The following is a 61,691-nucleotide window of genomic DNA, read 5'->3' as shown; positions in this document are numbered from 1 at the left end:
ACCGGAGGAAATCCAGTCGTTTAGTGAGAAGAGGGACAGGGGTGAACAATAGACTTGAAATATGTAAAACATAAAGCGTTTTTTTTTCATTATTAGAAACATGAAAATCCATGGTTAAACAGCCAAAAACATAATCAAAGCTACAAAAACAGCAAAGACTGTATAGGTGACAGAGAAGGGAGCGAGTGATTCATCCCAGACAATGCTCAACTGGTGTGTCATATTCCTGGTGGTAGTGATGGCTCTTGTTGAAGATTTTTTTGTTTGGCACTTTAAATGCATTTGTCTGACTGATTTCCTAAAAATTGCCAGCTTGGTAATTGCTGAAGTATTGTAACTGGCAAATTTACCATCCACGAAAACAGTCAATAGGTGTCACAGGGAATACGTTTAAATTTAAATGAGTGATTTTATGTCACTGAATCTTGCTTTTTTCCTATAATTTGTTGAATTTTAACATGGTAAATATAAAAACTTGATTGAATTGAGTTTAAAAAAAAACTCAATTTAATGATGACCGTGTAGTGAGATGTAAGATGGCAAACATAACAAAGACAACGGTTTTACTATGTTAAATAGTAAGATACAGAAATGCAAACTGATTAACTTTTGTGAGTTTTACTGTTGAAAACTTCAGAAAATGGTCACATAATTTAAGAGATGGGTTCGAGTTAACATGTCTAAAAACACACTGATACAGACAAAATTATAGCATACGAGGCATAACATACTGTGTGTATATAGTCCTTTTATTAGCATGGAAGAATTCAATAGACTGTAGAAATATCATCACAGGTTATGAAATGACTTTACATTTTTCTGTCAAATTTGTAAATAATTTATAGTTTTAAATAGATTATTAAGCTATTTTTATTGAGCTTTAAGTAAGCTTCTCACTTACTTAAACCCAAAGAGTGAATGTTTTCTCTCCTCTCTTCTCGAATTATCAATCCTAAACACTAACTTTTTAAGACTTGTATAATGTTGATTTTGGACTTTGTAGCTGCTGTTTAAAAACATTTGTTAGCAAAGTCTAGTCACACGTCATGGTCAGTTTAAATACATTACCTTATATTACAATACATACCATATTAATTTTCATGTTTAGGCAGGCTTTTATGTCATTTTGATTTCTGTTTGTTGTTTAAGACTGTACTGGCCTTTACTGTTAAATGTTTTATTGACTTTGCAAGGTGGTGTGAAAGGTCTTAAAAAATCATTTACATATAAGACTTATAATGCTAGAGAATGGTTTGTACATCAGTGCGCTGTTGTGTTATGTTATGTTGCGAGCTGGTGTATTCCAGAAAGCTGGTTGTGTGACATACCCAGGTAAGTTTAAGGGTTAGTTAGCTGGTAACCCCAACTTCCGGTTCCAAAAACGGAGATAAATTTCAGAGTATGTAAGTAACCATAGCAATTTACTCTCTGAAGATAACCTGCTCCGAGGAAGGTTATGTGCCAGGGTTAGTTCATTTTAGGGAAATGTTTCTAAGCTTTAGGGGATGTCTGCGCATGTGTGTGCTTTTGATGAGCGTCAAGTGACCGTGAAAGCAAAGATTACGTATAATATATAATAATTTTACAGCAATATGCAGTTAGATTTTCAATCTCGCCCATCAATTTTTTTTTATTAACTTTATTATTTAACCTTTCAAAATAAAATAATCTTTAAATTAAATAATGTAAGCTGTTATTGTTAAGCTTTATTTATTTATATTAAATATTGTATATACTTTGAATTATTTTTATAAAAAAATCACTGGATGAATATACACATCTTACAATTTCCAACAGTTAATGGATGTTAAAAGTAAAGTATTTGAACTTGTGAGGAATGCATATTAGTACTATTGTCCACCTACTAGGCAATATTTGATGCATTGGGTCAAAGATAGTTGTGGCCTAATGGTTAGAGAGCCAGATTTAAAACTCAAAGGTTACAAGTTCAATTCCCAGGCTGGCAGGTATCCAAGGCTTTACTGGGTGACCCCCAATGGCATATTGTTCACATATTTAAAATCCATTTACATTAAAAAATACATTAAAATCACAGATTTAAGATTATTCCTTAAAAATGTATTTGTGATCCTCAGCCTCCTCCTACAATTTAGTAATAGACATATTACAACTTAATATGACTGGCCTAACGATTTAAACCTCTACCTATGTCACAGCAGACCTTCATCCTCTGCTGCAAATTATTTATCATACATTGTGATTATGTAGTAGTTTCTGTAATTATAATAGTCTACATTAATGTGACTACATCAGCATGCAAAGTCTGTTTTCAGAAAACCAAATAAAGGTCGATTTTTTTTAAGGAACATACAGAGAAGGAACAAAAAAGGGGTTTAATAGTCTTCAAGTTGTTTCTGTGAGCGAGCGGTATCTTTCGGGAGGTTGATTAAACTAACTCTTCTCAGGTGTTTTGGAACAGACATACCCGAGTAAGCAAGGTTTGGGTTAATCAACCAAGAGTTCAGGGTTTAGATGACTGTAAATTAACTCTGCTTTCTGGAATACACCCCGGGATATGGGGGGCCGCTCCTGCTGAAGAAGACCATGGCTACGTTTTACTCCCAGTCAGTTTTGTGTAATCGTCTTGCTTACTACTATGTTATATGTAAGTAAGACTGATTGTTATGTCTATTTTAAGAATAAAATACAAAAAATGCAACAGTGTAATTTAATGTTTCGTTTTTATTATTTTTCTTTATAAACAGTACAAATTTACCTATGCATTATGCGGAGAATATTTTATATTTTGGTTTAAAATGAGAAAAATATCAATTTGTGAGATTATGATCTCATGAGGTCACGCATTTTTTTTTTTTATAATTTCATGAGTACACAGATTTATATGCAAATTACATACAAATTGTAATGGTTTCCTATAAGATGTACAATATTTATTGACTATAGGATTTAACTTATTCATAGGTAGCAGCCTTTTCATTTTTTTCCTGAGGGGGGCGCCAGTAAACTATAAACATGTTGTCAAAGAAAAAGACTACAGTATTTAAATAATATTACTTGGATTGTTCAGTTAATTCTGATATAGACATCATTGGATTTATTCACTGCTCTGTAATCTACTGTGTTGAGAATGTTAAAAGACAGTGGCCTTAAAAACACTTGTAGACTTTTCCTAAAGTTAAACATTTGGCTATTAAACATTACATATAAAAATATATTTTTATAATTTTTTTACATAGCTGAAACCACACTGCAAAAGTGAGACACTAACAAAAATTTAAGCTTTATTAGGTTTTACTGTAAATAATAAAACAATAAACATTTTTGTTATAAAATTAAGAAACCCTTAAAGACACCTGAGAGTGTTGCTGTCAATAGTCTTGAAAAACGTAAAAAATTATGCTTATTATGTGAGTGAACATTCCAGGACTTAAGGTGTTGCCTTTGCAAACAAAAGCTAAACGTTTTTAAAGAAGGAGTAAAACATCACTCACAAAATGCGACATACGCAAGGAAACACAACCTCTCTCTCACACTCCCCCCCCCCTTCTTAAGAAGTAAAGTTCCTGGAGGTGATCCAAAACACTCAATAGACCCTTTCAGTGGTAGAACATTTCAATCCCTCTGCAATGAGTGTGTTTGATTGCCAACTGGAACTGACACAGGATGAGATGAACATGATATACAAACACTCATACAGAGAGAGATAATGTTTCATAGTATCAGACTATAGCTGTTTTTTGTTATTTACTACATACTTGTCTTTGTTTGCAGTTTGAATGACCGGACCATACCATCTGAGTCAGGTTTTTTTTCCACTATCTTGCAATTGGCCATGATGAGCATGGAAATGTAGGGTCAACCACTATAACAATATCTCCAACTTTAGGATTTGTTCTTGCATGCCACTTCTGTCTTTCTTGTATAAATGTTACATACCCTTGTGTCCATCTTCACCGTCATCTGGTGTATGAGTCATATCGGAAAACTCACCAGGAGGTTAAACAGGTTGAGAATTATTCAAGAGAATGTGATTAAGGGTAAGAGCCTGCAAGTCGCAGGGATCAGATGATGCAGTGTTGATTGGCCGGTTGTTAAGAATTGCCTCAACTTCACAGAACAATGTCTGGTGACCTTCATGATCTACCACTTGTTGGTGTAAAAGAGTATTCAGAATCCATCTTACAGACCTGATAAGTCTTTCCCACACGCCACCATGGTGAGACGCTCCTGGTGGGTTGAAACTCCAGGCATTTCCTCTTTTGGGATTTTACCACTGTTCAAATTGGTTAAAGCCTTTTTGAGTTCTCTATAGTCACCAACTTGATTAGTTCTGTTGTCTGTTAGGATGTGTTTTACCTGTCCTCTCCTACATTAAAACCTTCATAAAGCATGGAAACAGGAGTCAGTGTCAAGGGAGCTAGCCATTACAAGACGAACTGCCTTGCACGACAAACATGTAAAAAGGACACCATATCTTTTGACAAAATTCCTTCCTCTTTTTGTTTCTATTGGACCGAAATGGTCCATTCCAACGTTTGTGAACGTTGGCAAATCATGTTGGGTTCTTTCTTGCGGCAAAGTAGCCATCTTTTGTTCCTCCGTTTTGCCTTTCAAACATCTGCATGTCACACATTTAGAAATAACTTTTCTTGCTGCTGTGTTGCCACTTATAATCCATTATTTCCTACGGAACTAGGCAAGAATTTTATTTCTTCCACAATGTTCATACCTTTCATGAATGTGGCGAAGCAACAGATTGGAGATGTGAGATTCTTTCTGAGATTCTTTCTTTCATTTCCAAATTCATTGGGTTTCTGACAGTGTGGCACACTGAAAGCTGTTAGCTTGGGAAGGTCATGAATCCAATTTAGTCATCATTTAGACTGTGAAGAGGGCATTGGCTTGTCCCATCCATAGCCTTTTTTACACAGCTGCTGTAACAATTGTTTAACTGGAAGCGTGAGGGGTGCCAAATGGCCAAGAGGATCAAACACAGAACTCACCATAGAGAGAATTCCACTGCGGGTATGTGGCTTTTCAGTGACTGTGCTGTAAAATGTAAAAGTGTAATCTTCTACGTTATTTTGAATTCCTAATGCATGTTCAGTTGGCAATTTGTCAGTGTCTAAATCCAAAGACCTAATGTCTTTCCCTTTTTGGTCCTCCTCAATTGAAGATAGGACAGTTCTACTGTTGCTCACCTATTTTGTGAGTTGAAATCCTCCCATGTTGCACAGATCCACCAGGTCCGATCTCAGTTGCATTGCTTTCTGTACTGTGGGCACAGATACTAGACAATCGTCAATAAAAATTATGAATCACTGTTTCAGTTTCCTGTTGTCTCATGTGACTATTGTCTTCCCCTTTTCTTCGCTTAGCAAAGCTTGCACAACTGGGAGAGGAGACTGCACCAAAAAGGTGCACAACCATGCGATGATCTTTTGGATTTTGCTCAATGTCCCCTTTTGGCCACCATAAGAAGCGCAAAAGTCAACACCTGACTTGATAGTACTTAGATTTTATATCTGCCATCAGTGCAATGGGTTCCTGTCGAAATCTAAGCAGGACTTCAACCAGTGAGTTGGCAAGGTCAGGCCCTTGCAAAAGTTCTGTGTTCAGGGACACACCTTGATATGCTGCACCACAGCCAAACATCACTCTAAGGATTTTCTTTTTGGGGTGGGAAACTGCATGATGAGGAATATACCAGGTTCTTTCTTCCACTTGATCTACCTCTTCTTGTGGGACCACCTCAGCATATCCCTTTTTCCTCATGTCACTGAGAAAAGATGTGTACTCACTCAGGTGTCATGAGTCTGCCTCATCATGTCATGTCAATTCTTGGTCTTGTGGCAGATTCATGGCAAAGCCTTAGGTTTTATGTGGAGCGAGAGATTTTGACCTTTCGGCCTTCTATACTCTCTCTCCGGTCCTAGTCTCTGTTCCCGCCATCTCATTTCCTCGTTAACTTTTCCTGAGTGTTTCATTACTCACACCTGACCCTAAAAGTCCTTTGTCTGTCTCCCTATATAAGATCCTCATGTCTACTGTCCTGTGCTCGTTCGTTGTACTTCTATGCTAGTGTGTGTCCGCTACCGTGTCTTGTGCTGCTTTATTACGTATACTGTTTGCCTTGCTAGTGTTCCTGATATCCTTATTGTGATTTACCTTGCCCTTGTTTGGACTTTAGTTGTGAATGTTAGTTTTTGACCTTGTCCTTATGTTTGCCCCCTCGTGGGAAGTCTTTTGTCTTATTGCATTTTTGTCTTGGTTCGTTTTCCCCATCGTGGGTTTTTGTTTGTTTATTAAAACATTTTTTTACCCCATATTGCTGCCTGCATTTGGGTTCTTTCCTCGTGGATCTGAGACCCTATGGCATGATTAATTTCTCTTGAACTTTTCAGGCTCAGAAGACGTTGCATGGCCATATGACGATTGTTGGACATCACATCATCGTTTTGTGGCGGGGAGGGTACAGATCCAGGATCAGCGTCACCTAGGAAACTAGGAAACTAGCACCCCCGGGATATCACTATTATTCACACACACAATGAAAGTGTCCAAATAGTGATATCCCGGGGGTGCTAGTGTTGTATGTTGGTCGTCCGTGCTCGTGCAAATCTGGTCCTATTTCTCCTGGTCACTCGTATCTGCTGGTACAAAGACAAAAGGTTAGATCGGGTGAGATACCAGACCCAGAGTGGTAAGTGCACGGGGTTTATATGCCTGGCAGCTAATCAGCCTCAGGTGTAGGCGATCAACATTAGCTGCCGGGCTGTTTCCTAGGCGACGCTGATCCTGGATCTGTACCCGCCCCGCCACAGTTTCTAAAGGTTAAATTAGGTGTGTAGTGCCCATCTGAGAGTGAGATCGACTCATTTACAATTTTCAGAAACCGTTTGTCCTCAAATGACATTTCAAGTTTTTCTTCTGAGGCCTTTTCATTAAAATCATGATTGTACTGACTAATCAGCAGTTTTTCAAGTTTTTTTGCAGAGATTATATTTGTGGTAGCAGATTGACAATCATTGCTTTCACTAGAATCCCCTTCTCTTTAAGGTCTGTTAAATACCCATCCAACCAAGGTGTTTACTCCGGATGGGCCTTCACCTTGACTATTTATGATTTCCCAGGGTTCTATAATCTTTGAGGCGTTGGTTCCTATTAGCAGCTCGATGATGCCATCAATCTCTGGGATATCAACTTTTTGCAGGTATGGCCATCTGGCAAGATCCTTCTTCGTGGGTGTGTTTCTCTAGTGACTGGCATTTATTTTAGTATGAATAAATCAGGCAATTGTATAAAATTGTTTTTATCCAAACCAGAAATCTCTAGTCCTGTGATTACGTAAATTGACATGGACTTCTCATGACTCATTGTCTTCAACAGGATATTGGTTCTTTTACCTTTCATACTTAGCTGAAACATCAGACGCTCCATACAAAATGTAGTGGAGCTTCCAGGGTCAATGAAAGCATAAACTGATATAATCTTGTCACCTTTAACAGCCTTGACTCTTACTGGCACCACTGAGAGGACATTATCCTGTGTACCAGCCGCTATATATCCACATGCTGCATAACAGCTGGGGAGTTCTTTTTTGTTACACTTTTAGTTTCTTCCTTTGTCATTTGTTCTGTTTGCTCAATTCTGAGGGCACTTGGGTGCTGTTTGGAACACAATTTACATGCGAGTCTCTGGCTCCAGTGTTTGCTAATGTGACCTTGATGCAGGCAACCCAACCAGATTCCTTTTTCTTTTAGGAAGTCAATCTTATCCCTGTGTTTAATCTTAGCACCTTGCAGTGCTCCACCAGACTTGGGCTTTGCTTTAGTGGGCAGCTTGTCTTAAGCTCTGCTTACTTGCTTATCCTGGATATCCCCCAAAAACGGATCTGAAGTCATTTTTACTTCCCTTTTACAAAAAAATAGAACAAGATCTTTAAATTGAGGCCTGTTGTTCTGTTTCTCTTGAAATTCCAACACATATGACCTCCATCTTTCTCTCACTTTGTACGGAAGTTTCATGACCAAGATTTTCAGGTTGGATGACAAATTAACTTCATGTCATCCATTGCATTACAACAACTCCTCAAAAATATTGCAAAAGCTTTAAGTGATTTAAGTTATTCAGGTTTAACTGCAGGTCATTCCAATGCTTTCTTCATATAAGCAGAAGACAGAGTGAACTCATTTACAAAGTGCTTTTGTAGCAAATCTCTTGCCATTTTATAACCTTTATCTGGAGTCTTATGAAGACAACTCTTTACCAGATCTCTGGCGAAGGCACAATCGATCAAGAAAGTACAGCCGATCGGTACTCTTGTCCGTTTTTAGATCAATGCCATACTCAAAGGTTCTTATGAACGATCTGTACTGCAGAATATCGCTATCAAAGATTAGGATATCTCTCTGAGGGAGACTTGAAAGCTGATGTTGCTTCACTGAAAGAGATGTCACCTCATTTTGGCATTGAAGGATCTTGACTAAAATGCCATGGTGTATATCTTTCCGCTTCCACCTTTACACTTGCAGATGCAACTGAAAATGTATTTGCTCTGGACTCACTGATGGAGACTTGAGATATGCTGTCTTTGGGGGCAACTTCAGTCTCCTGAGGTTCACCAGCTTTACAAACTCCAGATAACCATTGAGACACAAAAGAGAGAAAAATGTTAAAGTCAGCCATTTTGGGTTTGAACCATTCTGCCTCATCTTGATTAGCTTCCTCTTCTGACAACAATTCCTGATAAGTTTCGTGTAGGGTTTTAAAATCATCCATAAGATGCACAAATTGCTTTCACTTCTTGCACACATGTGGCATCTTCCATAAGTTAAACCATTATGTTTTTTTCTTTTATTTAACTGGGCAAGCTTTCCTTTTCTTGTATTTTCTATGTCCACTTTGGTGGTTAAAAGAAAAGGCTTGACACTCATAGTCTTTACAAATCCATTGTCCACATAGTGGACTGGTCCAAAATTGATGAAGCATTTATTGCAAAAAGAACAAATAACAAAACCTCAATGGAGTAAAGGATTGAAAAGATATAAAGTGGATTGGAGTCAATGCATGGAGTCAGACCGCTAGGTCAAAGACTGTCCTCCGGTGACATCACAGGTCTTTTATTTCAGAGGTCTTGCATCTCCACCTGAGCCACTAGATGGAGTCAACTTAAATAACACATAGTAATACAATAAAAATAAACAGATTATCTTCGCATAAAAATACAGTATTTTGGCTCATAATGTTATACTCTGTACAGTAAAACAGTGTGTTGCATGGGCATGAGAAAGCACTTTATAAAATTAGTGTGTAAAAGTGGAGGTCTTAAAAAACATACAGTATGAAGTGACAGTCTGGTAGCGGGTTATAGTTTGTTAAGGGTTCTGATGGATGCATCTCATTTCACACGAATCCACGCCTGCAATGGCTGTGAAGTGAAAACAAACTGCATATCTTTCATGTTAGTTCCTACTAGTCATTAACTGATTCTCATCTGTCATTCTGAAACATTGTTTTTTTAACCTCTGCTCCAACCCCACCCAAATCTTCAGTGGGCATTCATCGCTAATAGCCTGGTTCGTCTTTAGAGCAAATTACAGACAGAAGTGTTTACTATTTTTTAATTAAGCAGACATTATTTTTTTAGCATGTTTTAATTTCAGTTCCTCGTCTTTCCTAAATGTTTTCCTTATTGTGAGGACTTTTAAGACACAGACGTAGCTGTAGCTGTTGAAGTACAATTTTACACAATGGAAACAGTCTTTGTAGTTATTACAAGAATGCAGTGAGGAAATTATTTCAGACTATGGAAAATGTACACTTCCTTCATGCCTTTGTTATCGAATAGTTCTCATTCAAACAGTCCACACCCATCCCTCATCTACTACCATTCCCTTATCTGCCATCATGTCAAAATTATATCACATTCTTGGCAATCTCTATGACCTTTTTTCAGAGTTACATTGATATCTAAAAAGTGTTATTCAGACCCAGCCCTACAGTTTAAGATAAATGAACCAGTTAATTATGCCATGAAGTGTTTTGTATATATTCAACAGTTGTTAATCTAGACTTTAGTTAGTGCATTGATATAACAGAGTTGCATAGCCCTGAATGTGAAAATAAGGAATTGTCCAAGTGCATTTGAGGTACAGTATACATTTCTGTGTTCTTATTAATAGAAACCTAGACATCCCTTTACATGTTTTTATTTGATTTCTACAAAATTACAATTCCATGGACATTTTTTTGGCATAGATCTAAAAATAACAAAGAATTGTACAGATATGTAAGAAAATATTGGTTTTAGCTTATTGAGGTATATCATACAAGCCAAGAAACAGTCCTTTAATTCTTAATCATTAATAAATATTTAGTTTTCACTCACAGTTAAAGCAGGTCTGTACACATTTGTATTAAAGGGTATTACAGAAAGACAATCAAACACCAGTATAGATTTTTTTGGTTTGTAAAACTTGAATTGATAAATAAAATACTCGTACAATATCCAAACCTTCCCTGCTTAATCAGGCCATACTGTACAGCAGCCTGTGGAGAGAAATGAATAAGCAGAACTGGCTTTCTAAAGTCCCTGTGCTCAAGCTGAAAGAGGCTCGTAGGTGTGGAAGTGAATCCCTTTAGAACAGGTGATCTTCATCACAGCTCCATTCAGACTGTCATCTGTTATGATTCGAAGCATTCCTTCTGCAATAAGAGATGGTCTGTAGAAATACCAACAGACACAGTAGAAATTATTATTTTCAAGTCACATGTTTTACTTTATGAAATGAACAAACTTAACACACATCTGGCCCTCTTCATTTATTTTTGGTAGTCACAAGTACAGTCGTAAACTCTATGGTTACGTCCCAATTTGCATATTTACAAGGTTAATAACATGTATTAAGGAAATACAACTTGCTGGTGATTCATACAAAGTCCGCTTGAAAAAAAAGTGAATTTGTTTAGTCTAAGCCTCCACTTGCCTCAGGAGAGACTACATTCTCAACAGCTGTTATTTTACTATTTATTCATAATACACTTTTATGTGAAGCATTTTCTCCAGGCTTATTGCATTCATGATACCAATATATTAACAATCCATTTTCATTTCTGGTCACCTGAGATGTGGAGTTTATATTAGTGTTATTAGTTATTTGCCTTCAGCATCTGATAAAGCATTTGGACCCTTGAAGTGTTGGAGTGTTTTGTCACTAGGGCTGACTACATTATAATATTTAACGCAATAACGCAACATCCATTTTTTTCCATCCTTTACATTACATAATCATGCTTTTATTCATGTAAAGGCCTTTAAACGCGGTAATGGGCTGTAATATACTTTAATACAGTAATGTGCTAAAGGCTGCATCAGTGAATCTTTGTCAGAATCTGTCAGACAGCGCAACAGTATTAAGTTCTCTTTCATGCTTGAATGAACAGAAAAAAAAGATTTTGCCAGAAAATCTGTGTTGTCTAGTATTTTCATAAGCACTGATTTCTACGTGCTAAATAAAATCCTCAATGAATGCAAAGAATTGTGAAAATGGGAAAGGACATCAGATCTCCATAGAGCGGCAGCACTTAAAGGGGCTGAATTCTTAAACCTACTGCTGTGACTCCTGTGACTAATGTTAATCAAAGCTCAAAAGAAAATAGGAATTCAATGTGTTTTGCAGCTTTAATGAGTATTCTTCTGTATTTAATTTAGAATTTAGTAGTAAAGACTGTAAAGTGTTTGAGAACTTAATTAAATTTCTGTATATTTCCTACTTGTTACACATGATAGCTCTTAATTATACTATACTTCAATGTTGAACAGCTATAATTAATGTTAAAATAAACATAGTTTATAACCAGGTACTAGAAAGCTCAGAAAGACTGTACATAGTTCTGAAAAGTTGCGTTAAGCTGTGTTCTGTAACATCCTGTCAAGTTACAAACGACACCCTGTAACTGTTCTGCATTTAAAGGTAGGCTTAAGATCTCCCTCTCTCTGTCTGTCTCTCTCGCTCTCACTCTCACACCTGTTTATAATGAGTAAAATGTAGTAATAATAAGAGTACAAATAATAGTAGATCAAGTACATAGTATAATATACATACACATTGTTGAATTCATTATTAACGAATAGGGTATGCAAATACCCTTTAAACTATTTAAATCTACACTGTAAAAGTGCATTGTGTGTGGTGTAAGGGAAGGGCCATATGTGTATGTCTTATGTTGTCCTTTAGCTTTTGTGGTTCTGTTGCTGCTGCATGTCACTAGTCATAGCAGGGTACATTAACTGTGCCATTTAAAATAACTAAATATTGATCAAATTTAACCAAATATTTTTTTTGTTCTGTTGAACAGAAGAAGATATTTTGAAGAATGTAGGACAGCAAACAGTTATGGGGCAAGAGGTATGATTGGTTTTCTGGGGCTAAACAATCACATTAACATTCTAGCAGCGGATGTTTCATTTTGGGCAACTGCAGATAGAACAGTAAGTCAGGATTAAAGAAGGGTTAAATATTGTTGAACTGAGGAAACCCAGCGAATAAGATGTTAAAAAACAGAAAAACACTCTATATACCCCAGTTATTCATTTGATTTTCTAGAGTCACTTGCAAGTTTATCTTAAATTTTATCACTTGCAATCTTATCTTCATATCAAGCAACTCGTCCCTAGTGTGCCTAACAAGCGCTTGAGAAAGACATAACAATTATTTCTGGTGGAGAAAGACATAACAAACATCTGAGTAGAAAACATTTCCAGTTCAATGACACACGAATACAGGACCAGCTATGTAATACTTTAAGTCAGGGTGGAGGCATTTAAGACTGTTTAAATGTATGCCGTAAACATACTTTTTAATCCACCTCATTGGGTGGTGCAGATTAAGAGCCTAAACTTTCCAGCAAACACAAAAACTGCAGTGCATTGAAGGTTTAAAACTGACCCACTGATTATTTGCATAACACATTAAAAAGGTGTCATAAAAAAAGCTGACCAATGCTGTCCGCTAAGACAAATTGTTTATTCCTAAAAGACTTAACACAACACAAACAACAAAAGTCTCCAAAAAACCTGCCACAACAATCCCAAATAGAACTTTCCAGTTAGTCGTTTTGTGAAGACACACTTTTGAGCAGCATGCTTTTGTTGTTTGCTTCAATATACAGTAGAAAAAAAACAGGTAGCTCAGCAAAACTGCTTACTTAAGAATGCCATATTTGTCCATCCTCTGCTTGAATTCATCTTTGTACTTGACAAACTTGCCCATAGTTTCCTCATGCTCGACTGTGCGAAGCAGTTGGGTGTCCACGAAGGCTGGGCACAGTGTGTTGATCCTCACTCCATAATTGCCCTGCTCAGATGCGTCCTGCCGACAACAAAACGTGTCCAAACACGGTCAGCCTAAATTACACACACAGCGCAAAGAATGCATCAACACACAGGGGTGAGAGATCTTATCTATGAGCAAATACATCTATTCTCTTGTGGGGAAATAGCTGTGCTTGTTCTATGCTGAAAACCACATTAGATCAGTCGGTTTGGTGCAGCAGACTGGAACATACACCTTTTTATAGGAAAAGCACTTACAAATGTTTGCAATAAACTTTATTGAGGTTAAACGTAGTTGGTGTGCTTACCGCCAAGGCTCGTGAAAATCCAATAACCCCATGCTTTGTTGCTGTATACACCGGCTGGTGAGGAGAATGGAGAAATGCTGTGAGGAAACAAAGCAAATGTGAATTCAGTAATGTACAGTAACAGTAACTTACATGTACATTTACATTCAGGCATTTGGCAGACGCTTTTATCCAAAGCGACTTACATTGCTTTATCCTATACATTTTTTACATGTGTATTTGCAATCCCCTGGAATCGAACGCAATGCTCTTACCACTGTGCTACAGGAAAGCAAACTAAAACTTATTCTGTTTTAAAATTATAATGCGTCATCTTTTTCTCACCCTCAAGTTTTTCCAAACCCATTTAAGGGTCTTCCATGAAACACAATGGGAATTTGCGCTCTAGAATATTGGAATATTGGCTCTGTTCCACAATGGATAAAGAATGTCTTAAAGGGAATCCAGGGTAAAGAGAGATGTTTGTCTTAATATGTTCTAATAGCCTTACACTAGAAGTATTTGTCGTTAGATAAACATAAAATATTTTCACTTCTTTAAAAAAAACTAAATCTAATTCTCATTTTAACCTAAGGAGGCCGCAAGCATCTTATTATTGTGTTTATCTGAATTTTTCTCATAATGTATATGATAATGATGGATGATGTCTTAAATGGTCTTAACTGTCTTTAAGATGGTAGTTTAAAGCTATGATTTAATGCATGTTTATCTTACACAGACACTTATTGAATGCATTCTACTGTCCCTGTGTATATTCATGTCTGATCTTATGTTTGACGTCTTCAATTTTACCGTTATGGAAAACGTGTGTGCCTTGCTGTAGTGTCAAGAGATCGGGTTTAGATTGCAACCATTTGACGTCACAGATTTTGACGCAGAAAAATTCGGCCTCTGAGTAAAAGGTTTATGAATACTGCGACAGTTAGACTGTTTTTTTTAGTTCACATTTATAAAGTCAATGCCATTGTTAATATATTAAGCCATACATCTCTCATACCCAAAGTTCTTTTTAAATCCCAAAAGCACTAATGACCTTTGCGAGCGGAGACAGTGGAGAGTACGATTTCTTTTTAAAGGTACAATGTGTTATTTTTCTATTGACAGATGCATTGACATAAATGCAATATAATATGCAAAACTATGTTTTCAGATGTGTAAAAAAACCTTACAGGATGAAGCGTTATGTTTTAATTACCTTAGAATGAGATATTTCTATCTACACCTACCTCACGGGTCCCATGGATTTCACCATATTGTTTCTACAGTAGCCCTAATTGGACAAACTGCTGTACAGAGCGCATTTCGTTAATATCTCCTTTGGCAAAGTGAAAACGTGACAACATCATAGTTCTTTGTCACCCTACATAGTGCTTCTAAAGGGAGGGGAGAGTGGCGGAGTGAGCCGTTCGTTGCAATTCGCAACCTCACCACTAGATGCCACTTAATTTCATAAACTGGACCCTTTAGATGGTATTTTGTCATTTTGGAACTTATCATATTATAAAAAAATGTAGACATACTAAACATATCATTAAATCGTACAAAGAGGTTTGGAGTTGTATTATTGCAGCTGTACGTACATAGTGTGTAAATGATGATAGCCTTTTAATGTTTGAATAAACTATTCTTTACAGATTTTTAACCACCCCTCTGTACGTCAAGGTCTCCTGCAAGGCCTATTTGGTTAAAAAAGCAGTGTTTTCTTCATATTGAAACCGCAACAAAACTAAGCCTGTGAATGATAATCCAAAACCATAGTCATGGAAAAAGTTTGAAACTTACAAGCCTTCCAAGGATTTCTTTAATTCAAGCATGAACAATTGAATGGCTGTTGAGACCGGTTAAAACAAAGCAGATTTTTGAAAACATTAAGATCTGAGGAAAAATTCCTACGTGAATACTCTAAACTGCTGTATATTTCTCTGGATAATCCACCTAAATATGGTTTTAAATATCTGCAATTAACTTATTTAATGTAGAATGTTAATATAGAGCTCCAACGAGGGAATGTTTCTCTTAGCCTTCAGACTTTGTTATGATAAACAAACTTTTCCAGAAATCCCAAAAGCCAAGGGTTCCAGGGCCACATACATAAGACAGCACTTACAATCAAACAGTTCTTGTGTGTTCTGAATAAACAAATCTAAACATTAATGCACATCCAGTCAGTGAACAACCCATTTTAACACAAAAGAAGACTCTTGTCTGTAAACATGTTAATTGAGGAGTAAGATCTAAACCAAACCATGAGGTCATGCTGCAGAGACATGTTCCCATTCATCGTGGTTAATTTTTAGTGAATAAGTGCCAAAAACCTTTCTGTTTATCCAAACTCTCTCTCTCTACTCTATAAAACCGGATGCCAGGATTATACACATGATTATTCTACACCGCAGCTGGAGAAACATGTGTCAACAAAAACTGCATTGTTATTTACTGTAAATGATGGGTATTTAGTACTATAAAGCATGAAGTTGTATTGTATGTGTGTAAATATACTACAGTTTAGGGTCACCTGACTCAAATGTGTCTTGTGATCTTATAAACCTTAAAACCAAATGTTCACGAGTTTACTATAAATTTGGAAATGTATGTAACCCTGATCTTGTGAATCTAGTTTGTGTCCTAAAATAAAGGTTCCACAGTTTTCTTCTGCTTTTAAACTGTTCTTCACACAACTTCATCTTTGTTGAGCACAATGTTAAATCTGACTTTGCAGTACACAAGAACGCTTTAAAATAATTCCAGGATAAAATATAGGTGTGTTGTCTACTACTGTGTCCATAAGCTTTTGCATTATAAATAAAACCTTTTCAACAGAAATGTTTTCATTTGCTAATTTCATATCACATAACACTTACAAGAAATGTAATACATGTGTGGTTAAACATAAACAAAACCAAGCTTACAGCATTTGAGAGAAACTAAGAGCTGTCAAATCACCTTAGAGCATCTCGGTTACAAATCAAAGACAGATTTTATTGCTGTAATCTTGGACTAAGTTGTTTTGCTCACAGTGTCATTTCTGTAAATCCAAAAGCCTGTTTCAATTCCAAATTCTTAAAGGCTTTCTTGAGTGGGGTATGAGTTATTACGAGTTCGCTGTCAGCCTTGGCCTCCATTTATCATCAACACACATTCAATACCGCATTTTGTGTCTTCCCTTGAGTTTCATACAGTACACAGTCCTCTAACAGCTAAATGGCACCATAACACAAGGTATCGGATGGCACATGGATAACTATCATTATAGGATTACAGTTCTGCCTCTGATTTGAGATTCTAGGACATTTTTTGGCATTCACGGTAGTGTTCATGTTATAAAGCTGGTGGTATTTCTCATGCTTAGGGCTATGAGAAAAACTTGCGGTCGGTCGGGCGTTTGTTTTCTTTACCAGTTCACAAAGGCAGAGATGAAGGGTTTAAACAGTATCAAATGAGTGGAAAGTGTCATAAGCTAACATGGGCTAACACACATGGGATCAGTTGTTTTTGCCGTTATTTGAACAGTATAGTGTGAAAGAGGATGGGAAACGAAGTACCACAAGCTGGGAATTGTCTCAGGTCGCACATAGCACAACTGCACCATGTGTTGGAGCACTATGTCTTACACTTTCAATGTTGTGTTCCAGAAACAAAAATTTCTTAAAAAAAAAAGTTATACATTTGACCAGTACATCTTGAAATTAAAGCCATGGCGCCATGCTCTAGAAAATATTAAAGCAGGCAAATTGAGGGACAGGGGACAATCCAGTCGAAATCTAGCCATAACAACTTTCCTAATAGATCTTGCCTAATGTTTTCACATATCACCTTTGTTAAGACTGTGCTTTTGGAAAAAAAGGTGTGTCGTAGCGACTAATGAAATATGTGTCTTTTGGATCTTAATCTTCCAGCTATAGACTTGAATAAATGCACAGTAATTATTGTGCAATTTATTATATTTGTGCATTTCAAACAGTACGTTCAGACCGTTGGCAACAGACACGGCAGCAGCACTTTCACAAGGTCAAACATAGCATATCTATATTTACACTGAGCAAACATTTGGTTTACTGCTATAGTTTGCGAATGAGCAAAAAAACAATGTTACGTAACATCCATAAGCACGGCCATTCTGAAACACGTGGTTCTACACATTTACACGTACGTTTTTTAAACAGGCATAATGCACAGGACTGATGATGAAATAATAAAAATCATACCTGCCATTGATGAGACATTGATAATAACTCCTCCTTGCTTTCCATGCTCTTTACTCATGTGTTCCAGGGCTAAATATGTCCCCTTTATGACAGATGTCTGAATAAGAGAACACAGTTTAAATATGGTATCATGTTTAGTTTGTTTAATAATATTGTATGGACGGTGGTCTGCTATTAGCTTACAATTTTTTTAAGTAAATTATCATTCTCTCCATAAGTCTAGCAACTACTTTCAGTTTCCTGGATAGGATCAACAATGATATATCTTGCGCAAATGCATACAGTGTGCTGTCAGCATCACAGTGCTGTTGTGAAATCTGTTGGACCAAAAGCAGAGGGGTGGATTGTTTCTTGTGAATTTGTAACTCCTGTCTTGTGTGGTTGAATGGTATGCCTGGAGGCATGACATGTGAAATGATTCAAACTCAACTGTGTAAATTTTGAAATGTTTTCGGTGAAACGAGTTTGAAGTTTTAACGTAGGCTTAAGTTTAAAGAGTTAAAATGTAACTATTTATCAACTAACCAAAATTATAATTTTTATACAAAAAAAATATAATTGTGAGCTCACCAGGTTTACTTCAATGGTCTTTTCCCAGTTTTTCTCATTGTTGATCCCAGCATTATTGATGACAATATCCAATCCGCCAAACCTCTCGACTGTGTTTTGAAAGGCTTCTAAAATAAGACAAAGGATAAAAACACACAGCTGTTACATCTTCACTTGAATAAACACATGCCATCTTATGTGGAATTAATAATAACAATGCAAAGTGTTGGTAATAGCGCAGCTGTAAAAAGTGGCTATGCATCAAAATCAAGTGAGTTGTCCAAGTAAAGCTCAGTAGACTTTGAGATAGCCTACAGCTTGTGTCAGGTTGTATGTGCCCTCACCTGACTTGCAGCAGCAACATTCCACAAAGAAACTCAATTAAACTCTACAGTACGTGCGTCGTTACAAACACGTTTAACAGGAATACACTATGTCCTATCTCTTCACCACCGATTGTTAAAATATTGTCTTTAAACAGTTATTGAAACTTAAAAAGGCAAAATATCTGATTATGTTTGAGCAACAAAAAAACATGGACATCCCGGTGATGGCCTGGGGCAGCATGGATAACTACACTATGACCCGATTAACTTTTTAAACAATGAGGCTTCAGGAATAAAGATGCGCTTCTCTTACAGGTGCGCACAAAGGAAATCAATAAGTGTAATAACGTTTGCTCAATAAATTGTTTAAACCTTTGCCCAAACAGAGACTTCCTTGATGTTATGAATAAACTACAATGCTTTTACCTTCCAGTTTCCCCGCATCCGTCACGTCACATTGGATAAAAATACAGTTATCCTCTCCATACTGTCCATCTAGATCTCTTTTACATTCTTCGCCAACAGATTGGTTGAGGTCTAGCAGTGCGACCTAAATTGTAAACAAATTAATAAAGTAACGCCAAATAAGCAGAAATGGTAGGACAGGCCTAATAAAATGTGCCGAAGTAGTACTGTTCTTCAAAAACTTTTCTCCAATAGTGCAATGCGTAAATCCATATAAATGTATAATATAAAAAATCAACTGCTGGAATAAAACAACCTTTGCTTCATTCTCCAGGAGAGCTTCTGCTACGGCTCGTCCGATGCCCTGCGCCCCGCCGGTGACCAGAGCCACTTTCCCTTCCAAACTCATGCTGCACTCCGCCGAGCGCGCAGCGCGCTGCTTTATGTAATCCGGTGCGCTCAGTCAAAAGGGGCGTGTAGTGCTAAAGTAAACTCAGACGACCGAGTGTCATTTGAAAAGCTATAATTTACTCAAGAGATTACTTAAGAGATTTGTGAACGTTCCAGAATTCGTTCCGTAATGCCCTTGGCCACAGTGTAATGTATGCACACGTGGAGTGAGTGAATAACGTAGACAAAGCAGTCATTATAAACATCTTTATTTTCAGTCATTCTCATAAAGATCTTCATTAAACCTATGAAAATGGTCACACTTTACATCAGAGTATTCATGATACAGTATAAATTAACATTTTTCTGCCTAACGTCTAAATATTTTGTAGTCTACTATGACGACTATTGCAATACATGTATTATATGTGTAACATGGACCCTGTAACATAAAGTGTGATCAGAAGTATTTACAGATATACTTGGAAGAAAACGTACGTCTCTAACTTGTACTCTCTTTTGATAGCATTAAGAACATTTTGACGCACAGTTGTATTTCACATTGAAAATTACGTACATCAAAAAGACTTGTGTTCATGCATAACATTTACTAATGTTTGTACAAAATAAATTACAAATGTTCTCGCATTATTCATGTAAATGCCTTAAAACTTTTGGTGTCCTCTCCGTGATGAGGGTGCATATTAAATGCTGATATCAGATGCTATTTAAGAATCACAGCTCTGCTTGGGAATATGTGAGATTGGATCTGTATCTGCAATTTGTATGGCACAGTTGACCAGCACATCAGTGTTGTTTTTTCAAAGAAATAAAACACAATTTTCCAAAGTAAGGTTCCCTTAATCATGATCTAATTAAGAATGCAATCTGGTTTTCATAACTTCAATAATTAAATATTTATGGTACACAGAAACAAACATATAATTATGAACTCAAATACATTTTATTTATTGTAACATTTCTCTTTTGTAAATGTATCTGATATCCTCAACGAACACTTTCTGTGTATCACTTAAGGTCAACTTTTTGTGCTTCTTTATAACCATTGCCATTTAATCAGCAAACATCTAATTTATTTGCATTTGATCATTAACTGCTCGATTTAAAGACGCATACCAATATACCATTGCATTCCTTGTTGACTATTATACTTTAGAGATTGTTTTGTAAACCAACATTTAATGAATTTGAAACATGTCAGGAAGTATTTACTGCTGGTATCATTGCTTTTGTGTCTTGCTGTAGTTTCTGAAACCACAATGCTTTTAAGGAACTTAAACAGGGTTGTGGGATGTTTCTCATTGCATTGTGGTTACTGATAGAACTTGGTTCCTTGGTTCACTATGTTACTTACATTGTGAATACAATAACTAATCAACCACTAGAGTGGTAAACTTAGGGATAGTTTGTCCAAATATGAAAAGTCCGTCGTCATTTACTTACCCTCTTGTCATTTCAAACATGTGTGCATACTTTCTTTAATCCACAAAACACAAAATAAGCTATTTTGAAGAAAGTTGGTAACCGAACAGCATGGAGACAAAACCAATGCTTGTGAATCAAGGCCAGTTAACAACATTCTTCAAAGCATCTTTTTTTGTGTGTTCTGCGAAAGAAAGAAAGTCATAGGTTTGAAGATACATTAGGGTGAGTACATTTTAGTTTTGGGTGAACTGTAGTGTAATTGCTGTCTCAAATGGATAAAGTCAGTTATAGGTTCATTTTTTTAAGAAGATCTTGTTGAAAGTGAATGCTCTTCTAGAAATTTCCAAAAATTGAAATAGATGGAAACAATGAAAACATTATTCAGGTTGATTACTGTAAACAACGTTTTTTTCTGCTTCTTGACACTTTGTTCTCAGGTCTGGCCTTGATGCTGGTTTGTATAGAGCTGGTTGACAATCAGGTCTTTGTTCAGACAAAAGGATAGCATTTTGTTAAAGGGTGAAAAGCCGACCAGTTGCAAGGAAGAATCAATCAACGCTTCCTTATGAAATGATAAACATTACAAAACAGGTGTTGGGAAACTTGCAGAATATGCAGCTCTGTTCATAGACCCTTCATTTTTCAAATAGCTGTATATCAAAAACACAACACAAAACATTGGCAGTAAGCTGGAAAACAACAGAGTTGACAAATCCAGTGCAAGACACACACTTTTGCCTTTACTGAGGGCAGTAGACAGCTTTAGACTGTGAAACAGTGCTCCTACGTTCAACGGAAGTGTTGAAGTGTTGACAACTTTTGGTTAGGGTGTGTATGTGGGGGACAGGTGTCTTATCCATTGCATAGTGAGCGCATTGTTCTCAAAACAACACAAACAGAATTCAAAGCTTTAACTGTTGAAAGTATCCGTCTGTCCTTGACATCACTGTTTGTCATAGTCATTATGAGTGTGTATAATAGAACTTGGCAGAAAGTGTCTGGATGCAGCTGAAGTGTTGCTACTGAACCTCCCAAGGTTCAACATGGTATGCATTTATGGTTTGTGCACGTCCTCGTAGCGTAGGATTTTGTAAAGGACCCAGTAGAAAATGTTGAAAAACAGGAAGGCTAGAGGAAAGCCAGCACGGGACACAGTGTCGATTTTCTTCGCTCGATCAATGAAAAGTTTTCTCATCTCTTCGTGACTCTTGCCAGGGGCAACGGCTGGGTCAGAGGGGGTTGTGGGAGCATTGTTAGCAGCTTTGGGCACGGCCCCGTCTTTCCTCACATTGGGCGTGAAGCTCAACCGGCTCTCCTGCACTTCCTCCTCCTTAACACAGGAAAAGATAGGAGGAAATCAGGACATTTAAGGATCTATTTAAAGATGATCACTATGTGTGTGCGGCATGTGTGTGTGCAGGTAACCATATAATGTTGTAGAGTTTTTAAGAATGTTTTTATTTCCCAGACTGCATAATGGCCAGATTAAATGATATGACCTCATTCAACGATTAACAAAACTACATAAACTAAATAAAAATATGTCCGCAACTGAATAAAGATTAACTTTGGGAAAGAACGAATATTATTTTTGCTGACAGCAATGTGTTTTGTTAAGTGAATTATTGACTAGCAATAGCATCAATCCATGAAACCAAAATTCAAAAGATACTTTGGAACAAATCACTTATTTTTCAAAACCATGTAAAACTAAAAGTCAACTTTCCTATTCAAGCCTACATGTCATAACAATGATGTTGACCATTAACAGATTATAATATTAAGTGTAATGTTTGTTTCGCAATTTCGGTATATTGTGCTAAATTCAGTAACCATTGCATTTATATACGGAAATTTTGGTAGAAGAGTAAAAAATAAAATAACACGTATACAAAAAACCAAGCTATTTTTTCCAAAAATAAGTCACACTGAATATGAAATGACAGACCTAGCAATCTTTTAACCAATCAAATTAAACTAGGCATTTGATTATGAATTCCTATATAGCATATATAAATCATTTATCAATAGCAAGTATTTCATAAATAGGCAATATTTTTACTCATTTGACAGGCCTCAGAGTAACTAATAATGCCCATGTATCAGGAAGGTAGGAGACTGTACCAAGATGAGACAGAGATGGACTCTATCTCTTTTTACCATGTCATTGGATTGGTCGAGCTGGGCCATTGATCCGTAAAAGGGCTCAGCGCTGCGCAGGCCATTGACACGGTGCAGTGACTCAGTAAGCTCCTCATCAAATGTTTGATTGAAAGTCTTTCAGCACCACAGGGGATCCAAGAAAGAAAGTAACACAAAGCATGCAAACTAAAAAAAATACAATCAACATGCAGGATATCATGGGAGACACATGTCTATGGTTCCGAATTTTGATTGAAAACCACCACCACTACAACACCATGAGAAATTAACTGGAAAATGGCATTCAAAAAACTATTCTACATTGTAAAAATGAATAAATATGCATTTAAATAAAATACATATACTTTTAAAATGCTCTTTGAATGCAATGCACGTTCAGCTTTCTCTTTTAAAAACACCACAAAGTCTTAGCTGTATCATGATGTCACTAATCTTCCAACTCCAAGGTGCCTAGGGAAATAACATCGCTGCCCTGGACATGTAATATTAATCCACTCTGATAACACATAAACAGACCCGAATGTCAATCTGACCTTTGTAACTGCAGCAGGCTTTAGCTTTAAAAAAAACATGCTTGGTTTGCAAAACAGTTAAATACACTATACACTTTTGACCTCTAGGAGGCAGTGTTGTCTATGTCAGAGCCATTAAGAGAGAGAGTCCAATGGAACAGTTTTTCACAGCAATTTCAGTTCATGGAGGCTCTCAATAGTTCCCGGAAGTTACTAGTAACGCATGGAGCTGCCACTAAACAGACCATTTAAGGTAAACTTCGAACCAATTTAAAGACGAACGCCATTTAATGAATAAGAAAATGAAAGATAAAACAACTTCCTGGAACTATCTTAAGGCCTCATGAATCACTTGACACAGGGTCTCAATAGTAGCCTACTAGTAAGTTACTAGTTACGCATAGAGCTGCGACTAAACAGACCAACTGATGTAAACGTTTAACCAATTTAAAGACGAAAGCCATTAATGAATAAAAGATAAAAAAATAAAGCATTTAAAGTAAAAACATTTATTATCAACTATTTGAAGGCTCCATGCATCACGTGATACTCCAGCATTTCGGACTTCCGTTGGCAGAACTCAACTTTCTCAATGGCTCTGGTATATGTGCAAGGCTAAAAGTGCAGGGATTTTACTGTAATGTAATTGTGCAGGACTAAAACTAATAAAGTTGAAGGTGATTATATTTATTTCAAATATATATTAAGATTATATTTTTGTTTTACAGTTGCACATAAAACACCTTTGTACCGTTTAAAATACATAATGGAAGATCAATGTCAATTTGTGACCACTTGTTCACATCTGAAAATCAAAACCACAACCTTTGCACTTCTACAGAAACTACAAATTGAGCTCAAGTGTTGATCTATAATCTCTATAAAGTCTAACTGGGCTGTTAAGTGACGTCCCTTCTTATACATTTTCTGTGATGCAATATTAGGCTTAGTCTTCAGGGGTGATAAGAGCCACTTGTGTTCTCACTTTAAACCTTTTTAACCTATGTTATTTTGCTGTGTTCATTAAACAAAAATTGTCATGATTTTGCAAACATGCATTGTTACAGTTAAGTTTGGCTTGTTCAGTACATCTGCCATAATTAAATAGGTATTTAAAAATGTAATGTTTTTTAATCCATAATCTTAATACTATTAAAATTCTCATTAAATGTCCTCTCAGTACCATTACAGTTGTGTATAATGTTAATATTTCAAACAAATGAATCTGCTTTTGAACTCCAAATATATGTAATTCAAAACAGACAAGTGAGTTAGTTCCACTCTGATATTAATTCATTAGACATGCTGTTTGTTTTATGCATCATTGCTTGACCATTTCTTTTGGAACCAATTGTAATTCCTATGAAACAGTTTTTTTCCTCACTACGAATGAATACTATCTAAAAAGTAGGCGTTTTATTTGGAGGGAACCCTCAAACTGTTCTCCCTAGGCAGTCAAACTGATGTCATGAGAAATAGACCAACCCTCCTAGGAACATAGTACACTCTAAGTACATTTTCAAATTTTGACAAAATTGATTTCATGAATTACATTAATGAATTGTTCATCAAAAACTAGTAATGCTAACAAGGGAAATAGGATCAAGGCACTTACATTTACACTTACATACTAACTAGAGGTTACAGAGCCAAAAGATGAAAAAGTACAGCAAGTGCCACTGATTTTGTGTAGCACGTACTCAGATGTATTCTCTCTGCTCATTTTATACTGTAGAAATGGTCAAATGTATATTACATGCTTATTTATGTCTACCTGGATAGAATTGCTAAATGGTGACCCCAGCATTCTGCCCCAAAAGGAGCTCCTTATCCAAGGATCACACAATACGCACCTATATTGCTATCTGTCATGCCGCCTCTTCATTTTCAAATGCACATTAGTTCTTATCGATGATACTGTCTCACTCAACCTATGGCATTGAGCCCTCTGGTGGCCGCAATACATTACCTTGCTAGACTTCTTCCTTTTCCTCCTAAATCTTAAGAGCTCCTTGTGTTGCCGTGACACAAAGTTGACTGCAGCGTACTCCAGCAGGGCAGAGAAGACAAAGAGCAAGCACACAGCCATCCAGATGTCAATAGCCTTCACATAGGAGACCTGTGTGATATAGACACATAAACACATTACTATTCAAATGCCTTAATTAGCCTTCCAGCCTGAAAAACAGCCCAGTCGTTGTTATATTGAACAGCATTGGGATTGGCCTGATTTTATTTATTCATGAAAGACCATTGTCATTAACACCCATCCAACCTGCTATAAATCAGAGATATCGCTCTCCAGGTGCAAAGGCCTGCTTTCTGTAATGCTTAATTATGTTACATAACTCAATGCTGCATTTATGAGATTTTAATATGCAACACACACTATCCGCCTGCTTTCACGCATGGATGATCTTTACACTTTCCACTATGGGTTATATTAATAAATTATAACTAAGAATGAACGGAGGGAAAGGAATGCATCGCAGTGCCGTACAAGCTTACAATTTAATTTTGATCTGAGACCAGTGGTGTAGTGTCTTCTAACATAAACATCTGACCTTAGGTAAAGAGGTCCTGGATCCCGAGCTTTGGGTTGTCATGGTGAGTACCGTGGTGATTCCCAGGGCAACACGGGCAGGAGCGGCGTCCATGTTAATCCAGAAGGAGACCCAGGAAAGGATGACGATGAGCAGGCTAGGAATGTACATCTGAATCAGGTAATATCCCATCTGTCTCTCCAGGTGAAAGCGTACCTCAATGCATGTGAATTTGCCTAGCAGGAGGACAGCAGACAGAGGACATGGGGGTTAAAAATACTCAGTCCACTTAACCTTAATTTGCAGCTTTAATACAGTGTTTGTTTCACTAAAAATTCAATTTTCTGTATGGCGATTTCTGGCAAGTTTAACAAAAAGGAAATCAAATGCCAACATGCATTTAAGCTGTCATCGACAAGTTTGTCCAAAATCTGATGATCCATGTAAATCCGTAAAGATTTGGCAGTGTTTCAAAGAGCATTTGGTGCGCTTCAATAGAAACAAGGAAATCTGACCTTTCCTTTAAAAGAAGTGAACATGGCTGTTGTAAATTTGTTGCAAAAAGTCACCTAAAAATAATGCATAATCTTAAACATTTTAAATATTTATTTTCTGTCACTTCTTCCAACACTGTAAAAAAATTATATTCCGGCAACTAGGGCGTCAGAAAAAAAAGAAATCATTTTTTTGACAAGTAAAATGTGTTTAATGAAAAATTAAAACATAAAAAAATGTTTTTATTTACACCAGATTTTGGTAATTTGATGGTAATTTACTTTATTAAAAAACGAAATATATGTGAAATAAAACACCAATAAAACATTTTAGAATTACGTATTTTTTACATTGTAGTTTTCAGGTTGCAATTAATTTTTTAATCCTAGACTTCAATGCAGACTTTACATTTAACTTTTATCATCAATGTCTTGAAGTTCTCTGTGATATTCATAATATTATAATTATTATTGGTCTCTAGTTTAATTGTTTTCAAATGTGACAAGCGAACATCACCATTTCAGATGGTTTTGTTTGTACAAATAATCCGCAAGAAAGGTACTGAGTACCTACTTATACGATCTGAGAGCTTTTAGCTGCAGTCTGTTTTTGTTCTCTTTTACTGAGCCTTTTTTCCTCTCAAGCCAAATTTATGAGAGACTTGTCTTGAAAAGCAGGAAGACATGTTTTAGTCTTTCTCCCTTGGGATTTTCACTTTTAGCAATATTCCATGTTGCCCTACTCTCCATCTGGAATACACCACATGAAAACAAATGTAAGACTAATATCTAAGTGTACCGTACAAAGCATAAACCAACAGCCACATATTAAAACCCTGCTAGACAACACATATGCATACAGTATAAGTGCTTAAACTAATTGTGGTTTCACCTCCCTCTGAAATTGACAAACTTTTTCAAACACACAAACAAACACGCCGATAAAAACACAAATAAACAGTTCTAGTTTCTTAAGATGTTTGGGCAGTTGGTGATGTCAAAGCTGTAGTTGAAGATATCTAAGAATAAAGCAACAGAAATGGGAAGGAGGGGAAAAGTAGAATGGAGAATCAGCTGACAGCTTGTGTTATGGAGCCCCACAGGGCTGAACCGGAAAGTGCTGCGGGCCCAGGATACAACCCAGCTGCACATCCTGGTATATTACAGCAGATTTGGATAAAAGCAAACATGTGGATTCCATTTTGTCTTTTTCCCTCTATGTCAGTGTTGAATAATATTTTAAACTGTTTCAACTTCATTGATATCATTCTCAGCCCATATTAAATAAACCCAAAAGATCCTTCATCCTTTCACTGTACGGCTTGTTCCACACTCATGGCATTAGCCTGAGGATGAAAACCCAATGTGACATCACTAAAGTTGTGCCATGTGGTTATTGTACATCCCTAGCTCATGACTCAACTGACGGAGATGCGAAAGCTCTCAGCAGATGAACGAGTAGGCAGATCCACATGACAGAACAGGAAGTCTTCTGTGGCAGAGAAGGAAATGTGTGAGCAGCCATGCAGCACACCCAATGCCCATCCTGTCAGACTGAAGAGGGGATATCATATTTAATGAAGTGATAATAAATCGGAGGTCAGAGAGACTGTCATGGTGATTATTAAATATTAATATCATTGGTTTAGAGGTTTACATACTACATAGCATGGAAGCCTTAAACCCAATGGGGTAAGTCTGAGTAATGAGGTAAGAAAAGGCATATTGCATTGGGGGGAATTCCATGTATTATTCCAGAGGAATAGATTCATGAAATATGTGGTCCATGAAATCTGCTGTATATGTGTCATGCTATATAAATGCAGAGCCATTTGGGCACTAAGTGGTTTCTATCAACCAGAGACATCTACGGCAGATGAGGTTGGTATTTTTTATATGCAAATGGCGAAAGCTTTTTTTCAAAGCGATTTACAGTGTATCAAGTATACATTTTTCATTATGTGCATTCCGTAAGAGTCGAACCCATAATATTAAAATGCATTGACAAAAAACAATTTAGTCTATTTCATTGTATGTGGGACACTACAAAATACATTAGATATGCAGTCTGCAATAAACTGGCCAAGTATCCAGGGTGTATCCTGCCTATGGCCCAAGAAGTAAATAGACGAATGGATATACAGTGGATACATTAGTACATTCAAGTCACACGCGCAGTAAATTACAAAATAATGTTTTGTTTTGGTGAATTAAAAAAAAAAGTCTTTGGGTCTAAAGTACTTGAGTGGTACCTACATCAAGTAAAAAGTAATTGCAAACATTATTATTAGATCTAGTGGAAAAATAAAAATGATAATTTGCACGAAATGACCCCTTTAAATATACTGTAGTTTGGCACTATTGGAGCAAGATGCTAAATCGCTGTGTGATTTCATCTCTGTGAGAGAAAGACATCTGTTCTGCCAGCCCTGATTACATTAGTTATTACATCTGCTGTGATTGGACATTTTGACAAATCCTTAGCACTTCAGTGCCCTACTGGCCTAGAAAGAACAGCACTAAATTAAAAGAACAGCATAGTTCACTAAGCCTTGATGCCTTTTTAAAAGGCTGTTGTTTATACTTGTCGAGTTGGACCAGTGGCCTTTTTCACAGGTGTAGTTCTTTGGCAAGCAACTTCATGAAAACAGGATTAAGACTTATGAAAGTGATTTAAAGTACTTGCCAAGAACAGTACCAAAGAGAGAGGGAGCAGAAGGTATTGAAAATAAGAATAAGGGGAAGTGATAAAAGAAAAGGTTAAAGGGTTCAAGCATACTGACATGTGAAAGAAAAAGGCAGGTTTTAGCTGGATTAAGACTTTGGCAGATAGCAGGTGTGTAATACACTAACCACAATTACTAAACAAGACATGCAGGATTATAATGATCTTCCTTTAGATGTGAGAATATTATTTTAGCATTAAGATAAGACACATACCGACCGGCACATGGAATCATGGACAGATATATCTCACAGTCCTATACAGCATGTTCACTGTTCTTCATGTTATTGTTTCCAAAAATGTCCTTGCATTGTATTTGTTTTGACTGTATTTGAAAACAATATATTTTTTAGCCAGTAGTCAAAAGTAGAAAACAGTACAACAATATAAATAAGGTGGATGAATAAAGTAGATGTGGAAAATGTAGTAAGACACAAATACATGGAGCTGGTACCGCCAAAGTCTAAATGTTTTGGAAATGCTTAAAATGATAAATGTATAGATTCAAATGGGTAAAGGTTACTGAAAAATGCATAAATCAATTTTATTGATCAATAAAGACCTTACGTGAATAACAATTGGAGATATGGTATATTCGCCAATATGCTTAAATTATCTGCCTTCATGTGGGGTTTCTGACCAGTTTCTAGTATATTGATTTCTATGGTTTCTAACTACAATTTTTTGCATTATTGTGAAAATTTTATAACCCTGTACACATGGTGCTGTAAATGCGTCACCCTGAAATGAAATCTATCCAAAACTATGAATTTACCAACCTTTAATGTCAACACGCAACCTTTAACTCAATCAATATCGATAGATGCCTATTGTGTGCCAATAATGATTTAATTACCAAGTGAGATATTTAAAGAGGTCCAGAGAATATCTTATCTTAACGCGTCCCGTCCCTTTAGAAGCAGACAGAGTCCCTGAACAACGTTGCCAAGAGATTTCATGTCAAAAGACCCATTTATATTTCCCCCTCCTACTCCTCTTTATTGCTGTTTCACATTTCTAATGGTCTTCAAGTCTTTAAGGGGGATGTTCTCTCTGTTTTAAAAACAGAGAGATAATATGGAAGGTAATGATGACTGGTTGGGTAATTCAGTTATATAAGAAAGTATATATAAAAGGCTAATAAGTACTTGATCTAAGGTCCCATTTGACTGGGTGGGATCTGGACAATTTTGCAATGCTCTAGCATTGTTCTCGTCCCAAGAAGTGGAGTTATTGTTATTTCTTCCTGAAAAGATTAATTCTCCAAAGTCTCATGACATTGTTTTGGCCACATGTAACTATGCTTGTTTTTGAAGATTACTTTAGATTCCCCAAATCTCTAGTTTGTATTTATGTCAAGGTCACTAAACTGTGTGTGCATGTGGGGCAAGTTTAGCTTGCACTGTTGGACCAAATGTTTCTACAAGGATTGTAATACTTAAAATCATCCAGGGGGGCCACAACCAGCCTGTGTTTTAAAAAAAATATTCCTGTAAGAGAATACGATTTATGGGTAAGCAAACAAAGATAATATTTTACTTATTCCAATGGAAAGTTAAATATGAAAACAAATGTTTGTGTCAGGTAAAACGCTAAGTATTGTTTAACTTGGAGTATACACTATTGTGTGTTGTTGGGATCTGTGACAGATACAAGGTGTTCAGTTGAGCATGCATTTACAATTCAGAGGGTCATCTTAGCTCTAAATTATAGAAAAAACTTTTGGTATTCATACTGAAACCCCGTTTCATACCTACCATTTAATAACCCTGTCATATAACAGAAAAGAGTTTTACTGTCACAATCCATTCCTTTAAAGTGTTCTGTACAGTTCTCAATTTATATTATCTTCCTTAAAACACTGACACAACAGGGACTCACAAAAAATGTGTGATTTTGTGTGTTTGACTCCTGCACTTTGCCAGGCAATTTGGCATGTTAGCTTGTGATCTTATATTCATACAAAATTGTATTAACTGAAATAACCTCACAACAAACCTTCTATTCACAAAACCAGTCACATGTTCTTCAAAACTGTGGAGATTTAGCGTTTTTAATGTGTGGCTGATAGGAGTGTGATGATGAAATACGAGACGATATAAAAGATAGGGTACACAAGAACTAAATAATATATAAAAAAGATGCATATCAAATTATTTAAAAAAAAAGTTGCACAACTCATGTCACTTTGTTCTCTGCTGATTTCAATTTGGGATCTCTTATCCAGGACATTACCTGCCCCAGAGCAGGTTAGCCATGCTGCTTAAACCAGTTAAAGTCAAGGTACTTTCACATGAACCCAGGGTTGCCATAAACTAATCTTAAACTTACCTGGCTAGTCACATAAACTGACAGGCCCCATGAGCCACAAACAGAAAACAAAACAAAAACATTGAGACAACAGACAATAGACAAGTATACTGAGACATATAAGCACAATAACATTGTAGAACGCAAAAGGCTAGCTGTTAAACAACATAAGGCTAACTGATGTCAGCGGCTCACTATAACTTGCTTTTTCTTCATGTTGTTATTGCAGTTCAGTACAGTTTTTGTTATATGCCATGTTTCGAACTTACCTGTGTTGTAGTGTTTGGTGCACCATCTTAAATCAGGCTCATCTTTAAAGATAAATTGGGGGAGGGTCAGACCATCAGCTACTTGCACGGGTCCGTTCTCTTGCCACTCAAAGATCAGGTCATTCATTGTGTAACCAACTAGGAAAATGACCAAGAGAAATAGATTATGTAATACTATAACGATTCTGACAATAACCTTTTATGAAATGACATATGAAGTGAACCATTCTGATGTCTAGTTACATATCTAGATGTCTTCAGATTGAACTAGAACTGTGTGAGAATGCTGTCTTTACCTAAAGAGCATATTTTCAATGATGCAAAAAAATAGAACATGGCAAATTGACTTATATTAGGTTTGGAAGTTATCACTGCAGCACAGATGTAATCTTTATTATAAAATAATCTAAACAAGCATAAGGAAAAGCAATTTATTGCTATATTGTTAGCTGATTTTCCTGAGGCTCAACATTAATGGTTTATTCATACTTTATGGTTTGTAGGGACATACAACATGTTATACATAAAGCTGTGCATTAATAAAGACAAATAATTTAACAAAGCATTAAACACATCAGCAGCACAATATCCAGAGGGTTTTAAATGCACCGAATTGTGAATGTTGTGATGTTGGTGGATATAATTAGAATGAATCTTCTATAGCTCTGGTGCCACTTGTTTATCTCAATGAGCCACTTTGCCAGAAGGAAGGTGAACAAGGTGGAAGCTGCTCATTATTCTATTCTACATCATTCAAGCATATCATTTTCTATGTAGCCATTCTATCTGGAGATTTAAAAAAAACTGCTCTTATTAGTACGGCCACTTTAAAACATGTAGTTATGAAGACAGATTACCCATGACACAGAGCTTTCTTTGAAAGCCTCAACCCCACTGGAGAGTAATTATCATGGGGAGACTGAGGGAGCTATGCCATGTTTCGAGTCGACAGAAAGCTCTTGGAATGATTTCCCAAACACTTTGACCACAAAATTAATCTTTCACCAGGCACTCTGCACTTAGGTGTAGATGTAGAGTCAAACTTGTTGAGAATAGAACATAGTATGTGTGATTCATTAAAGAAGAAAATGTTAGTCCCCTAGAATTATTCCAACCAACATCACATTCCCTGTCCTTTTTCTCAAGGGGCAGGCATTGAAAGGGTACATTTTAAGAAATTTTAAATTTCGCTCTGAAACAATTTAAGAAATTGTTTCTTTAATACTTATTTAAATAAATCAAGGCTTATCCAACATATTCTCCCAAAATAATAAAAAACACACACACACAATAGAGCAATAGAACATTTGATCAAAAGGCACTTGAAGGTTTATTGAGGCCATGATAAGATCATCATTCCAGGACACATAATTAATGTTTCAACAGATGACGATTTCAAAAACACAAATTAAAAAACTAATTCACTGCTCCTAAATATACAGTTTGCAAGACACTAGGTTAATATCTCCATGTTAAATTAAGGCAACAGGCTAGATGTCTGTAGGGGAGGACGCCCAGCCATCCTGACATCATTTAACACAACCCTGCCAGGTGAACACTAATGCCAAACAAGCTCCACATCAAAGCTGGTGTTGACCTCATCTTGTCTACCGGCTGAAGTTATACTTTGAAAAACATTTTTACACATCGCTCTGAAAGAGAGGTGGAGGAGGGGAGGGGTTACATAACCATCTCTTGATGAGAAGAGGTCATCTGAGATTACTCACAACTCTCCAGCTGCATTATGCACGTCTGCACATCCATGGGGAAATTCTTCAGATCCATCGGACAGGAGAGCGTCAGAGTCAATCTGAAAATCGAATAAAAATCGCAGACCTTATGAATCATGCACAACTACTTCTTAAAAACTCTCTTGTTTCAAATACAGTATGTGAGTTTCTTGATGTTACGCATGCCAATATATTCCTCATCCAAGTGCAGGTTCATATTGTATGTGTGCGATGGTTAATGCAATTCAGTGTTCATCCTTTGAATTTGTAATGCACAAATCCGTGGCTCATACAAATAAGGGGATCATAGAAGAGGGCTGCGAACATCTAAAGCTGCCCGAGTGGCGGGATTTCTGAACGGGGCCGTTAAAGAAGAAGAGAGACGAGTCTGGAAGCTGCAGATTGGCCATGTTTTAATTACGCATCTTTTCCCCCAGGGCACGACGTGGATTCAGTCGAAGTGAATCCTCTGTCGTTTCACATCTGCACTGCCTTCAGTCATCTCTCCTCAAAGCTTGACGTAATTTACTTCTCTATTAACTCCATCACTTCCCATCTGCCGTCATGCTGCCAAAGCGATATTGTCTTCCTGTGGCATTTTATGACTTGCATGGTGATTGATGTTGAATGATGCTGTGTGTATCCTGCCATTTCCAGATTTCTAAGTGGTTGGTCACATTCTTAGTTCAAAGGGAAATTATATTTAGGGTTATGACTCAATCATGGATTCCTTAAGATATTTTAGTACTACATAACTGTGGGTTGTTATTAATATTCATTCTCAGTTGCTAATGCAGAAGTGGGTTTATTGAAAATTGGTGAATTTTGATCGTGACAGATAAGTTTCCGGTAAAACTTTGCTGTAGTTTTGCAGCAAGTTTGCCAGTAACTTTCTGTAAATGTAATTACTTTCCTAGTAGTACTGTTTTCAATCATTTACTTTAACCAGTAGGGACTAGCCTTAAGTCTTGTCTGTGAAATCGGATCTTAGTCTTGTTCCATAAAAGAAAATATAAGAATTAGGTAAGTTTATGTTTAAAACAACATTTTTTATTAAATCTACTGTAAGTTAATGGCACACTTGCTGCAAAACCACAGTAAGGTATAAAGTGTAACACTGTAGATATCATGATATATATATATATAATAAATTAAGGCCATAAAGATAACCTTAAAAGCATTCTTTGCCCAAGTCAAAATTCCATCATTGTTTATTCACCCCATGTCCTTCAAAACCTATATATGACTTTCTTCTGTGACTATGATCTCATTCATACATTTTATTACAATTTTGCACCAGTAACGTTAGGTTTAGGCTTCACAATGGCATTTTTCTAATAATTGTATGTTCTTGTAGAATTCACATCGTACGAATTGATCAAAATAAACCACCTCGTAAAATAGTTATGGATTTCTGTGAGATCAAACAGATGGATCTTAAAAGAAGATATTTTGAGAAATGCCTAAGTGGTTATGTGTCCATACAATGGAAATCAACAGAGCCCAGTGTTGTTTGGCTGTCAGCATTCTTAAAAATGTCGTTTTTGTATGTTCTGCAGAATAAAGTCATACAGGTTTGGAATGGCATGATAGTTCACCATGTTTGGGTAAACTACTCCTTTAACACTATTTTAGCCTTCATTAATTGTCTTGTGGCACCTGGGTATGAGAGTGTCATTGCTACGTCATGCAGAAGTTATTCTAACTGGTCTCACCTGATGGAATACAGAACATTTCCATTTTTGAATATCCTTAAGAGTTTGTTGTCAGTAGTGACCTCGTGAAAATGAGCCCCTTTCTCATTGGCGAAGAACAGATCAGGCTTCCAAATGGAATCTAACATAGAGGGATCCAGGTCCAGGGAGTCATCCGGGTACTCGCTGTAAGCCAGCCGAGGGTCATTCCACTTCTGTCGGAGGAATATGTTCACTCTGTAATCCTGTGAGGAAAAGCAAGGCGTAACATCAGTCAAAGGAAACAGATGAAACATGCCTCTCTGCCAGTTGTAAATCATACATAATATTATTTTTATGTACAGACATGTAAAGCTGCTGGAAGTTATGTGGAAATTAGCATGATTGTTTACGTTAAAGGTATACATTTCAACTGAGGGCTCAGATTTGTTCTGACTGGATGGAATTTTTTTCTAAATGCAAATAATGAAGTTCAGCTATACAAGCATGCATTTAGTATACCAAACAGACTTATACAAGGTAGGAGAAATGCTTTCTGTATCTTTTGTTGTTGACCTCTTCTTGGCACAAACTCAGCTGTCACTTTGTAGAAGCTAGTGAAATTAGACAGATGCCAACATGGGTATATTGCACAACATGCCCTCATCCTCAAAAATATTGTGAAAAAACAACTGGCGAAGAGGCAGGGGAAAATATGACCCAGAATACATTAAATATGGAAACTAGGTTTAGTATTTTGCTAGAACATAACTGTTTGTCTATGTAAGATGGGTCTTAAAGCGCAACCAGTTGACAACCACTGCTTTAAATAAAACATGAATGGGGATTTTGCATTGTCAAGACTCTGCGATGAGTTTCAACAGTATGATACTGTGACAGGTTATCACTACAAGGCAGGATTAGTAAATGTTTATTATGCAATCATTGGGCTTGTAGAAACTAAGTTATCTTTAAAAATCAGATCTCTTTTGACATGCCATATATTCAATCATATAATTATACTTATTGGAGGCGAGAGCTCGTAGTGTTGTGAAATACATAGGATCCAACAAAAAACTATTCACACAAAATGCAGCTTATTGGACAGAAGCTGCTTTTGTTGTCTTTCAGTTGTTTTTTGTCAACATTGCAAGGGAACATATGCCTTTCCATTTAGCTTGATTTACGTTTGAATGAGAACCTTTGAAATCGTACTTTAGTATGTTACATACTGAAAACAGTGTTCAAAGCCAGATAAATGAAAATATAAATCTAATGAAAGCAACGAGCATTTGAAAAACAATGGTTATTTGTTTAAAACAAGCAGTAATGTACATAAGACTATATGCGTAGTCATACTGTCTGGGCCTGAGAGCACATAAGATAAACACTCACTATGCACTAATAATGAATGGAATGTGACAGCGCGTGGGTGATATAATTTGTTAGGCAGCAAGGCGAATGGAGAACCAGGCAGTTTTCATATCCTATCTGTGTGTTGCTGAACACTCAAAGAACTTCATCTGAAAGTCTTTGTGTCTGAGCGCATAAAAATGAGTGGTTAGCTGTGTCCCAAATGACACTATACACTATGCACTTAAACTGTGCACTCAACCATCTAGTAACGTATATGAATTTCAGAAGAATAGTATCGTCCCAAATGGAATATTCAACAGTTTTATACTCACCGGAAGTATATCGGTTACCCAGACGAGCACAAATGACGTCAATCGTACGCCACAAGGCTTGTCAATAAAAAACATACTTGTGATTTGTTCATTTAATGTAGTTTTCATCTGTTTCGTCCAGCATTACTTTCATAATCAGATTGAAGCATTATCACTCTGCAGGGGAGTTTTGACCAGCGTCTGATAGCCCCATCTCCCTACCACTACGTAAGCGAAACTGTGATCGTGAAGTGCATGAAGAGTCCACAGTTACACACTTCATATTTTCGGTTGAAATCGTGCATCATACAGTTCTTACAGTCTGTGTTGTTTTCTGGGCCTCAGAATTATCCATAACTATTTTTTTTCTAGTATTAGTTGACGAATTGATTAACATTTGCTCTAATTTTAGTCAATGACAATTGAATTTTAGTCTATTCTTAGTAATGCAATCCTATTTAACTCAGTCAATATATTTTAAGAACCTAGTAGTATAGAAGAAACCAAAATGATTTTAGCCAAACCCATTTCAAACAAGGTTATCTTATTATATTATTGTTACCCTATAGACTCAAGAAAACATTCATTCCAGACACGGAAGACGCTCTGATTTGAATTTAGGGCCTATGGTGGTTTTTCTATTATAGTGTTGAGTTTTCTTATATAAAATAATACATTTAGTTAGTTATAGGTTTCATGTATTCTTAGGAAACAAGATTGGGCCTCGTGTATAAGTATGAGCTCATGAACACCTGCATGAACAACAAGCATCTTATCTTAGCTGCACGGACACCACACATCATTTTTAATAAGGAAGTTTGGTTTGTCTCATAGAGTCAAGGACGCTGGTATCTCTAAACAGGGAGCTCATTTTAACAAGAGTCAGAAACACTTGAACATCTGCACACACACCAAATATCTTTGAACACTAAGACGAACTCCCCACACACTTTTGTAGAGAAGTTTAATTAAATGGCATACAACCGAGGACACCGGTAGCTCATTATCGCTAAACCATGAGCTCATCTTTAATAAAAACATGGTTAAATCATGTATCGTCCGAAACCCCCAGGAAAGTGTCAAGATAAAGAGGCACTTGTTTTTGAGAGGCTCAAGCAACCATTAAATCCTAATATGGTAGGCCGGAACTATGAGCGCAGAGGGACGGGCTAATGAAAAAGTGATGTCATATGAAACCTGATTGGAAGAAGACGATGTCATGCACACATGATTGGTTTAAACTGTGATAACAACTTGAAAACAATGTATAAAAGATGGAGTCAGATATGTATTCGTTGGATCCCTTCAGATGAACTCTGAATATCCCACTTTGTTTGTCCGGGCAAATAAAGTTTAAACTCTTGGCACCTGGAACCCTTGTCTCTGAGATTTCTTTCTGCGATGGAAGGCCGATTCGCCACAACAGGCCATCGGTAGGGGTGGGAATCGCACGTCACGATGCGATTCGATTACGATTCAGAGGGCTGCGATGCAATGATAAAACGATTCTCGATGCATGTTTTTCCTATATAAACTTTCTTTTTCATGTTGTGTGACTATTAAAATCAAAGTATTTGTAATTACCCGACTGATTTTACTTCCAATGTCCTTTATTAATAAAACAAATGGAAGATTTTGGCAAGTCAACTGGAAGGTTACATTTGCCAGCATTGCAAAGAACCAACAGGAAACGAGTGACTGCCCTCAGTGCCCTGTAGTAGCATACAGAATGCAGTAAATGAATGCACAAAGCACTGGAGCTAGAGAGGTTTAAAGTTTGGTAGCACAGGCCAAACAGTAGGAGCACAAGTATAAATCGTCTGTTGTCATCATTAAAAAACAATGAAGCAGTTCATCATGAAAAGGCAGGTAACTGACAAAAGACATTCATGTTACACACAGATGGATACATTTGTGTCTTTTTCCTTTTTTACTATAACAGTGGTATAATTTCCACTTACGTTTACGTTGGACTACCCTTCCGCTCTCCGTGACCTCTCTCACGGACTAAAGGTTTTCCTCCGCTACGGACCTGCTGGCATTCGGCGTACAGTCTTCCTGCCGCCGTGAACGGGGGCATTCACCCATTGGAGATTATCTGTGCTTTTGTCTGCATTCCTCCAATAAACACATTCTTACCCCGCATTTGGGTCTCTCCTGTGTTCGACCATGACAACTATAGTATTTACCATAGTAAACTGAAGTAAAATTCTTAGATACTATCCTGTTTTTGAACTTTACTATAGAAAACAGTGTTTATCAATTTACTACAAGGGCACTACAAGTTTCAAAAACAAATCCTATAGTTCACTTATGTATTTTTTGTCTGAGTGTTCAATTTAACAGGACTTTTATTTTGTCGGGTCTTTGGGAAGACACTTGAGTTTTTGTGTTTGCCTGTAGCTTTAGTCAAACAGTGAAACGCTCTTAAAATTAACTCTCAGAGCAACTCTGGAGATTAAGTTAAGTTGTTCATATCCTCATACAGTACAGGCGCAGATAATTCCTCGACCACTCCTGTTTTATGTTATGTTGTATGCACATAATTCACTCAGACACACAGAACAGCCAGATGACATTTAAAGCATCAGACGAAATAACTTTATAACATTTCGTCTCGTCTCGTTTTGGTCAACAAAAATGAAGAGACATTTTAGCATTTTTATTTTGTGAACCACATTTAGTCTCGTTTTTATTTGTCAACAATATGCATTATACACTTAATTATATAGTCATCGTCACATGACCAGCATTTACGTTGCGTTGCGTTTTGTTTTCGTCACGTGATAAAGGTTCGTTGACGACAATATTTAGTCATAATTTTCATCAACGAAAGCAACACTACATACATTGCACTTCTTTCTTTAGTGTCCCCATGGCAATCTCTACATATCTGCTGTGTTATTGCTTGCTTAGGCAGAATCCACTGGCATATACAGCTCTATACAGTACATGTGTGTTACTTCCGTTATATACAAATAGTCCTGCAGTTGTCAGCACTGCTGTTGACTTCTATAAACCTGCATGTTGTCAGCATAACTAAAAAAGAGAAATGTTCAAAATTTTGACCCTTACAACTCAAAAATTGTCATTGTGAAAAAAAGATTGAAGGGAATGCTATGCAAACTAAGAAGCAACTAATATTATCGAGATGGCTAAGAGTCTCTGCTCCCAGTGATCAAAGCTTTTTAATCCATTCTTATTATCAACTGGTGAAGTGAACTTGGGTGCTCAGCGTTTAATATCTTTGCATTGACTGGCAGATGTGTCAGGATTCTGAATGGCCAGAAAGTAATCAGAGTCTCTACAGTGTTCTCCAACAACAACCCGATAGATGTTGCTTTGCCACAGCGTCAAAATCACTGTAGACCTTCTTAATTTAATAATCAGTGGAATGAACAATAGAATAAGAAGAACATAAATTTGGGCCTCTGGATCAGGGAAATAATTCCAAGCTTTTATTGAATATCTGAGCACAGTATGAGCATGTGTCTTTCATATGGATGGGGGGTAATGACTTCCTAAAACCCTGTGCTAATGCAGCGTTCTAGCTCCTGGTTGTTAGGATTAATTCAGAGACGATCTCATGAGGCCAGATGGTTAAGGCAAGGACTCCTAAGAAGGGAAGTTGTAATCTATGTGATATACAGCATGGATACGCCTGTACAGAGATAATTCTTGAACATGGTTCTCTTTTAACCCTTCATAGTGCAACCTATACACAAAAATTGAGGAATGTTGTTTAATAATGCAAATGAAAACTGTTTTGTGTGTCAAAATTTAATTTTACCCATGGTCCAGATTTTGTCAATTATGTGGAATAAATGATCTTGAATCATAAAGAATGTCTTTTGTAAGATTACTCATGTGAAACACTGACTCTTTTGACCAAAACACTTTTGAAAAAGTATTAATTTGTAATTTTATTTGATGAGTCCCTGTTTATTCCTCCCCTTAAAGTACAGTCATGATGCTCTTAGAGGGACATCTTAGTGATTAATCACTTCCTGTTTTATCGTTTTCTTGTCACATTTCAACAAGATGGCTTAATGCATCTTGGTTACATTACAGAGACTTTATTCAAGAAAATAATACAGAATATTGAGACTAAATACTTTGCCTTTTAACTGAATTTATTAAAAATAGCACAACCTAGAGCAGTGACATAAATACAAAATTTTGCGAAGTCTCTGCTTAAACTGTTGTGGCGTTAATTCATCCACATTGTTTAGAGATTATTATGCAGAGTGATCCGATGCATTTTAAATAATTGTAAAAAAGCAACTCCCCAAATGTCAATCCCATATAGAGAACCTGTGGTCAAACCTCAAAAAGTGAGTGGACAAACAGAAGAAAATTGTAATAATCACAGAACACTAATAAGGCAAGAAAGGTTCGCCATCAGTCAGGATTTGGTCCAGAAGCTGATATTCAGCATGCCAGTGCGAATTGCACAGGTTATCAAAAACAAGGCCCAACACTGTAAATATTGACTCTTTGCATAAATTATGTTATTGCCAATAAACATTTTTAACATTTAAAAGATTTCCAGTATACCATTGAAACGTGAAAAAAAATCTGCAAATACAGACCATCAAACTTTGCAAAACTAAAAATTTATGTCATTTTCAATACTTTATGCTATGCTCAGTCTATGTCTGCGCATATGATGGTATTTTTAGCAAGCCGGTAACTCGTGAAGACCTTATGAAGTGTTTAAAGCAGTCTAAACGGTGCAAGCAATTCCTATGTTACATGTGCAAGCACAGATCTAATAAGCACTCCCATACCAATTCACTTGATTTTCGGGTCATATCATATTATCACTTCCTGTTATTGGTTCGGTTCAATGCCTTTGGTCCGTGTTGCATTCATATGTCAATCTAACATAGTCTGTTTGAATGCGGACTGAGACCCAACTTTCCAACGGTCTCGGCCCGCTTGTTTGGTGTGCTCCGGGGTTTGGGTGTCAGTATTCACACTTACACAAGTAATCCGCACTAATAGAGCAATTACACTAGAGTTTGTTTTAATCGAACCAAACGTGCCATATGTGAACCCATCCTAAGAGACTCGTACCCTATTTGAAGAAAATAATATTTATGAAAAGATGCAGTCCATTCTGAGTGAGGGAAAGGATTTGGCAAGGCACAGTCTCTTTAGACATAATTATTTCAGAGTGAGTGTGCCGTCTCACGGCACATAACTTATTCAGAGCAAGCTGAGGGAGGAAGGCGACGGGGCTCTTTCACTGTGTATGTGTTTATGAGCGTGACGAACATTTGCAGCACCAGAGTGGAATGTTGGGACACTTGCTAAAAGCACATCTCCTTGTTCTTGTTTTTGGATCTGGTGGACAAATGTGAGTGTGTGTGTGTGGCCGTCTGCAGAATATGACGTGTCTAAACATCAAAAAGAAAAGACATAGAATGTAGTATTGCTGGGCACACCTGCTGTCTGTTTCAGGAAAGATTGTATATAATGGACGAACAAGATCCCTGTGGGGAGAACTACACAAGTAAAGACAATAAGTGCTGCCTGTCATTTACTTTCTAAATGCCTGGAGGATTACCTGTACACAACTGACCCAGAATCTAGTGTGTTTGTAGCTTGGAATGTTTTTTTTTGCATTAACTCTGAACTGAACTGCTCTCCGTTTTAATAAAATTCACCCTCAAGGCTGTTGTTCACCCTCTTTGCATGTGTAAACCCCCAGTGTTAACTTACATTACACTCTTCACAAATAACTTTTAAACCTTTTCCAGGATTAAAGCTGAAAGTTAACGCTTTTGTATAATCAACTCTGTAAATCATTACATTCGTTAAGCCTATAGTGCACCAAACCCTATCACAATGCATTACTTTGAACTAAGATCAGATTCAGTCCAAAAACAGTCCTGAAATTATAGCTTACGTGTCACGATCCTATCCTCATTGCAAGTTTTCTAGTCTTGTGGACAGGGTCCTAATAGTGTCATGTCTTTTGTGCTTGTTGTGTTTTGTGTGGAAGCACATGGCCATTGTTTTGTTGCGTAGTGCCATGTGATCTACTGTCACCTTTCTATACCCTGCCCCTTCGTTTCCTTGTCAAGCTTCCCGCCAATGTTTCATGCCCCTCATCTGCCCACTGTAATTATCCCTCATTCTATCACCCTTTATAATGCCCTTGTGCTTATTGTCTTGTGCTGCTAAATTGTATTTTAATGTTTTCCTTATATGCAGTCAAGAAATTTGATTTTGAAATTTGAGATTGCGTTTGAACTTTCAGTTAAGTCTTGAGTTTTGTTGCTGTTTTCCACCTTTTGGGTTTTTCTTTGTTAAATAAAGACTTTTGAGTTAAAGTGCTTTCTACATTTGGATTCTGTCTCTGCATACCCTGACCTTAACATGCTCATTAATCCATCATGTTGGAAAATGTAATATTACCGAAACACGTTTGTGTCCCATTTGACATTTTTAGCTGCCGGACAATTATCAGCGTCCTAAGGTCTTGCTCATAATCTAGAAATAGATGTGGTAGGACGTGCATGAGAGCAGAAATGTTCTCTTTGTTTGAAGAACAACCTCTCTTAATGTCTGCTGTACTATGTCCATTGGGCCTTAGTTGTGTATTTTAATGACAGCCCATTCGTGCAATAATTAAACCCTGTAGAAACAATCAACACGGTAATGATATTACTGCAGTGATTTATAATGGGTTTACACTGCTAAGTGGCATTTTGGATATATACTTGGAAACTCATGCATCATGCATAATCTCTAGACTGTAAATACATACCATAGTTGTCTCAGCGATGGAGCCAAAACTGTTAATGAATATGTTGCATGATACATTCACAGGTGGTCCTGGACAAAGAAGAAGCAGAGCAGTCACACAAATAGTACAATTGGTTGTGTGCAGGTAGGTAGTTGTAAATATGACATATGTCAGCACATGTGAAATATATATTATGTTCTTTCACTAAAATTGACATTATTACAGGTCATAATAATGTTCCACATCAAATGTCTTAAAAAAACAAATGTAAATAAAAAATAATGTGGCTGAAAGCCTTACAATAATCTACATTTTTCCCCATGCAATGAAAGTGAATAGTGACTGAGACTGTAAGTCTTTAACTTTTGTCCTTTGTCATATAAGTTACAATAGAAATATGCGTTACCATAGTAACCCAGACATGGCAGATGACATTTCTCATCACCAATGACGTCATTTGGAGCCAGTAATTTATCAGTAATTAATTTGTATTTAATTTATGTTTGGTACACATCCTGTTTGTTTACATGGAGAGGGAGGGGTTTATAAACAATACTATTATGCATAATCCTTTGCATCTATTGTTAGCACCTTTTACCCATGACACTGCCATTCCTCATTCACCATCCATCCCTGATCATTCTCTGCTTCAAGCATTAGATTATTCCAAGGTGCTTGTGAGAATTCACTGTCTGCCTGCTTCCATCACCGGACTACACTACCCATAATCCTTGGCACCCGTCTCACCTGATCTTCATCTCTGGACATTATTTGTTAAGCCCTATCAGCTTTATATCCCTCGTTAACTTTATAATTTAAGTTCACCCCTTGAATGTGTTCTTGGTCCAGTATTGAATATCTCTGGTGTTGTGCTTTTCCCTATGTTCTCCGCGGATTAAAGAAAACCTGTTTGATTATCTGCTTGTTTCGAGTGTTCCCTGCATGAACCCTGACAGCGCTGTCCTAAATCTTTCCAAAACTCTTTGCATGCACAAGTTTGAAGTAGTAGCTTCCGGAGGGAGGGGAGTCCTTTGCCAGTTTAATAATTTAGGAAAGCTGTGGCTGATTAATGGTTTAGGTCCAGGGCAATTTTGTAACTGAATAATGAAGGCTCAGGGTGTGTTCAGGGTCGCAGCAGAACAATCTAACTGGAACCAGCCAGAGGCAACTGGAACTGTGAGATGTGAAATTGTATTATGTAATATCATAAAAAGTTCATGGTTTCATAGCATGAAACCGACTTCCATTTGCAGGAACCATACAAAAAATAAAGCAGCAATGGTTATTTATCTAATCTTTTTGAAGAACAGCAAGAAATAGAAATTTTACAAAATAAAGGTTCCCAGTAAAGAAATAAAATAACATGAGATGAGATGTTTCTCTCAAGGAGAAATAGAAAGTAAAAACAGAATAAGGTGTTAGTACTACCTTTAAAGTTCGGCCGAATTCTGGCATCATAACCTGAGGTTCTTCCCATGAGCTTGTCAAGGAAGTCAGATGGTGACATGGGTACTGTTCTTCCTCGAGTGTGTTCAGGTTCTTTGGATGCTACCAGACTGAAAAAAAAGAGAGGTAAAATAGGGGACTGATTTTAGCAAACCGACCGTGACAGTCAACAAGGCCACAAACGTAAAGGGTTATACTAATGGCATCTGACGTCAAGTATTCAGGGATTCCATTTAAGGCATAAACAAATATAGAATAAAAGGGAATCATTCAGATGAAATTAAGTCTGTACAAGTCTGCTGCTCCGCGAACCCCTATATCTCCACTTAACGCTTTCCTCTCTGTTCTCTATCCTGTCCTATTAAAGTCATACAAATTCCTTAAATATATATAAAAAAAAGAGTTGTCATTCTGAGTTAGTTTATGTCTGATTTCTTTTCAGTTTTGTTTCTTTTAATTTAGTTGTTGCATTCATTTGTTACTCAAGGAAAAGTAAAACACAATGCAAACGTGAAGGAAAGAAACTACTTAAAAATGTTAATTCAGGGAACTGTTTGCCTACATCATTTTGATGAATTTCTAGCACTGTGTGGGCATTTTATCTATCTTTTTGTTTAAATAATCAGGAGAGAGATGTCACAAAATAATCTATCGCTATGTGTTTTTTTCCAACTAAATTTGGCTATGCTAAATAGATAAGAAGAATACTGTATATTAAAAAGTTAATACTGTTGCTCACTCTGTGGATGTATATCAAATGTTATTAAATGTTTAACTATGAGTTTTAATGTTAGATGTCAGATCTAACAAACTGACAGGGCAGTGAACTGAGCATGAAGAGCGGTAACATCTTGTTTGATGACATTTCTCCTCTCTTCTCTCAAGCAGTATGACGACTTCTAATGAAACAAACTATTATTATCGTATCATGGTTTTTGCTAAGCATAGGTGTGAGATTGAGATTAAAACTAAGTGAGCTTTCGGGGCACATGATGCAGAATCATAGCATAACTGACACTGTCTCCATTATCGAATTGTCAGGAGCACACAAATACAACTTTAAGGTTGCTTTGCTCAGCATGGAGCGGCTTTCCTTGACACTTTTCAAAGAACCATTCTTCTGTTGCCAGTTATCATCAAGTTCCCTCATTTTTATGTAGCTTTCTGTTGTCTTAGTTTCAAAGCTCTGAAACAAAAGAAAATCAAACCAGTTTAAAGCAAATCTCAAGTGAATGCAGCCTGAGTGTTTCTCTACACTTGGCTTCAGTGAAACAAAGGATGAATTTGAATTGCTTTCTACCCTATTAATAGCCAACCAGAAAGAAGGATCACAGTCGTCCATAAGTAGAATGTCCAAATTGAGCATCTTTCCGTGGGAATCTTCAGATAAAACAATCGCACTTATATATTTTAAGATAATACGTGTTTTCGATAAAACACCTCTAACATTCTTAAAGTCTTAAGCCCTGTCCAGGAAACCACCCCTGTAAATTCAGTTGTTAGACCTGGTTCACTGCTTTCAGTTTGTGAAATATTGAGAAGGTCACGGGTTCTACCCTGTAACAACTCCATCCATCCATCCATCCATTTTCTACCGCTTATCCGAACTACCTCGGGTCTCGGGGAGCCTGCGCCTATCTCAGGAGTCATCGGCATCAAGGCAGGATACACCCTGGATGGAGTGCCAGCCCATCGCAGGGCACACACACTCACTCATTCACTCACGCACTCACACCCTACGGACAATTTTTTCCAGAGATGCCAGTCAACCTACCATGCATGTCTTTGGACCAGGGGAGGAAACCGGAGTACCCGTAGGAAACCCCCGAGGCACGGGGAGAACATGCAAACTCCTGTTACAACTCAAATGGTAAATTACAATAACCTCACTTTCACTGATGCTGCCTTAGAAACTGACAGCAGTGTTTGAGGAAAAGTTTTAGGTTTTGACCATTACAGTATGTCTCTGGTGTGGGCCCTGCCTGACTGTGCAGAATTGTTCTAGTGAGTCGACAGTACATCTCGCACCTTGGTTCCAAAGAACAGTAGGGAGAGATCCAAGCATCAGGCAGCATTCGCTTTCTTCCTATCTCTCCTTTTTTTCAAAAAAAATTCTGAAGTCCCGATCTAGGGGACAGTAAGAATCACTGCTGGCAGAGAACACTTTAAGCTTTGGATTTGCTTTCCAAAACCCGTGAAGAAATCACCTCCTGGTTAAGATATCTTACTGGTTTCCTCCAGCCCCAGATATATTGTCCTTGACACTCCCCCACTTCCATCCCACTAATACCGAAGGATGACTAGAGACAGTTGCCATGGAAACCATAGGCCAAAGAGACATCAATGGTGGTCAACAGAGCGAGGTAGACACCCTCTCCAGTCGATCGAAGTGAATTGAGAAGATGTGTGAATGATTTCTAACTCCGTGTACTTACGAATCAGTAACAAGAAATTAAAGAATGTACTGTTTGGTTACAGTTAACTAACAGTTGACAGTATAAAGGCCTACTCTCACTCATTCACCTCTAAAATCTGGCAGAACTTTAAAGGCTAAGATTCATTGCAAAGTCAATAAATTGGTCATCGGTGAACATCACGCTAAGCAATAGATTGACCATTTTCCCAATGACAACAGAAATCTTTTAAAATCCTTGTTTTTTGTCTCAGATGTAAAAATGATGTTAAAATTTTACAAATATTTGTAAAAACCTCAGAGAAAGGCGAAAAGAGATAAAAGGATGGATAAGAATGATAGATAAGGCATAAGACAGAGCAGTGCTTTAGATTGTCTTAATTTGACCACAAATGAGAGAAAAGCGCAGTAGAAGACATAAGTCGTTTTTGAGAGCGCAAGAATGAATGTGACAGATAGAGGGAGAAAATCATTGATAGCAGGACAGCTGAGATGAATTAACTGAAAGCATCGGTTCACAGTCCTGCAATTACAGAAGAATTATAGCTTCACCTTTACAATGACGGCTCTGACTTAATCAAAAACCTTTACACACCACGCGATGTTCACTTCACATTTAGTCTCAGTTATAACTATAAATACCAACAAATATAAAAAATTGGGAACATGTCAGCTGTTTATAGATAATCTCATAATCGATGACTTCAAGTTATTCAAATTACATCGATTTCAGCATATTGATTTCTTGTATAACATATTTATTGAGTTTGTGTAAACATTGTGAAATGATATTTCATACAAAATATACAAACATTACTTATTATTCAGTGTTAAAAATATCTCCCATTCGGTCATGACTCATTAGTTTCTTATTGCATTAAATCGACATGCACCCCAATAGCTATACAAACCCAAAACCAGATCCTCATTGAATTAGATGAACATGCATTACAATAAATTTACACCTACACAACCAGCTGCTTATTGCATCAAATCAACATGCATCATTATAACTATACGACCATATAACCATATAACAGCTGCTTTACTTATTTTCCATCTCGTTCTGCTTAGCATGTCTGTTAAATGCATCCTTTTAAATATGAGCAGAACTAGCTGCAATTGTGTTGTCCCCCTCTAGGCCTCAGTCTCATTGGGCTGTCATTGCTGTGGGACAAAACAGCCACCCCCACCCCCACTTCACAGGAAAACTGCTGGATCTGTGTGACCTGTCCTGTCACCACGGTGCTCGCTGTGTTGTCTTGCTTTGCTAATGCGAGGAGGCTTGCCACAATTTGGCTCCTTTGCTTTGCAGTGTTTCACCATCTATTAACGTTGTCCACTGTCATTTTTGTATCGCACGTTGTGCGAAACGCTGATGGACCTTGCGTTGTTTAGCTGACGGGCACAGACTGGCCATCAGACTGAAGTGTGCTGTACAAGCTAATATGTCTTTTTCTGTTAAGGGCTGGTTATTTTTTAAAGGGAACACGTAAGAGAGGTATTGTGTATGGGAATGTGTTGCCACACCATCCACGGATTCTCATTTTGGGACGGTCAGCTTCAGATTGTGATTATAGGACAAGTATTAGCTACTGTGACATCTGGTAGTCATGTAAATGATAAATCCTGTCACGCCAGCCTGAATGAAACTTAGTATGGAGATCACGCATTGTTGCCTGGTAACCAATTTAGCACCACCGTATCAAAAAATTAACGAATTGATATATATAAGAATTAAACTATAGTGTATACATGCACCACCATATAAAAAAAAGTATATAAGAATTAAACTACAGTGTATACCGAGAAAGTGCAAATATAACATAGAATTTAAATTAATAATTTAATTTTGGGAGTTTTCGCTACACAACTCACTTTAAGAAAAACATCAACTATATCCATTTTTTTTAAGTCCATACCAAAGGTTTTAAATGCATTCCATTTTTTCACTAAAAAAGGAATGTATTCTGCATCAGTGCAGGCTGGATACTCACTACTGTTTCACTGAATGGGAAAAAGCTATTGATGATGGTGGATTATTCCCAAGTTGTCAATTGCTTGTCTGTGTAATACATCACCACAATGACTTGGATGCTTGGTGATGAAGCCCATGAAATAAATTGTGTTGTTCCGAATAAAATATATTGATTTCCTGTGAGAGGAAAGGTTGTCATTGAGATTGTTTGACTGAGTGGCCTTCATCCACGCTGTGTCAGATATGTTATGACAAGAGTTCAGGGAGGTTTTACAGTTTCATTTTTTTAACTACTGTACATACACAATGGTCAACAACTCTTCTACCATAAGTAACTACCATCTTTTAAAACAGTTTTGTATTGTACAAACTGCCACATATTCTGCCATTTGAAGCTGCGTATTTTTTAGAAAGAAGAATCTTCGCTCCCCCACTTTAAACACTCATCACTGCACATCAAACCCATGAAAGCATGTGTTCATGTGAATGGTCAACCAATTGGTAGAGATAACTGCAATTTGGTTGAAATTACTTCAATTGCTTGAGAGGGTGTTACTGTACATCTCAGCAATTCACTCCACAAAATTCTTGCAAAACCTCTAGCAAACATATATAAACTAATTTCTAGTAACCATCATGTCCTGTAGCCAATTGAAAGAATCTTGTCTTTTAAACTATAAACATAAAGTACTGTACCAGACTGTACATTGTATTGTACTGTACTGTAATGACTGATTTCTAACATCAGATTAAGAGTTTGATGATGCCAATCTAGTTTTTATTTATCTAGTTGTAAGCCAAATAAAATGGAAAACAGTTACATAAAATAAAAGCGTTGCTCCTTATGCAATACAAAAAGTAAAGCTTGCCATAATCTCACACAACATTACACAATCTCTGAATTTCAGTTTGTTGAATTTTAGTTGGTTGAAAATGTTACTAGCTGCCACATTTTCAATAACTCATTTCAAATTTGTAAATCTGCCAAATTTAGAAAACTAGCCTATTTTCCCAGATGCACCCTGTGGAGTCTGTGCTTATTGAAATTGAAATTCCTGGTTTCTGTACTAAACAGCCGTGAAAGCTTCCAACAGAATGTCACTTTTTGAGAGCTATGTGTGTGGTTATGTGAAGGAAAGCACTGCTCATCTATTCTTTTCCTTAAGAAGACATGACGATTGTTGGATTTAATGCTTAAATTGTGTCAATAACGTGAGTTTCAGTTAACAGTGAATGATTTCAGTGTGTAAGCCTGCTGTTTCCCTGGGTTTTGTTTTTCTGTCAAAACAATTTATCCAGTTTACACACAGCCACACACAAACAATGCAAAGCACAAGGTCAGGACAATGTGTGATCATTTGTGGCCCACAAGGTTATAGACATACAGTATACTCTTAATCTCTGCCCCATTGTGTCTATATTGGTTAACTGAATAGCATCCTTGGGCTCATTTCCCAGTTCCACACAATTTCTTTGTTTCCCATAATGCAATGCTGTTGATCTCCCGGGATGTTTTTAGGACTACAGTCTTCGACTTATCATTTTAACATTCGGGATATTATATGGCGCAAATACATGTTTTTCTGTGTCTTGGGTGTGTTACAAATTGCCCATGCATATATTAGACACATAAAATTGGAACAAAAGATGCGTTCTAACTAAAAGCAAATGCTCACCCAGACCAGCCTGAAACGCCTTGTGTAACCACACCCACACAAATCTATGTCAGTTTGTGGTATGATTTGACTAAGACTGCCCAAATGTATACGCAAGTAAGGTGGGCATACCTGTTAGTACAATTGTTTTGGAACCTGATGTTCCAAATATGGTAAGAGGCGTTACATTTCCGTCACACGGTTACAGTATTCGACCAATCACTACGCACTTGTAAACTGGCCAATCATAGCACACCTCGCTTTTCAGGGCGATGAGCTTTGTAAAAATCTGCGCGTTTTAGAGAGCAAGGGAAAAGAGGATACAAACATTTAGGGTGTGTGGAAAATACTGCGGTTTTTTAAACCTAAATCATGTATACACATTTCATTACATCTAAAACAAACAATAATATTCACTTTAGCCCTGTCATATCACCCCTTTACAAACTTTTCTGTTTCTAGGTAATTGCACACTGTCTTTATTCTTCGACATACTTTAGTTTTACTCCATTGAAACTGAAATGACCAGAGTCCCCTGGGATTCTATGTCTCATTCTCCATATTTCATTTAAGACTTTCCTTTCCTTTTCACTCAGCGAACTAATACGCTGACTGCATAAATCTCTGCCTCTCCGGAGCACTGAACTGCTCTTTGCCAGATGTTTGATGTATGGCTGGTGTGCCTTGTTTCCAACAGTCACTATTGACAAGATCTATGTGATTTCTCTGTGACCGTTCCCTCGGGACCACTCGAGGGAAAACAATTTGTTCTCAGATGCACAACAAACAGTGCTCCTCTGGTCCTGTGGAATGCCATTCACAGACTGAAGAGCAGCCAAAAAAGTATTATAAAGTTCATGAAATGTGGAACACAAATAGAAATAAAAGTATCCACACAGCTGTTGAATAAATGTTTTATATTTGCCTGCTGTCGCAAACATGAACTATATTACAGCAAACACACACACTCAATATTCTGTTTCAAATACTAACAATAGACTGATTGTATGTAGCACAGAAGCTGCACTGTGGATGGACTACATCAATACTTAGATCAATGCTGCCACAGAAGCTGGTCTCCATCAAGATCAGCACCTTTCATCTCCTCTTCATATCGGCTGTTATTTAATATCCTTTTTGTGCAGCATCTCGCACACACATAATGGACAGCAACGCATAATACCTACGACATAATACCTCAGGCTGCCAACAACAAAACATATACTCTAGTGAGTGCTATTTGGCAAACAATTGAACAAACCTGATTTTCAAAAAACGGCTTAGATAAAAGATCCACATGAACTCATATAATAAAATGCTGTTATAATTTACTTTTTTTGTAGTTGAAAAGTATTTGTTCATCCAGGCAAAATTGAATGGACAAGGTTACATTCACAGTAAAAAACATCCCTTAAAAAAACGGTTGGGGTTCCAGAAAAAAAACGGAAAACAATAATTTTTCCCTTGTCGAATGTAATGTTTTCCCCGTTTTTCTTGTAAATTTGTTGTCTTTTCTTTAATTTTATGTTTTTGACCGTATTTTGAAAATACATGAAAAATAAATATTAACAAAAAATCTGTACAATAATGTTTTTTTAAATGTTGATTTGTGTTTGTCATGATTCATTACATTTCATGCACAAAGACTGTAAGGTAACGTCCAAGGGAGCACAGAATGCGGTGAGAATTAAAGGGTATAACATTCACTTTTACATTTAAGACACGACAAAGAACAATGGGACAGGCTGAGTATATAAAGTGTCCGGGGGATGAGGGGATTGCTGGCAGGTGTTGTGATGACAGACGAGGGACAAGTGACGGAGCGTTGTGGATCGTGGGTTGTGTAGTCCAAGGGGGGAAACTGGGGAAAACAGGGATGGGGACAGACGAGACTGTGAAAAAGACTCTCTATAAATCTATCTTGAATTCACTGATACCGATAGCTATTAAGAGTGATATCTGCCAATACCAAAACTGATTCTGAAGATTTTTTTGTGACATTCTGAATTTTATTAATTCATATAATGAGTAATAATATCGAACATCAAACTGGTGATGTTTCTTAACCCTTCTATATATAGAGCAAAAATGTATTCTTCTTATGATTGACAGGATATGTCGGCCCTGATCATCGGCTGTTTTTAAACTATCGTCTGATAACTGATTACTTGCTGATATATCGGGGCATCTCTAGTATATAATGTATCTATGGATCTTACATTGAGTTCCTAGTCAAAAGTATAGCATCTACCCTGTTATTATAGCAATAACAGAAAATTTAATTGTAATGTGCTTGACTGCATTTGAGAGAGACTCCAACTATAATCCTCTCATGCTGGTACTTGCACATTTTACTGTTCACTGTATGATTTGGCTTCAGCCTCTCAATGAAGCAGTTGCATCACTTTGAAAAAAAAAAATATGTCACAAATCTCAAATACATTCCTAAACAAAATGTTTGATGCATTTATCTAAATATATACAGCTTCTGACAACGTAATTATATCCACGCTTTCTTTCAAGATGTTCATTTTACCCCCATCTGTGTGCTGCCATAAGACAACTGGAAACAAGTTAAGTGGACAGATCAACGTCTCGTTCGTCCACAGAGAGGTTACCGTATTGATGGAGTTTTACTTAACATGTGCAGAGAAACCTCAGAGCACACAGCGTTTGACAGCGGTGACACTGATGCGTGACAGAGAAATGCGCTTTACGCTTCACCTGCTAGTTGGCGGCTTACTGTAAATGTCACAGTTATAGCTTACTTTCGCTACTATAGATGAACCGTGCCATGCAGCTTACTGAACGTAACAGCATCAAAAGCAGAAGCTAACAGTACAAAGTAAATATTCAGAGCTGCAAACTGAAGGAAAGTACAAAGTTTTCTTTCTTTTTAACTGCTTTTACTATTTAAGCACCTGACACTTTAAGTGTTTTTTTAACACATTCATAGTATGTGATAGTGTGGTGCATTTCTGTATATATGCATGTGTTTTCTTGTGTCTTTCAGTGTGAACTGTGTCTTTTATTAATTAATATTTTATGTTAAGTTAAGTTAAAGCTTTGGCAATGATCTTTTGTTCCATGACATATTCCTCCTGATACAGTAAAAAACCTTTAAGCTGCTTAAAGAGGCCAATGTCTCTGTCTCTCTTTTTCCTCTACTGCAGCTTTCAAAAACCCTGAAGAAGTTATTCAAGAGAAACGGGGCTGGCAGGATAACTCAAAGTGCAATCAATGCTTTGTGACAAAATCTTATCAATAATGCAACAGGAGCTTTCAAATCTGCCTTTTACGATATGTGAGCTGACAGGAAACAAAAAAAGATACAGGCTCACAGAAACAGACCAAAATACTCCTTAAAGGGAGAAAAAAGAGACTATTAGTGATTATGCGAGTTAAGTGGTTTGTTAAAGAAGGAGAGCCACAGGACAAGGCGACCCATTGGTCCTAATGCACATGGTGAAAGGTACATAGCCCGTGGACTGGCAGCAAACAGACACTGAGTTATTCTTCGCCGCTCCGGGTGAGCCGCTCTTGTGTATCGGAACATTCCACTCCAATGAGCGGTTAAGCAGATATACAATGAAAGAGAGAGCAGCACACATACATCTACTAACATCTGGCTGTACATGGTTTGTGTGCATTTTAGGACAGTGTTTCTGCTGAACATGTCTGAAGTTTTATTTAATAAACTTTTTCGGATTAAAGGGTTGGATTTTTCCCCATAATTAAAGATCAGGTATCACAGGCAGTTTCTGCCAATCTCATTTAAATCTTGAGTACCTACTGTATACAGTAGTATTGCATCTCGTTCATTTGATTTGTTTAGTTATATGCCAGTCGTTCATTTGTTCATTGGTCTATCACGATTCAATAGATCGGCCTTATTTAAGGAATGATGTCGTAAACTTTCCGTCAGTCATGTTGGCATTTCCTGATTGGTTATTTGTGGATTCTATATCTATATAAATATCTGGCTCATTTACCGCAGTTGAAACCTGCATTATGGTTAAACGTCTGCATTAAGACACTCTTTTAATGGCATTACAAGCGCTAAAAAGAAAACAAAAACTGAAAGAAAAGAAGACAAAAAACTGAGAGACAAGAAACGAAAGTGCAACATTTAGTAAAATGGAAATAATGATTCTGGGGGAGTGTGTCAAACACAGAAATTCCACTTCATACGTCCAAATCGTTTTTTAACAAGTTGTCATGTTACGCATGAGAAGATAGCATGTTCAACAGTGTGAAGAAGTCAGAATGCATGACATAGCATGTCACATCAACTTTAAAGAATTAAACACACCTGGCTTAAAGAAAAAACTGTGAGATTTTGAGAATTTATTGTGGTGAAGAACATCTGCATATAATGTGGAAGCATTGCAGGTGACCTAAATTCAGATTTCCCTACTATGTTCCACAATATTCAATATACCCAATATTCAATATACCCAATATATTCTTTCCTGTTTCATACCCTCTTGTCCATTAAAGGATAAGAAATTAAAAATAAATCAAGAAAAAGTAGATAATCCTATAATATAGTCTACTGTAGTGACTCAGTAAAGTTTAAAGGAGGGATGAATTAAAATCTCAGAACTGAAAATGCCCTTACATTACATCTGTTGTTGACACCAGGCCCAGCAAACGCCAGGTTCTGGAATGTACCTATCCATGACGACATTGATAGGTTGAACACCTCCTACACAGAAATAATATCAATGGCAACTTTTCTAGCCCCGCCCACTGGTTCGCGCATGACAGAACTGAAGTAGGTCTAACCAGATAGAGCGAACAAGCAATAAACAATATGCCGTTAAAGATAGCTAAATATTGTGCCATCCCTGGTTGTGGAAGAATACAGTCGATGCATAACCTTCCTTCGGATTCCGATATTAGTAATGAGTGGTTAAAGTTTATTTTTAAAGACGTTCCATCTCATGTGGGAAAAACATGGAGCGTTTGTTCCTTTCTTTTCGCAGAGGATTCCTTCCTGAACAAGGCGCAGATCAACTCTAGATTTGTGGAGAGACTAAAATTAAAAAGCAGTGCTGTGCTGTCATTATTGGATCCGATAGGAATGGTGGAGCAATCTTATGTGAGTAAAACATTTTTGTACTATGCGTCACTATTGCTTTGTAAGAGATTGCTTGATGTGCCCTGAGCACTGTTCGCACGAGATTAGTATTACCTGGGGACCTCTAGTAAGTTGTAATACTTGCAGAGGTTGTATGTGATCTTAAGCCTGTGAGAATCGCAATCTCTGTGATTTGGCGGGCTCATATATCTTTTTTCAAGGTTTTATCCACCATTTGCAAATAATTCTGGTGCTGGGTGATATCCATTAATTACCGGGAGTCTCCCGTTTGTTTATTTATCATGGAAACTCTAGTACCATTTGATACTCAACTTCGCATTGATCTTTTGTCCTGTTCGCGATCACGGGTGTCAAATGCTGACATATGATCATATATCATTTAACGCAATACAAGTATAAACTGTACAAACTACACACAAAGCCTTGCCATCACTTCCGGGAAATAAGTCAGTACATTTAAGTAAAATCATCCCTTGCGAATGCGTCACATGAAATACTGATGTGGGGAGGTAGTTGGTAAAACACATTAGGTCTCAAGATAATACTAATGCTGTGCGAAAACTGTGAATGGTGCTAATGTGATGTTACAGTCTCTTACCAAATTCACAGAAGGCTCCAACTACGCAAACTGCTATCCAATCAAAGGAGTGGGCGTTTACCTATAAAGTCTTCAATGCGGCACACCCACTAAAACCGAGCATTTGTAGAGCTGGCCTCAAAACCAGGGTAGAAAATAGCCTATTACTTATGGGTTTTGATGCTTTTGAATGTAAAACCATGCAAACGTCATAAGTAGACCTCATACAACAGTATAAAACAATAAACAAGTTCATCATACCTCTAAAGGTTTTTTGGGTTGAAGTAGATGACACAATGATGCAAAATGACTTTCGCTGTCTGTGGCCTAGTGCTTATATCAGTCCGTCCTTATGAACTGAGTTATTTGAGTTGGCAGAACTGCTGCCACAAAAAGCCCATGATAAAACAGACAGAGTGTACAAAGATAAAATCTCTCATTTATTGTGTATTTATCACATTTAAAGCGTGAGGATATTGATCACAAAAGCAAGCACATTGGGTCAACTTTTTTAGTAACTGCACATTATTTATCTACACTGTTTTAAGCCCACCAACCTGTAATAAAACTGCTTTTATTAACAAACATGCCAATCCCGTATTTGTGTCATGTTATGATGTTATGAAGTGCTCAGCTTTTTTATTATCAGCCTAATATCCCTGTTGACAATTTAAGTGAGGTATTTGTGTTCCTAGAACATCAAGCTAGTAATTTATAAAGCCAACAAGTTTAAAAACAGTGTGATGACAGGGAACTTCAAACAAAACAAACTATGACGGACGGACTCTGGTGTACTAAATTATAAAGGACCAAAGAACTCAACATGAAATAATAGAGCTAATGAATAATTAAGTAAATGAATAATGCATTTTTATTTTGTAATATTTCATAACAGTTTTAATTGCTGTTCATATAGTCTTCCACAACAAGTAGTCAAATTTTGATTTGTTGTGAAACAACGATATCAGTATAGGCACCTAATGACAGGCAGAGTTGGTTGGTATGTGCTTAGTGCTCTGGGTCACTACACTTTAAAGTTACATAATCCTCTCTGTGGATTGATTGACAGCTGTAATGTCTGCGTTTTCCCACTCTGTTTGTGTGTGTGTGTGAATGTCTGAATGTGAGGGTTTGTGGGTTGTATGTTGAGTTTACCAGTTGTCAAATGTACTTAAGTCACTGCGCAGTTTTGTTCAAAGCTAGGTTGCTATTGTTAACATCTCCAAAATATGCTTACATTGCCTTAAGAATCAATACATCCTTAGCCTGTTATGCCTGTTAAATGCTGTGCTCATTTCAAATGGACAAATTCTTAATAATAATCTTATCCAGTTAGAATGTAGGTCCATTATCAAATTTGAAAAAACATATGTGAAGGATTAGGGTCTGAATTTACTGTGATAGAATTTACACATTCTTATGAAATGAGGGGTACTGTACCCCAATCTCATCTAATGATAAAGCAGTGTAAAAAAACTGCATTTTAATCAATTATGTACAACAGATTACTTTACGTGGTTAATTATGATTCTTTTTTGTCTGAGCATTATTTCATTGTTTAATTTGTAACTGCAATGTTCAACAAGTAGCACTGACCCATTAATTATATATATAGTAAAGAAGGCTTTTACTACAATTAGCTCACTTTTATATAAATAGTATATTAAATAGGTCTTTGCCTTCTCTAAAAAACATAAAGAAGTAATTTAAATTGTTAATTAATGTTCTTATAGCCCAGCTTTGGCTCACCAACATACTAGTGTATGTTTAGTAATTCATAACTTTCAAAGTAATTTCCTTGTTTAATCATGCGAACCCATCTTTGCCATCTTTCTCAGAAAAGGCTTTTTATAAAAACTCTTCTTCAGATTAAACCTGAATGGTGTCCAATACAAATCTATCATAGATACGGCATTGACGGCAAGTTCCATCATTCCTATAATTCAAGACTTCACGATTTGGCTAAAGGATCATCGACAAATGATATATTAAAATTCACAATATCATCATCCATAAGAATAGACATGGTTTAGTGCAGCGTAAGGGGAGGTGTCCACTTCTATTTGGCAAATTCATATTGTTTTGCAAGGACTGGGTAAATTGTGTAAAATTTTAAAGTAAAAATTATAATCTAGTATTTTAGACAACACTTTGGTTTGATTATTGTGTTTGGCAAAACACTATCATAGAGGAATGTGAAAGATGAAGTTCCACATAAATGTAGCTTCAGGAGTAGAGAAACATACTTTTTATTTAATCGAATTTTGCTATTTAAAGTCAAGCTGAAAGGTTAATTTGCTCCCTGTTAACCAATTACACGACGGTTGTCTATTTTTGCTTAATGGGTTAAATAAATGTCTGTTCCATTTCCCATTTTCTGTAATATTTTACAATGTTTAACGCTAGGGCACAAAACGTTTTCTAAATACTGTTCAAATGAAAACGCTAATCTGGTGCTTTCTGTGATGTTTCTTTCCTGTGCGCGTGGCCGTATCAAAAATTACAACATTTCACCTGTTACACTAGTAGCAGACATAAAAACCTTCGATTATCGCCTAAATGTGCCAAATGCATTCACACGGGATGTTTTTGCACAGCTAAATACTCAAAGATTAAACTGTATAGCGTCAGATTTGACATCGAAACATATTTTATGAGTTTGCTTTTTTGGGGACCTGCAAATATTTCTTGTTTAAAATGCTGAAAGTGCAAAATTCCTGCGTGGTTATCTCATACATGCAATTTATTACTCTTTATTTACAACCTTCACGTCGCGTTATGTATTAACAAAATACAACATTTTTCTGAAGACACAAAATTCATTTTTCTTCACCACCAAAACAGCTAGGTGTTGTTTTTCTTTTGTCACCTTACCTCAGCAAAATTCCCGTTTCCCATGCAATGAATCCCCACACAGCCACAGAGCGCAACCTTTCCCGTATCATCTCAAGACTTCAGTGGCGTAGACATACACTCCACTTTGAATGCCTGTGCGCTCTTTTCTACTTCAGTACCCCGGACAGCGCTCCAGCTGTTCTTCATCCACTCCAACACGGCGCGGGTTCGTTGCGCGCGGCAAAGAAAGCAGTTTTACAATCCCTCATAATCTTAAGAAGCTAAGCAGCACGTATTAAACTTCCCTGGTAACGCCACTGGAGGAAATGGAGTGATGTTTGAAAGAGCGTGCGGCGGCTGAAGTGATTCTTGACATATTCAGACACATCTCAGCAGAGACCGCCCCACGCAGCGCCCTTGACTGACAGTGCGCTTCTCCAATCTCACTGTAAATGTGAATGTGTACGGTGTATTTACAGCTAGAGCAAACGGGGCAATACCTCCCATTATTCGTGTCACCCCTATGATGACGCCTCCTCATGATTGAAATTGAATTTGACAGAAAAGGAAACTATTTACTTTTTTATTTTATCGTAGAATTCTCTGAATAAAAAAATACATGAACCCACATAATTGTAATTATTATAGTGAAATATTATATTTAAAATTAATTAAAAGTGTTGAGTGTGGAATTGTAGATTATGTATTTTTTTTAATCATTATTATCATTATTTTTAAGTTTTGCTGTTGTTGAAAATCATCGTACCATGATCTTGAATCAAGTTTAATCTGATTGGATAATGAAATTCTTGACATGAATGTATCAGAATATGCAATGACAAAACTACAGCTTTCCTCTAGCTCAGTGCTAAGAGCATTGCGTTGACAACACAAGGTTGTGGGTTCGATCCCAAGGAATTGCAAATACCTATGTAAAATGCATAGGATAAAGCAATGTAAGTTGCTAAAGCGTCTGCCAAACGCCTAAATGTAAACTCAATGAGTGCATGCGCCACTCCCCCGATGCTGAGATGTGCCCAGTCCAATTTGACAGTGCTAGAGCCCTATGCACGGTATAGGTATTTACGATTAATGCACACGGTTTACGCAGACTGTTTTTAATTTGCCCAATGAGTCATCGTTGTGCCATAGTGAGTGACAGTTTCTGGCACAGGTTGCCGCGGGCAGAGCGCACAGCTGAGGCCGGGTCCATCTGCGCAGCGTGTGTGTGCTCCCACTCTTATTGTGCCACATTGACCCTGTTCCCAGCTTCGTGCCATTGCTCTGGAACGGAACGATAAACTCAAACGCTCCCTGCTGCCAAAGTGTGGCATTAAGGGGCTCAGTCGGGTGTGCTTTGTTGTCTTGTCACTCGTTTGCTCTGTATTAAAAGGTTCGATCAGAAATACTGTAAATACGTGAGCATGTAGTGCTGCAAACAGTAAGGATGGCTGTTAATTCTAGATTAATAATCTGTGAGCTGTTGTGTGGCTAGGCTAAATTTGAGACGTTTCAATAGAGCTGCATGCGTTATTTTATATTTTAGAGTATAAGACCTGCAGGTATAGGCGTAGCAAAATCTGTTAAAAACATATCTATGCATCTTTCTTCGTGCTCTGAGTACTATTTGGATGTGCACTATATTTTGAGCAGTGCAGTGTGGGTGGGTTAAGGGCAGATGAATGTGAAGAGCACTGATAATAACCTAATGTGTACTCTGTCAATTACAAAGGCCACCGCGTTTAGCCCCCAGATTATTTCCACTGCCCTCATTGAACTGAATAATTGCTGTATTGCTACTGGGTGAAGTGTCAGAACGGTGACTACATAAAATAGACACCTAAAGATAAATTTGTTTAATGAAAACTACTTACAGTATATAGTCCTACATTA

At 37.0% G+C, this 61,691-nt stretch overlaps 2 protein-coding genes across 2 annotated transcripts; both read right to left on the bottom strand.

Moving 5' to 3' along the window:
* Nucleotides 1-10,177: 10,177 nt before the first annotated feature.
* hpgd (15-hydroxyprostaglandin dehydrogenase) lies at nucleotides 10,178-19,561 on the bottom strand. The gene is made up of 7 exons (XM_056739768.1): nucleotides 19,428-19,561; nucleotides 19,133-19,256; nucleotides 18,402-18,508; nucleotides 17,832-17,928; nucleotides 13,627-13,703; nucleotides 13,192-13,355; nucleotides 10,178-10,706 (listed from the first exon to the last, which is right to left on the bottom strand). The coding sequence occupies exons 1-7, from the start codon at nucleotides 19,518-19,520 to the stop codon at nucleotides 10,583-10,585; spliced, it is 786 nt and encodes a 261-aa protein (XP_056595746.1). The 5' UTR covers nucleotides 19,521-19,561; the 3' UTR covers nucleotides 10,178-10,582.
* A 1,267-nt stretch (nucleotides 19,562-20,828) lies between these two features.
* On the bottom strand, nucleotides 20,829-60,052 carry glra3 (glycine receptor, alpha 3). Its single transcript, XM_056730754.1, has 9 exons — nucleotides 59,838-60,052; nucleotides 45,219-45,346; nucleotides 43,812-43,879; nucleotides 35,409-35,632; nucleotides 33,691-33,773; nucleotides 31,964-32,101; nucleotides 26,187-26,401; nucleotides 25,592-25,741; nucleotides 20,829-22,277 (listed from the first exon to the last, which is right to left on the bottom strand). The coding sequence occupies exons 1-9, from the start codon at nucleotides 59,906-59,908 to the stop codon at nucleotides 22,002-22,004; spliced, it is 1,353 nt and encodes a 450-aa protein (XP_056586732.1). The 5' UTR covers nucleotides 59,909-60,052; the 3' UTR covers nucleotides 20,829-22,001.
* Between the last annotated feature and the right edge of the window lie 1,639 nt (nucleotides 60,053-61,691).

The sequence above is a fragment of the Triplophysa dalaica genome, chromosome 2 (genome assembly GCF_015846415.1).
Source record: "Triplophysa dalaica isolate WHDGS20190420 chromosome 2, ASM1584641v1, whole genome shotgun sequence".
NCBI lineage: Eukaryota > Metazoa > Chordata > Actinopteri > Cypriniformes > Nemacheilidae > Triplophysa > Triplophysa dalaica.
The sequence above is the reverse complement of the archived record's forward strand: the minus strand, read 5'-3'. Positions and strand labels throughout refer to the sequence as shown.

Coding starts and splice junctions, on each gene's coding strand:
- hpgd (XM_056739768.1), bottom strand. CDS start 19,520: ATGAGTTTGGAAGGGAAAGTGGCTCTGGTCACCGGCGGGGCGCAGGGC. Junction 18,509..19,132: donor GGATGCGGGGAAACTGGAAG/GTAAAAGCATTG, acceptor GTCTTATTTTAG/AAGCCTTTCAAAACACAGTC. Junction 10,707..13,191: donor GACAAATATGGCATTCTTAA/GTAAGCAGTTTT, acceptor GTATTTCTACAG/ACCATCTCTTATTGCAGAAG.
- glra3 (XM_056730754.1), bottom strand. CDS start 59,908: ATGATACGGGAAAGGTTGCGCTCTGTGGCTGTGTGGGGATTCATTGCA. Junction 26,402..31,963: donor CACCAAACACTACAACACAG/GTAAGTTCGAAA, acceptor TCCTCCTGCTAG/GCAAATTCACATGCATTGAG. Junction 22,278..25,591: donor AAAGGAAGAAGTCTAGCAAG/GTAATGTATTGC, acceptor TCCTGTGTTAAG/GAGGAGGAAGTGCAGGAGAG.